Source organism: Sinocyclocheilus grahami, unplaced genomic scaffold (genome assembly GCF_001515645.1).
Source record: "Sinocyclocheilus grahami isolate Dianchi unplaced genomic scaffold, SAMN03320097.WGS_v1.1 scaffold210.1, whole genome shotgun sequence".
Lineage (NCBI taxonomy): Eukaryota > Metazoa > Chordata > Actinopteri > Cypriniformes > Cyprinidae > Sinocyclocheilus > Sinocyclocheilus grahami.
The window spans coordinates 95058-162746 of NW_015505389.1; the positions used below are offsets into that span (position 1 = coordinate 95058).

Here is a 67689-nt window from a genome sequence, read left to right on the forward strand (position 1 = left end):
AAGTGTGAATGGGTCTTGATTAACAACTATATTTGTTTAGCACAGAAAACATTAATACACTAAAGATTAAACTATTTATAATCCACTGACATAATTAAATGTACAACAGCAAAAACGTATTTCTTAAATCGATAACATGACATACTTCTTATACCTTCATTTCTAGTTCCCCAAATAAATCACAAAAGGCTTTGATAAATATACTGTTGGTGTTTATGAAAAGAAATACTGTAGCTGTTGCATATGTTCACTGGGAAACACAATATCTAATTTCGCTCTACGTGATTGATAACAACAACAGAATGACCAAATTAAATATGTATTCCAGTTTGACTTGTGTATTGCCCCAAGAAAGCTGACGCTGAGAGTATTTTCCCCTTTATCCATTGTAAATGTAATTACACCTCCATATAAAGCAGTATACAGCCACTACTACCAGGATCCAACATTTCCATTTCATTTTAGTGAACTTTGAAAATGAGCTCTGAGAAAGGCAAAATATTTTCATGCTTTCCCCTTAGGGAGAAGCAAATAAACCGCATTTTGATTAATAATAACAGCGGTAGCCTGAAATGGTCACCATCAAATTTAACTGCACTTGAGCAGTTCTGCAAAGAAGAGCGGGCAAATATTGCAAAGTCTAGATGTGCAATGTTAGTGTAACGGGGGCGAACGAGACGTGAGACGTGCGGATCCATTTGCAAGGCTTTAATTAGACAGAGACGTGGTCATAAAACAGGCATGGGTCAGACAGTGGCAAGCAGGTACATTACAGGCAAGACAAAAGAGTATCCAAAGGAAGGCTTGAGTCAGTCGACAGTGAACGTTATCCAGAGAGATTGACAAGAGGGGAAATCCAATAACACGAGTAATATTCCAGGCGAGGTGCAAACACAGTCCGAAACAGAAAGGCAAAGGGTTGATCCAAGATAAACAAGCAATAATCAGGTAACACGGGAAAGCAGGCAAGAGAAGACTATGACTAGGACCTAAGGACTAGAAACTAGGGCAGGAAACTGGCTCCGTAACGTGCAACCACTAGGAGAGCGATATACGCAATACAATACTCGGCAGTGAGAGAGAGGAAGTCCATGGTTTATGTAGGGTGTGTGATTGGTTACAGCTGTGGGTGTAATCAGTGCAATGGATGATGGGAAATGTAGTCTAGGGTATAGTGTAACAGTCTGTGTAGTGTGAGAGTCCATGTGGTGAGCAGGTAACCTCTGGTGGTGAGTGAACGGAAGTTCATAGACCGGATTCATGACAGTTAGTAGACAAATCCCAATAGACTAAGGGCTGTAATCAAAGCAAAAGTTGGTTCAACAAAATACTGACACAAGAGAGTGATCCTTTTTCCAACTCAGTGATTCTGTTTTATTTATTTCTTTTTCTGACATGTTGGTGTTTTATCTTTCACTTGGATGTTATAAGTTGAACTCAGTAAATACAGCTGGATAAAACAAAAATTGTGTCCATCTTCATTTCTGGTTGCAACATAATGTGACTATTTTAAAGAGAGGGGGGAGGGATTCTTTTTTATTGTACAGCCAGTAAAACTGCATTCATGCATGCAATCTTCACAAAAGATGTCATGTTCAGACAGTATAGCTTATGATTTAGAGCATAGCTGCATATCTTACAATGTTAAAACAGCTTGACATGGGCAAAAGACCTCATCTACTGAAAAGCAATGTCCTTTGTTTGACAGATCATTCCTTTACTCGACAGTGAAAACTAAATAATGTCACAGCAGGAGATAACCGCTCTGACAGGTGAGCCAGAGGCCAGCGGCGTGCTATTTTCATCTCAAGGGTGCCTCTTGATTCTTTTCTATGCCCACTGTATGTTTAATTCCATTAAAATATATGTTTTTCAATCTATATATGAATGAAGAATTTTGCTGACTGAATTCAACTACATGTTTACAGGAGTAAACGGTATGTCAATTAACTAAGCTTTTGTTGTGTAAATGAATTCTAATAATCTGACATTAACTGTGACCTTGAATCTGTCACATTGGGTCAGGAAAATGAGGATGATGAGGATCTATATGCTGCTTTACTTTTTATTAAATCAACAAGAAGATAATCCACTTGGAAACTATTAAAAAACACAGGAGAAGCAAAACAAAGCAATGAACTGAACAAACTGAGGGCAAAACATACAGGAATAACGAGGGGTAAAACAAGAAAAAGGTGAGCAGAGTAATCTGTGAACATAGCAACTAATGAGAAGCGGGAATAAGGGGAACAAAGGAAACAGTAACTGTACACAGACACAAGGAGGAACAAACTAAAAGTCCATAAAAATGAAAACAGAACTGAACTGAAACAGAATTGATTCATTATAACATAATTACTTCACCATCTGCACATGACACCATTAACGATGGTCCTATATTGTTGAACCAACGGGGTTCAAAGAACTGAGGCACCGCCCTGTTACGTTTTGGGAAACAGTCATGACTAGTTAGTAGATTTCACCAAAGGTGCATTGTACTATGGTAGTTAAGCATGGAGTTTCATCGTTGTACGTGAAATGCACCCCTGGTGGTTGGTAGGGTTTTTTTAGGAATCTGGATTACTTATTTAGCATACCTAAAATTGCAATAGTTTTACTAATCCCTTACTCTAAAAATTAGCAATATTAGCTGTAACTCTTGCTTTAGTGAACATCACTAATAAGCCTTTCAACCCAGTGATTGTGTGAGGTACATTAAAAAGAAGGTTCATCGTATAACTTGTGTCTTAAATGCTAATGCTGAGAAAAGAAATGGAGGACAACTTTTCATTTTATAAATCCGTTATGATAATATAATTTGCATTAACACTGGCTATTTATGCAAGGTTATTATAAGAATTGTAATGCAGGAAGTAAAATGTTAATTTACTCTTAACTTTGAATTTTGATAAACTGTTACAGAATCATCTTTGGCTCACAGGCTGTTCTTTGAAGAGGGTGAGATGCAGATTTAAAGAATTCATCTTGGCAATCTTCTTGGCACCCTGCATAATTAGGTCCGGCTTCTCTCTTATTCTTGAGATAAACTTAAAAAAAGGCTCTGTATTGGATGTGATCAATATTTTATATTCATGACTGAATGTTATTTGCATGTTCAGTCCTGAAAACTCAAACTGTGAATAGGCATTTCAAATTGTTTCAACATCAAGAGAACAATAGTTTATTTCTGGCTCAATGCAAGATGCAAATATAATTATTTATTAATGAACCTGAAGAAAACAGGAGTTCCGTGTGTTCAATTTGTGTTATATCTTTCCAAACATCTGCCCTTGACACTCCTGACTAGCTGGTCACCACAAATGTAGTCAATATGTTCCATGCTTTATATTTCAAGACATTTAAAGTCATATTATAGGTTTGTTCATATAGGTAAGTCTTCAACTACAGTTAAATCTCATTGTGCTTCCACATATTCGCACTTGATGTGTTGCGATTAGTTATGATGCACATGAAAACCAATGCCATTTGGTATCTTCGCACATGAATATTTGGGTCTCACTTTAGTTTGGTACGGTGGTCCAGTAGTGCACAACACAATGAAATCACCACAACACAATGGAAAAAGCCACAACACAACAGAAACAAGCCACAACACAACGAAATTAGCACAACACAATGTAATTGGGACAACACAAAGGAAATAGTCCAATGCACACACACATAATTTATATTTTTTTAACATGTGAGCTCCTCTTTAATAAATGCGCACTTCTTCTTTTTAAGCACCGTTACAGTTGAATGAGCCGAGCGATTTAATGCAGAGTCTAATGATCTAACGAAATCCAAATTTTGATATCCAATATATATTCTATAGGACAATACATTACATATCACCCAACCAGACTTTGCTGCAGCCTGGAATTGAACTGCTGGTTTCGTCTGGCCAGAGGAGAACTGGCCCCCCGACAGAGCCTGGTTTCTCCCAAGGTTTTTATTTCTCCATTCTGTCACCGATGGAGTTTTGGTTCCTTGCCGCTGTCGCCTCTGGCTTGCTTAGTTGGGGACACTTCATTTCCAGCAATATTGTCAACTTGATTGCACAGATACTAGTTAAACTGAACTGAGCTGGATGATGACCACTGAATTCAATGATGTACTGACTTTAACTGAAAACTGAGTGTTTACTGTTGTCATTTTGCATTATTGACACACTATTTTCCTAATTAATGCTGTACAGTTGCTTTGACACAATCTGTTTAGTTAAAAGTGCTATAAAAAATAAAATAAAAATGACGCCCACTGGGTAACAGCTGAAGTTGTGTAAGGCACATAAAATTAATGCATGAATGAATGAATTAATTAATGAAAGAAGCATTTATATAGCGCTTTATTGTGTACTGTTGTACACCCAAAGCGCTTTGCAATCATATGAGGGGGTCTCTCCTCAGTCACCACCAGTGTGCAGAATCCACCTCGATGATGCGACGCCAGCCACAGTACAACGACGTCTGTGCGCTCACCACACACCAGCTAAAGGTGGAGAGGAGAGGAAGATAGAGCCAATTTAGTGCATGGGGAAAAGTTACATTTTGACGAGATCGCCTTTTGCCGGACTCGCTCTTGTATTTTTCCCATCACATATCAGATCAGAAAGGCATTTAATTTCAATGTAGATATTATAGATATTAAATACAAATATTTGAAAAGTGGAAATAATGTGTATAACAAGTGTTTAATAATGAAGTATATTGGGGCCTTTCCATTGTGTTGTGCAAATTTTGTTGTGTTGTGGCTTGTTTCCATTGTGTTGCAGCGATTTAGTTTTGAATGGGTAGAGTTCCAAAAGTCTTTTAATAATAAATCCACACAGAAGAAACACAACTTAGAGTCAACTTAGCACAACACCTAATATAAAAAATAACCGGCAAAGAACAGAGGGAAACTGAGGGCTTACATACAAAGGGAATGTAATCAAATAGAACTGAAACAGGTATGTGGCTATTAGTAATGTATTGGTTATGTATGTAACCCTTGTTCCCTGAAGGAGGGAACGGAGACGTCACGTTGGTGATGACCGACGAATTGGGATCTCGCCAGAGAGACCAATCCACTTCGAGTGTAACTAAACGAGCCAATGGACAATGGCATGCGGATTTCGCATCTGGCTGCCACACCCAGCAGTGCGGGTATAAGAGGCAGCAGGTGCATCCACTATCCAGTGGGCCATCCTCTGCTTGGAGACAGCCTTCCCCTTCCCCTTCTGTCCCCTATGCAGTGCGCGTACAGGACAGAGCAAAGCTATGGGCAGCGCTTGCAGGTTCACCACCTGGTCCCTGAAGAGAGTGGTAGGAACCTTGGGCACGTAGCTGGGCCGGGGTCGCAGTGTTGCACTGGAATCAGCCAGCCCAAACTGAAAGCACGATTCGCCGACCGAAAATGCCATCAGGTCCCCCACCCTCTTGATCGAGGCCAATGCAGTCAAGAGCAGGGTTTTCATAGAAAGCAACTTCAACTCGACTGACTGCAAAGGCTCGAAGGGGGCAGCTTGTAGGGCTCTAAGCACCAGTGCCAAATCCCAAGAGGGCAGCTTAAGAGGGTTTTACCTCCTGGCCCCCCTAAGAACCCTGACAACCAGATCGTGCTTCCCCATCGACCTCCCCTCTAAGGGGTCATGATATGCGGAAATCGCAGCAACGTAAACCTTAAGAGTGGAGGGGGACAGCCTACGCTCCAACCCTTGCTGCAGGAAGGAAATCACAGTTCTGACCAAACATCTCCGGGGGTCCTCCTGGTGGGAGGAACACCACTCGATGAACAGGTTCCATTTCAGCGCATAGGCCCGTCTCGTGGACAGAGCACGTGCCGAAGCGATAGCTAGAGCTACCTCCTGGGTTAGGTCACTTAGAACCTCCGCACCCCGTCCAGGGACCACACATGGAGTTTCCACAGGTCTGGATGAGGGTGCCATAGACCTCCTTGCCGGAGCTTCCGACTGATGTACAGCACTGGCCGTTCCTCCCCCTCTATCTCCTGGGAGAGGACCGCGCCCAGCCCCCTGTCCGACGTATCAGTCTGCAACAAAAAAGGGAGATAGAAGGCAGGGGAGTGCAGGAGCGGCCCGCTACACAGAGCAGCCTTTACCAGGGTGAAAGCCTGCTGGTACTGCTCCGTCCACTGGACCAGGTCCGAGGTCAGTCAGCGGGCTGGTGAGGTCCGAATACTTAGGTACAAACCTCCTATAATATCCTGCCATCCCCAGGAACTGCCTCACCTCCTTTTTGGTCTTAGGTCTCAGACAGGTCGCAACTGCTGCCGTCTTATCAAGTTGGGGATGCACCTGCCCGTGAGCCCCGTACCTCCACACGTCCAACCGCACACTTTTTCGGGTTGGCCGTTAGCCCAGCCTCTCTCAGCGAGCTCAGGACCGCCCGCAGATGCTGCATATGCCGCTGCCAGTCGTTGCTATAGATGATAATGTCATCCAAATAGGCAGAGGCTTATGCAGCATGGAAAGGTGGCCGGCACCCCGAACAACCCGAAAGGAAGCGTTACGAATTGGTGTAATCCAAACGGCGTGGTGAAAGCCGTCTTTTCTTTGGATATTGATGACAAGGGGATCTGCCAATATCCCTTCGTTAAATCCAGTGTCGAGTAAAATCGAGCAGCACCCAGCCGATCAAGCAATTCGTCAACCCGCGGCATTGGATACGCATCGAACTTCGACACAGCATCCACCTTGCGATAATCCACACAGAACCGGACCGAGCCGTCCGTTTTAGGTGCTAAAACTATCAGGCTCGCCCAATCACTGTTGGATTCCTCTATTACTCCCATATCTAGCATGGCCTCTAATTCAGTCTGAACTACTTTTTTTTGTGTTCAGGCAGCCGATACGGCCGGCTGTGCACCACCACACCCGGCTCCGTCTCAATGTGGTGCTGGATGAGGTCCGTGCGACCAGGCAGGGGCAAGAACACATCTGCAAACTCTGCTTGCACCTTGGCCATGTCAGTGAGTTGGGAGGGCGAGAGGTGATCTCCTCCTGGGGTCAGAGCAAGAGATTAGCTTTTGGTGTTCACTTCTGGCCCGAGATCTTCCTCTCCGCTCACCGCCTTCGCCAACATCACTGACTCCGCCTCGCTCCATTTTTAAGGAGATTGAGATGGTAAATCTGATGTGCTCAGCTCCTGTCTGAGCGCACTACCTCATAATTGAGATCTCCAACTCGCATAAAGAAGTGTTTTTATGTGTGTGTGTTTGTGTGTGTGTGTGTGTGTGTGCGTGTGTTAGTTTGCTTGGTCTGTCAGGCCCATTGCCTGGCCATTTACAGCTCTTTGGACAGTGTTTGAAGTCAGATGGGGGAGATGATAGTGGGGGGCTGGTTAGAATCTCCTTGATGGCGAGGAACCATTTGGCAATTTAAACCCCCATACAAACGTAAAGTCTCTGACCAGAACTGTAATTTATACGCAAATGTCAAAAGGCTAAAAGGGTCTCTTAAGCCATAAACACCCCAAAGATCATGCATGATTCTACGCAGATGCTACAACTAGAAGTTGGGAGTAATACGAGTACTTTCTCTCCCAGTGCAAATTCGCATAATCTGGTTCCCCTGTTGTACAACCGGCTTTGTCTACCCTGAGCCTGCAACAAATTCTCCATAGAGAGTTGCCCCAAAGTGTGGAGTTTTGTTCTCAGGTCCAGTACATACTGAATTTCACTTTTACTGTCCAAAGGTCCGTCCTCCCAAGCTTCTCGTAGGACGTCCAACACCCCACGGGGCTGACGTCCGTAGAGAAGCTCAAAGGGGGAAAACCCCTTGGCTTGGCTTGGGGGACCTCGCGCACGGCAAACAAGAGGGTTTCCAGCCATTTGTCCCAATTTTTGGCGTCTTCGTGAACGAACTTCCGAATCATGGTTTTTAATGTGCGATTAAATCGTTCGCCCAGACCGTCTGTGGGTGATAAACGCTGGTGCGAATCGATTTAATGCCCAAGAGTTCGTATTAGTTTTGATATCATGTCTGGATGCTAGATGCTAAGTTGCTTTCACAAGAAGTCCAACAGCTGTGTTACATAAAGCTGTCAGAAACACTGAATTAGATGCAATGACCATTATATAGATAGTCATTTCTATGCCATTGCTATGGAAACAATATTCGTCTAGGTGCACTGGTGTAAATTGGTAGGCTTTACGCTGGACCAGTGATAGATATAGTGTACCCGGCAAAGCCCCTTTAAAGGAAACTCTGTTCACTCGGCAGCCATATTTGAAATGCCTCTGGACAGTTATTTTGGGCATGCAAGATCATCTGTTTGAATGGAGAAATCCTAAAATCTCAAAAACTGCTTGCCACTCATACATTTAAATAACATATTTCAACAAAAGCAACACAATCTGACAATAACTGTCCCATGTTGTTTCTTATGCTTAAATAGTGTTTAAATAGCTTATATTTCAGGCTGGACCATGCAGGCAAACTGCATGTGCAGTCCTAAACGTACATCTCAGACTGTTTGTATGGCAACTGGAGCTCCCATAGACCTTATACGTCAGAGAAGCAAGTGTGCAGCCATCTTTAAAATTCTGTCTTTGAACTTCCGTTTTGTGGTAGATCCATAGCATCACTGTTGAAGAGTAATTAGATGGTGGAGTGGATTTACTTATTGTAGAGTTAAAGAAAGTTATCGTGCATTGTAATGTTTGAAGCGGGTAAAAAACAACCATTTCTGGGTTATTTTGACCCAGCTTGTTGGGTTTTATACCCAAAAAGCTGGTTTTATTTTTTTTGACAGTTCTGGGTTAGTCAACCTATTGAAGGTTTTTCATTTTAAATAATAAAAATGCACTCTAATATATATATGTATATATATATACATTTAGGACAAGAACAGTTCATATATATGTTTTATTCAATGAAAAGTGATTATTTTACAATCATAAAATAATAAAAAACATTCAGTAAACTTTTGAGGATGTGACAGGAACAGCAAGCGCAGCCAATGGGAATCTGTGGGAAGAAAACTGCTATCAGTAAGCTGTTCCAGTTCATAAATGACAATCTTTTATATTCATGATTGAAAAGTTACATCAAAAACAACTTTACCTTGTGCCATCTGGTCTGTCAGACATTTAAGTTTCAAGCCGTCAAACACCACAGCCATGTTACTAGTGCACTGGATCAATAACGCTCCTATTGTAGTCAGTGGAGCGCACAGAAACTTTACCAACAATGTAGCGTAGTGTTTCAGCCCTGGTCATGCATTAATTTGGCAGGAGGTGAAACTTCCATGGTGGTGCCAGTGCATTGTGCGCTTTGAGTGGAGATCCAGTGAGTTTGTAGTAGGTTAGTGTTCTAAGCAGACATTAGCTGTAATGTATATTTAAAAAAGAAAAAAGAAAAATGTGAGGCTTCAGACGTTTTCCTATTTGTAGAGTAATAATTTGATAGGAATTCAATGTAATACAAACCTTAATTTAATTCAGGAAGTTTCCCCTCAGGAAGAACACATAATGACTCCTGACAAATGTATCCATTTTTAACCCATTTGGCACAGTTTACCCAACATTGGGTTACACTGACCCAGCGCTGGGTAAGTATGTGAGGGGGTTCATCTTTTGTATTGACAGTAAAAAATGACCCAGCAGTTGAGTTACAGGAAAAACTACCCAGCACCTGGGTTAAAAATAATAAAATAACCCAACAAAATGACCCAACAGGCTGAACCCAGCATTTGGGTTAAAACAAATAATAATAACCCAGCATTTTTTACATTGTAGCAATATTTCATCATCCCAAAGCCAAACATTATTCAACCACCACATGTCATATTGTATTAAAGCACTGGGCATGTAGTTCTGTCACAGATGAGAGATAATCCTACTGATGGAGCCCTAAACCTCTGCCAGGCTTTATTGCCAGTTTCATGCAGACATACACCTCTTGAGTGGGCCACCATCTGGAGGCCACAGAGAGACAATCCAGAAAGCAATATGGAGAGAAAAAAAAGAGCACATAGATGTAGAGCTGTAGAAAGAGTAATAAGGAGATATTGCATAAAACTTAGATGGCCCAAGATCTCTCACCTAAATTGTGGCAACCGTTGCCAAGATACTCATCAATGCTTCATCGCACCTTTCCTCTGAATGTTAATTTGCTTAAAAAAGGTTATTTTCTTTCCAGGTCTTTCCATTACACCAAAAGACACACATAGTACACAGAAAGAGAGATGGATCTGAGATGAGCAAGATTTCAAAACTGATTTGCCACACATCAGATAGACAGATAGATAGATAGATAGATAGATAGATAGATAGATAGATAGATAGATAGATAGATAGATAGATAGATAGATAGAGTAGACATCGAAATTCAGTCTTGTAATGCTGCAGATTCAATTATTGCCCCAAAAGAAAAATTGCAGTGCTTTACAAGTTACAACTATAGGATAGCAGCTAAATAAACTTATCACTGCATCTAAACCAACAACATTTATATTAGATCCTGTACCTACTAAACTACTTAAAGAGTTGTTACCTGTAGCAGAAGAACCTCTTCTCAACTCATCGTTATCTCTAGGTCATGTCCCAAAACCCTTCTAGCTGGCAGTTATTAAGCCTCTCATTAAGAAACCACAATTAGATCCTAGTGAACTGGCAAATTACACACCTATTTCAAATCTTTCGTTTATGTCTAAAATTTTAGAAAAGGTTGTGTCTGCTCAATTGTGCTCCTTCCTTGAAAAAAAAAAATAATTATATATATATATATATATATATACTGTATATATATACACTCAAAAAAGATGGTTCTTTAAAGGTTCTTTACATGTAGTAATGGTTTTATTTAGAACCATAGCATTCTGAAGAATGTTCTTCATTGTTCTTTGTGTCAGAGTTTAGGGTTTTTTATTCCCGCCCTTTTGTTTTTCAAATCTGTAACTGACAAAGCACCTCATTACTGATTTTCTGGAGTTCAGTGATCCAACTACACAGACTGTCAAACACGCTCACAACAGGTAAATTATTTCATTCTTAAAATTTAAATACAAATTTAACTTTAAAAATGTAACTGGCTTCCAAACAAACATGTTCTTATCTTTTTATTTGTTGTTGTTGTTTTTTGTTTTTGGTCACATGTAAGTGAGTGCAGCTCTGCTAAGTTATGGAAACTTCTCCCCTCTTCTCCACTAAGTAAAAGAGACAATAAATGTATAATTCATATTGTTAGATTCTTTAAATTATTACTTGGGTTTATGTATAAACATACCCAGTCACAAAAAAATATTAAAACTATCCTTATCATAACTACTTTATATCACTTTTTTCTTTTAAGTTTGTGAAGGGCTCACATACTGTCCATTTTTGCTTTTAGCCTTCATAAACATAATTGTTTTTACACAAACACATGGACACACTGTAACTCTAAACTCAATTGTGTATTTCAGATTTATCACATCCCACAAACTCATCATCTGCAGAGAAAAATCGCTACTTAATCACACCAAAATGATGGACTTAAAGGCATCATATTGATTGGATTGTGATTGTTTCACTGAAACTTGGTCTTCATCACATCTATTTTTGTTCTTATTTTGTGTTTTACTTCTTTATGTATTTATTCACATTCAATGTCAATTGTCATTCATTAATGTTCAGATAATAACTGTTATTAAGACCACTGACAATTTTGCATGTCAATAAAAACATAATTTACACAACATGCTGCTGTTGTGGTTATTGTTTTACTGCAAAACCCTAACCAAGGCTACACTCTAAGATGCCTCATTACTGATTTTCTGGAGCTCAGCCATCCAACTACACAGACTGTCAACACACTCTCAACAGGTAAATAATTTCTTTCTTAAAATGTCTATAAATTATAACTTTCAAATGCTAATTGGTTTCCTATGTCTTTTTTGCAGATACTTTGCAGATATTGTGTATGCTTAAACAGCAACATTACACACTATCGTTAAAAAAGTGAAATGGTAATCAACCGCCCCTTTAAGATGGTTTAGATCCTATCTGTCCAACCATTACCACGTTGTTTATTTAAACGGGGAATCGTCTCAATTAACGCCAATAAAGCATGGGATGCCACAAGGATCAGTCTTAGGCCCTCTGCTAATTTCAATATGCATGTTGCCCCTTGGTAATATTATTAGAAAGTATGAAATTATTTTTCATTGTTATGCTGATGATATTCAACTATATATTATTTCAACAAGACCAGATGTAACTTCTAAATTATCTAAGCTGATAGAGTGTGTTGTAACAAAACATTTATATTTCGTCAGTAATTATCATAAGGGAATGTATAGCACACTTCAAGGGCAATTGTTGGAATGGGTTGCAACTACATAGAAATTCATTAATTCAAAAACAGAAAAAAGCATACATCATAATTTTGTTTCATCAATACACGTGTATTGACCCAATTTCCACATTATTCAAACATTGTGCTTTCCAAGCACAAGCTTTGCTCTACATTATTCATACACCAGCATGTTTGAATCCAAAACAATCACATCAGCAACACCATTAACATAAAATTAAACACCTTCACAGTTCACAGAGTCCATAAAAGCATTCACATAATCCGTTTAAAACACATTAACCACTTCACTTTGCAGACATTTCAACTCAGTTCATCATAAGCAGAACACAGTGGTTCACTCAGTTAAAACTCCCGCCGCTTACCACATCGGCATTTTCAAACAGTGCAGTTAACTCAGCGCAAACCGTGTTTTTACGATTTAGTGTTCTCCCTTATATGTCCGACTCCGTACATCTGCAACACCGCCTCAAGACTTTTCCCCCCACAATAACCATAATTTGTAATTCTTATTCCTATACTTAAATATGCACAAAGAGTATAAATTAACATCCATGATATACAAAATTCATGAAATACATTAAAACAATCTTCATCATCATCATGTGTACAACAATAACATGTATGAATCAGACTGAACTCAGTTAATGGGATCCATTACATCCCCTCCCCCAAGGCCGTGACTTATTGGGCCCGAAAAAGGGTTTCAAATTAACCACATTAACCGTATCTGATTTCCCATCACTTAATACCCCACATATTCTATATGTTTTTCTCTATTTTAGCCGGCCCTAACCATCATGGCGCAAGTTTTTTCAATAATTTAATTTCAGCTTTAGACAAGGGATGAGCCTTAACCCAGACTAGCGCACATATTTCAAAGTGTACATCTCTGCTTTGTGCATCGTAATATCTAAATCAACATGTCCACAAACTTCTGTGTTCTAAGCAGGCGAAGCAGGTGTGGGAGTTCTATGGACCAGTCGTTCGAGTGGCCTTTTGATATTATGTCCCAAAGCTAACAATGTAGGAGCTACTCCAGTCATCTCATGAACAGCCATGTTTAATACCAGAGGAAATTCAGGCAACCATCTGTCCCAATCCTGATGATCCTTAACTACATATGAAGTTATCATTGTATTCAAAACTTTGTTTGCCCTTTCAGTTAAATTGGTTTGTGGGTGGTAGGCCATTGCTAATTTATGATCCACCCCTCAAGATTCACATAACTTGTTAAGGACATGACTGGTAAATTGGGGTCCACAGACTGAAACCAAAAAACCTGGGACACCCCACCGGATAGAGATTTAATTCTTTAAGATCTGATAGACTTTTGGTGTCTTAGCATCCGTCAATGTGAATAGTTGTCAACCATCCTATCAGTGTGGTATTACGGGCCTTACTCATAGGGAACGAGCCCATAAAGTCAGCACCAAGCATTTTTCCTGGGGCCTGAACCTCCAATGATTGCAGATAATACATGTGCGAACATGGTCCCACACATCTTTCCTAACTGATGGCCACCATGCCACCTCTAGAATCCTTTAGAATGGTCTTCATTCTACCCAAGTGGCCGGCAAACAGACTGTCAAGGAAGTAAGAAAGAAATTGTGTTACCAATTCTGCAGGTACAACCAGTTGATAATTAAACCGTCCATGCTTGGACTACACTACTAGGTATAAAACCTCTTGTTGTTCTTGATAACCAGTGAGCCCTGGAGTGGGATTTAAATCTGGTTGCCTTAAATCTTCACACATAGCATTAGCTCTCTGAGCCTTCTCAATGTCATGCATGGCTACCGATAAATCTGCCCAGGACGTTTTCGCCATTACAGCACACACATCACCCACTGGCAGCCCTGGTGCCCTGGACAAAGCGTCAGGTACTATGTTACAACAACCTTTCCGGTAATGTACCTGAAATGAGAAAGTTTGCAATCTCAAGATCCATGTTGTCAATCATGAGGTAAACTTTGGACAATTAAAAGCCCAAGATAAAGCACTATGGAATACTTTAAATTCTTTCAAATACTTTAGCTCTGCTCCTGTCAATGCCCTAGAAGCAAAAGCAATGGCCTATTCCTCACATTCCAGATTTTGAACCAAGACAGTTCCTAAACCAACATTTATGGCATCAGTATACACTTGAAATGTGTGGGCAAGGTTTGGAAAAGCTAATAGTGGGAGTTGCTGCAATGCTTGATTCATTTGTTCAAAGGCTAACTGACTCCATTCCCATCACTGTGCTTTCTTTTTTTAATTTATTCAAGAGAGCAGCAATATCTGCCAGATGCAGAATGAACTTATGATACGATCCCACAATGCCGAGAAAACACTGTAAAAATTTTCACATTACAGGGCTAAGGGTAATTCAAAATTGCTCTCATCTTTTCTGGATCAACGCCTACTCCATTTCCTGATTCCACATGTCCCCAAAACACTATTTGGGACATGAACAATGGCACTTCCTGACATTTAATGTAAGAAGGGCTGCATGAAGTCGTGGCCTAATGGTTAGAGAGTCGGACTCGTAACCCAAAGGTTGCGAGTTTGAGTCTCCGGTCCGGCACGGATTGTTGGTGGGGGGAGTGAATGTACAGCGAAAAACAAATCTTGCAAATGCTGCTCCTGTGACTGCGTAAAGATGATCACAAAACATATGGTCCATTTCAGCTCTTCAAGGACACTTTCCATAAACCTTTGAAAGGTGGTTCCAGCGTTTCTTAGCCAAAACAGCATAACCTTAAATTGGAATGGCCCCTGGGGTTTTATCAAAGCTGTTTCCTTCTTACTGTCTTTGTCCATAGCCACCTGCCGATATCTGCTCTGTAAATGCAATAAGCTGAAAATCTATGCACCCTGCATAGACTCCAAGGTTTTGTGCACCAACGGCATAAGGTACGCATCATGATGGGTTTTTGCATTTACCTTACGGTAGCCTCCCCTGATAAGATCACTACCTTGTCATCGTTTGGGGGCTTGCGTGTCTCAATGACCCAGAGAACTATGCTGACTGGAGCCAGACAGGTCAAAGAGTAGAGACCAGACTAAGAGTGATCTCTGGTCGTCCAGGTTGGGGTTGGACACTGGGCTAACAGTAACAAGAGAAACTAAGAGTGATTTCACATCTGTAGTTCAGTTCATTTGATCTGGACCAAAGGCAAAAAATTATACATTGTTGCTTTTTTCAGCCGTTTTGGTTCCTTTTCACACCACACTGTTTGCTCTGGTCTAAACCAGCTGAAACGAACCAAAATGCAGTCACATGACAACATCCGCTTCACTTGTTGGCCAGATGTGTCTTTGAACACATTCCCTAAACTGCTTTTCTATTGGTCAGAGAGAGCGTGTGGGAAAATTCCAACGGAGCTCCAGGAAGTAAACAGAGACAGAAGTAAAATGCAGCAGACAACACACTGCTATTATGGAGAGATGACTGTGCGGGTTGATTCTACCCCTGGTCATCATTTACTACATAGTTTGTATATACCACTTTAGAGAGCGGATGCGGCTGGAAAATAATGTTTTAATGCACTGCAAACGGCGAAGGCACATCGCAAGTCACTTCAGGAGGAGGCGTGCATTACTTTTGCTGAACTGTGACATGCTCATCTTCCGGAAATATTACCAATGAACTATCAGGTAATGTTATGCCTTCTGACTCCTTAAAATTGTTTTCTGTGAGCTTTTGTAAACCTACAAGTTCTCATTATAAACATTCTCATATACTGTGTTGGGTCCTTGATGTGGTGTGGTAACCCTAACTTTCCTTTGCTTCTGCTTGCTTGTCATCAATCAGTTTGATGTTTGGCCAGATTGCAGGCCTTTGTTAGAGCATTTAGTACTTTTATTCAAAGTAAAAAACCTTATTATGAGTGTAAAATTGTAATACAAAAATGACATGGCCTTATTTCATCTAAGAAAATATTAATGATAGCAGTTTACATATAATAATAATAATAATAATAATAATAATAATGTAAATTAAGAGCTATTGTCCTTAAAGTTATCATAATGACTAGACGACCAATTTCCACTTTCTGTTAAACACAGGAGCATTTGGATATACCCACAGAATGATAGTTGGTGGCCCCACATCAATGCAACCTGGACAGATGATGATTGGCTGAAAAACTTCAGAATGCGAAGAGGTAGTTTCAAACTACTATGTGATACTCTCCGACCCTGGCTGACCTGACAGAACACTAAATACAGACGGCCAGTGCCTGTAGAGGCTTGTGTTGCAATTTGTATTTGGAGGTTAGCCACAAACCTGGAGTACAGGTCCATCTCACACCTCTTTGGTGTTGGATTATCAACATGTTGCACTATCACCCAAGAGGTTGTGACTGCCACAAATGTGGTCATGAAGCCTCTGTACATCAAGCATCCCTCCACAGCAGAGTTCAGACAGATAATACAGGGTTTTCGAGACAAATGGAGATTCCCTCAAGTGGCCGGTGCGATAGATGGAACCCATATCAAGATCAGAGCTCTACCTGACAACTCCTCTTGTTATTACAACAGGAAGGGAGACCATTCCATCATTCTACAAGGTGTGGTGGACCACAGAATGAGATTTTGGTACACTAATGTTGGGTGACCAGGCAGAATACACGATGCCCGTGTTTTCTCCCTCTCATCATTTTATAAGCGTGGCCGTGCGGGCACCCTTTTACCTCATTGGACTGAAAAGTTTGAGGGGGTCGAAGTGCCTCGTTTTCTTTTGGGTGATTCGGCTTAACCTCTACTAACTTGGCTCATGATAGCTTACACAGAAGGAGAAGCAGTGACACCACAGCAGCTCAACTTCAACCACAGATTAAGCTAAACCCGCATGACAGTTGAGCATGCCTTTGGGTGCCTCAAAGGACGCTGGCATTGCCTTCTTAAAGAAAAGTATGCCCACATAACTTTTGTAAGCCGCATTGTTTCTGCCTGCTGTGTGCTGCATAATTTCTGTGAGGTGCAGAAGGAAGAATTTCTGGAGGGAGAAAGAGTTGCAGAGGAAGACGGACCTGAACTTGATGAGCAGGGGCACACACAGCAGCAACACATCATTAGAAATGCACTGTGTCGCTACTTTGCTACAATATGAATGACCAAAGCCCGCAAATACTCTGTTCAGTATTCAAGTATGTTGAAAAAATAGTTAATTATCTCCCTTGAATTCATCTTCAGTTATTCGTATGTGCTACTATAGCCCAATGCACTGAATGTGTTTATCTGGTTTAAAATAGATTGAATGTAAACAGTTTCGCTTTAAAATAGTTTTATTTTATTTTGTAACAAATGTAAAGTTGACATATCTGAACAAAGGTTTTTCTCAATTTAGAAAATGAAATGCCTTTTTTTCAACAGTGATGTGTGTCTGGTAGATTGTTTGAAATTACAATACAAATAAAGCTTTAAATAGTTTAGCAAATGAAAAATAGTAAAGTGTGTAGTTCAAAAATGCAACCCTCCCTTTATTAATAGCAAAAATATGTGCTTCTCTTTCTTTGATGAGAAAACCTTTCTTGAAAAGAGAACCTTGAAAATTATGCTAAAGAAGCTAAAGAGGCACTACACCATTATATTGGTGTGCAAGTGGTGGCATTAAGGTGTCAAGGAGGTTCGTGTTCCCACTAGTCTTTCAAATGCCTGCTAACACTTGCTAGGCTACTGGACTAGCCATTTTACACCTGTAAACACACTCTTAAAAAAACACAATTGCCTGTTTAAGTTATTTAAATTAAGTTAAGTTATATATATTCAAACATTATACATATTGAATTAAGTACAATGTGTGTTGTGGCAAAAAAAAGAAAAATTAAACTAAAATAAAATACTATCTTCCTTTTACTTTATATAATTGGCATTCTCTGTGTATCCCAGAAGTTTAAAAACAATGAAAATGAGGTAGCATATTTCTGGGAAATGTAAACACACAAAGTAGTAATTTATGTTAAAATATATTCTTCAGAACACTAAACAGAAAACTTTACTTTCTAACTAGCAATTAAAAAAAAAACATTTGTGCACATTAAAGGCCTACACAAACAAAGCCTTTCCTAGATTGAAGTAGTAGTAGTGTGTACTATTAATGTAATGTATAATGGATGAAGTGCTAGGATGTGCATCTTGGGTGGATGGATATTCTAATTGCCTTTGCTGATGTGGATGATTTGCAGGCAGCAGGGCAGTAGGCTGGGTAGGCGGAAACAAGTGAGACAAGGACCAAGCGCTAGGGATTGATGTTGGTGGGGGTGTCGTCGTCCAGGATGGCATTGTTGTGGAATGAGGGTGAGGCTGACCAGGATTCAATGCACTTGCAAGAGTGCCCATTAGTTGCAGAAACATCTAGTTAGTTGCCTGTTGCTGTGCCTGCATCACCTGGAATCTTCTCTCCTCAGCCTCCTGTTGTGCTTTAAGTATTCTTTCAAAACAGGCAGCCTCTTGAGCCACCTGGCTCTATTCAGCTCTATGCTATTCTAGCAGCATCCTTCTGTTGTCCATCATATATGCCTGGATTTCATCATCAGATTTGTGAGACTTTATCTTTCTTTTCTGAGCTTTGGCTCCAGGAATGGACAGTCTCCCTCCTCTGATGCCTTCTTCATTAACACTGCTCTCTGTGCTTGGATCATCAGACACTCCTGCATCAGCAGCGGTGTTTGTGAACTCAACATCAAAGGATACGTTGCTTGAATATCCCACTGTTTATTGAAATACACAATTTCTCAGTGTTACTCATGTCATTTTAATACAGATAAAAAATATATTTTTAATATAATGCATATTGCTAAGTAAACAATATTGTGTGTGTGAAATGAGGAGAATATAACGAAAATGAGCAACAAGTTTACTCAGCCTAACAACCTAACATGCTGTCATATTGGCAAAGCAACGTATACTACTATATGCCTAAAATTTCACCATAACATCTGAAACAAGTGGTTGGTATTGGCAAATGCAAAAACTAAATGAACTCACCGTCAACATCCGTGTCAGATGTGGTAGCCTGGTCAACCGTGCTAGCATCAGCAGCATCATTGAAAGCAGACGATGGCGATGTTGAACTTTTATGGGACTCACCAACATCCACCGGATCAACGTCTGGTATCGAGTTCATTGTACCAGGTGAACTTGTCTTTCTCCTTACCCGAGCTGCCTGTTTTATTAAGAGCATCCAGCACTTGGAGTTGGCACTTGACTACGGCAGCTGGTTTAGTCCAAAAATTGACTTCTTCTCACCACAAAAGAACCTCTCCAGGGTTCGTTTGAAAGTGTGCCGAGATCAGCTCTTCAAGGTGGTCTCGGTATGCTTGTTTGGTCCACTTTTGGTGTGCACCCGAGTGCGACTGCTGCATTCTCACCTGCCTAAACGAACCGCACCAAGGGGGACAACGAACTCATGCGAACTAGTGTGATTCAACCAAACTAAATAAGGCAGGTGTGAAAGCACTATAAAACACTACTGGTTGTAATGGGCTTTCATAGTCATTGCAAGATACTCAGATGAATGGCAGTGGTAAAAGCCAGAGGGAAGCTACTACCAGGATGGTACCAGGATGCCTGAGTGCCAAAACAGGATTTTGGAATTTGAGGACAATATATGACACAGGCAAGCTGTCTCAAGTAACATCAGAAATGAGACGCTACAATTTACATATCTTGGGAGTCAGTGAGAGCAGATGGACAGGTTCAGGAATAAACAGTGTTATAACTCAGGAAGAGATGACAATCAACAAATCAAAGCAAATTAACACGACTATCATACAGTGTTATGCCCCTTCAAAACGATGAAGATGTAAAAGACCAATTTTATGAGCAGTTACGAGCTGTGCTGGAGGAAACACCAAGACATGACATGAAGGTTGTGATGGGAGATATGAACCAACTATGAAAGAGCCATGGGAAGAGAGGGCTGTGGTACAATGAATGAAAATGGAGAGAGACTGATAAAACTCTGTACCACCTATTATCTCGTTGTTAGAGGAATGCTCTTTCTTCAAAGAGAGATCCACAAGATGACCTGGTACTCTCTTAATGGAAGGGACAAAAATCAGATAGACCACTTCATGATCAATGGTACCTGGAGAAGGTCACTCCTGGATGTCAGAGTTAAAAGGGGAGCCGCTGTTGGCAGTGACCACCAAATGGCTGTAGCAACAGTGAAAGTAAAGCTAAGGAAGATAGGGGACAAAAAGCATGGAAGGCAACAATTAGATGTGGAGAAACTACAGAACCCAAAAATAAAAAAAATTATTTTGTTCTGCAGCTGATGGACAAGTATCAAGCCCTTGCAGATATGGAAGACCACACAGAGCCTGAACAACAAGATGTAAACACCAGATGGGAGTATAGTAAAGCAGCATATCTACATAACAGCGAAATATGATGGGGTACAAAATAAAATAAAATAAAAGAATGGATCACAGCAGACACCTTGCAGGTCATCAGTACCAGGAGAAAATTGAAGAAGCAGCTCTTGGATGCTAAATCAAAGAGACTGAAAGAGAGATACAAGCAGAACTACCAACAAGCGGATAGAGAGGTGAAGAGATTGGCAAGATCGGACAAAAGAGCGTTCATGGATAACCTTGCAAGAAGAAGCAGCTAGAAGGGGAGAACAAGGAAAGGTATATAAAATAACAAAGGTAATCTGTGGCAAATATTCTGGAACTAAAGATGCAGGTAAACGGAGAAAATCTTCCAATGACCAAAGAGTTCACCTACTTGGGCAGCATAGTCAGATATGATGGACGGGTGGACAGTGAAATAAAGAATCGTCTTAGCAAGGTATTTTCCGAATTCCCATTTTTTTCACTGTTAAAGATGCTTTCACCAAATGAGCAAATACCCGTAAAGGTTTCATGTAGGGCTGAAATGATTAGTCAACATTATCGACAAAAAAAAATTTTTGTCAACAAATATGTTTGTTGTCGAGTAGTCGTTTGACCTCATGTGACCTAATGTGCCACAACCAGTGCAGGTAAACGGAGAAAATCTTCCAATGACCAAAGAGTTCACCTACTTGGGCAGCATAGTCAGATATGATGGATGGGTGGACAGTGAAATAAAGAAACGTCTTAGCAAGGTATTTTCCGAATTCCCATTTTTTTCACTGTTAAAGATGCTTTCACCAAATGAGCAAATACCCGTAAAGGTTTCATGTAGGGCTGAAATGATTAGTCAACATTATCGACAAAAAAAAAATTGTCAACAAATATGTTTGTTGTCGAGTAGTCGTTTGACCTCATGTGACCTAATGTGAGAGCCTGCAGTAATGCGGTTTGACCAGTGTGGCGCTGTAGTGCAAGACTGTAATTCACCCCTCCTGGATGTCATTTGGAGCCTGAGTCTGCACAGTAGTGATTCATTTGAAGCCCGAGTCTGCACGGTAGTGATTCATTTGAAGCCTGAGTCTGTGCGGTAGTGATTCATTTGGAGCCAGAGTTTGTGTGGTAGTGATTCATTTGGAGCCCGAGTCTGTGCGATAGTGACTCATTTGGAGCCCGAGTCTGTGGGGTAATGGTTCGTTTGGAGCCCGAGTCTGCAGGGTATAGTGATACATTTGGAGCCTGAGTCTGCACAGTAGTGATTCATTTGAAGCCCGAGTCTGCACGGTAGTGATTCATTTGAAGCCTGAGTCTGTGCAGTAGTGATTCATTTGGAGCCAGAGTTTGTGTGGTAGTGATTCATTTGGAGCCCGAGTCTGTGCGATAGTGACTCATTTGGAGCCCGAGTCTGTGGGGTAATGGTTCGTTTGGAGCCTGAGTCTGCAGGGTATAGTGATACATTTGGAGCCTGAGTCTATGCAATAATGGTTCATTTGAAGACGTGGTACCAAAACCCCACCCAAACTCCCGCAGACCCAATCGCAAGCTCACAATCATGACACCACATTTTTACAGCATGAAATAACTAACTAAACGCAAACTTGTTAGAGAAACGAACACTTACACATAGATCAGCATTATAAAAAAACTACCTAAAATGTTTTAAAAACTATCCCATGTTTGGGAAAAATGTATTTGAAGAGTAATTAGATTTTTTAGTGAGGCACACATGGTTTATATAACGTATATAGAACGCTACAATATGGTCTCTCAGACTGGAGAAATAAATCACTGAACATTATATGGAAATGTTAGACTAATCTCCCAGATTGGCCGAACTAATCATTGTCATGGCTGAAATGACAATGATGCTGTCACTGCTCATTCAAGCCAATAACGATAAAGGATATGACATTTATCATCTGACTGCAATGATTAAGATAGAAACAATGTTGTTAACAGATCAATTAAATTCAAGATTCAAACCTTGAATGCAGTCTTGAATAAAAGGCAAAAATCAAGGATGATAACATTACTTGACAGTGAATAATGGGGTGCAGATAGATTTTGTACTTGTGTCCTGTTTGTACTGTTTTTCATTAATTCTCAAGCCAGTCAAGGAGGTACAATCTTCATTTATTTGCTAGTCAATTCTCTTCTTTTATAGGGTCTTACAATTCAGATATTTTTTTCAATAAGAAGGCCTTTCAGACACATTGGCAATGGAAGTGTTAGTGAGTCATTTTATTAAAATGTTTTTGATTGAAAAAAGGTGAAAGAAGAAGAAGAAGAAGAAGAAAAAAAATGCTTAAACTTACAGAGAAGGAAGGATCTGAGCCATATGAGACCAGAACAGCATAATAGCATAACCAGACTTGAGGATGGACTCTTTTGACTTTGGCAGACTGGCAACCATACAGTAAAAACCCACCCCAATAACGACCTAGTAATGTCATAGCAACCATCCAGAACATCCTAGCAACCACACAACAACATTGTAGGAACCAGTGATGTTTAGTAGAGAAAAGTAGAGAAAAATAACTACCTGGAGCTTAACACGCTCAAAACAGTGGAAATATAGTATTGCAGGGGATGGGTGCGGCATTCAAAGAGATTTTTTCCCCGGTGCATGGCAATGGAAAACATCAGATGTGATGTTGATGAAAATCTTTGGCCTGACCAACAAGAGCGACAGGATGTCCACCAAGAACAATTTTGTTATTTTGTAGTTATTTGGTATTGTTGTGTATTTGTGGTAACATAAGAAATATGAAATGTACAGTAATTAGACAAGCAAGATTTCACTTTACATGTAATACATTCGTACAAAAAGAAATGTTCTGAATAAATACAAATGTTCATATGCTTTTTTTTCTATGTACTATTGACTCTTCTCAACAAATATCAGATTTTTTTTTATAAAACCTTAATTTCCATGGTTGACTGTCATGGTGAAAAAACAACTAAACATTTTGACCAGTGTGGCTCACGCGATGACAAAAATACTTTATATGTTGGTGGCCTTGGCCAAATTACTGGCACGATAACTAGGTTTTGAAGCATGAATTAAATGTTTTGGGTGAGTAACTACATTTTGCAGACATGCAATAAAGTTCTGAAGTTCCAGCAAACAGTTGTGACATTTGCACTCACAGTTTAGAGAATGTTAAGATTGTTTCGAAAAACTGGAATGAGCTGACGGGTTAAATCGGGTGTGTTAGATGAGGGAGACTAGTGCTGCTCCGCTCCAGGACAGTTTTGAAAACCATTTCAGAGACATGTGACTTATATAAAATATATTACATGCATGCACAGTTTTAAGGCAGCTTTAATAGCCTTTTTTTGGTAACTTCATGACTTAACTGACCACGACATTGCATGCACGTAGTTTATTTCGCGCTTTGATATGAGCGTGCATCTGAAACGTCTCCCGTTCTCAGTCGTTCTGCGACTGAATAAATGCACGTCTTGTCGAGAGAAAACGTGACAGAAGCAGCAATTGTGAGTGGGGTGGCCAACCCTAGCCACCTGCGTTAATTGCGTTAAATATCTGTCTTCTCAGTCATGAATCCCATGGGGAGTTTCGTTATATAAGTAGTGGAGTGTATGTTGTGAACCCGAGCAGCAGCTTGACGTAGTGAAGCTCTCCCTCAGCTCCCTCACATAAGAAAGCGCAGTCTGGGGCGTCGCGCAGATCCGTTCAGAGAGCACAGCTCGCCTCACACCTGTTACACGGCAGCTGAACAGAGGGAACCTGGGATTCTTACAGTCACTCACCCGTGAGTTAATAACCGCGTGGCGATTCCTGCACAAACCGAGCTCATATTATACTTTTACATTTCCCCCCGCTTTGAGATCGAGAAGTTCAAATCGTGAGGCGCAACTCTGCAGCCCGTCCGCGACACTGAAGCGATGGAGCCGTCCGTCATCCCCGGTGCCGACATGTCCGACCTCTACTCCAGCAACCCGTTTAATGTCTCTTTCCCTGACGAGGTGATGGGCTTCGTTCCGGACGGGAGGAACTACACCGAGCCTAACCCGGTAAAGAGCCCCGCGGGCATCATCATCGCCATGTCCATCACTGCTCTGTACTCCGTTATCTGCGTGGTGGGACTCTTGGGAAACATCCTAGTGATGTATGGAGTGGTCAGGTAAGCGAGACAAAACATAAACACGTTTGAAATCTATCTATCTATCTATCTATCTATCTATCTATCTATCTATCTATCTATCTATCTATCTATCTATCTATCACCCTAGATTATGAGTCTATTGTTAGGTTCTTTTTTTTGTAACCATTTTCCAATTATCACCTTGAAAAATAAATAAATAAATGTCAAATAAAACATTTTACGACATTGACCCAATAGTGATGCATGCCGCCTCATTATATGGGGTAAGTTGTCACAATAGGAACCTGCCATTAAATAGGCTATTATAAGCTTTGAATCAACATGTAAACATAAAAAAAAAATTACAGAACAACAAAGGTATTCATGAAAACAACAAAAATTAAGGCTGCATATAAGATTGCACCATTGTTATGGTCTAGAGAAATAATACACTCTATGATTGCAAGGTAAAGCCATGTCAGCCTGCCTCGACCTGACATCTTGAATAATGAATAAATAAATAAAATGAGAAAAGTTCAACCTTTCTGTTAAATCAGGGGTGTCAAACGTAATTCCTGGAGGGCCGGAGCCCTGCAGAGTTTAGATCCAACCCTGCTCCAACACACATAACATGTAGTTTTCAAATAAGCCTGAAGGACATGATTAGTTGGATCCGGTGTGTTTAATTAGGGTTGCATCTAAACTCTCCAGGAATTGAGTTTGACACCCCTGTGTTAAATCGTTTAATATATAGTCGACTCGTCTGCCCGTTTGGGTTTATTTTGTTCACTTGTTTACCCAACGGCTATTATAAAAACATGAGGAATAATGAAACAAAAACTTGAAGTAGGTGTCTGATACCAACATACTGTATAAAAACCACAGCCAGCGAAAACAAGCATTTATGCAATTTGTCTTTTGACTGTAAACATTATAGTTACTGCTGTGACAACTTGCCCCTGGTCTCTCCTATTTCACTTTCTGTGTTTGTTTGGTTGTATTAACTTAATGTGTGAATCAGCCATTTTTAAAAGCACATAGTGTAAACCCACAGCATGCAGGTCATGCATTACTTTACTTCTGTAATTAGTTTCATGCCTTAGACTCTGGGGATCAGCAGCCATAGATGATTGCCATTGGTCTTTTCTTTTCGGATTGTAATGAGCAGGGTGGACGAACACAGATGTTTTCATGTATTGATCGATAGTCCCGTCCCTGACTGTAATAGATGTGCTCCTCCTCCCATGTTAATGGGTGGCTGTGCTAGAGGTCTTCTTATTTATCAGGTGTCAAGTCTTGAGAGAGGAGATTCTCACTGCTGTGGTCCTGATGAAACCATCAATAAGGAGAGCTAGGACAGGAAATGACCTAATTTCAGGACCATCTGATGGAAATAGCATTTTGGGCATAATCATGGCCATCTCAAGAGACAGCTCAACTCATAATTTTGTGCACCCTGATCCATTTCATTCCAGAGTGTGGCATTCAGATGTGATAAAATATCTCTCTGTGAGGTAATAAATACTCTGAGTGGAGGCAAAGAGGAGGTGCTTAAATGACATTTCTAACCTCACCATTTTAAACTAAAGATCTATCAGACACCACTGTGGGCCTTGACTCACTGTTTTAATAGCCTTTTATTCTATTACAAAAGGCAGCTTTTTGGGCAAAGTGGAATATCATTTTAATTTATAAGCTTGTAGCTGACAGCCACAGCGAGAGTCCTCAAGTCGCCGGGATGTCTGGAAAATGGCATTGTGTAAAAAGGAACGGCAGCAGCTGTGGGTTGTCACAATGACAGTAATTGTTCTATTCTCCTGGTACTGAGGTGCTTCTACATAGACAGCTTTAATCAACATACTAATTGAGCGCTAATTCTTCTCTGCCTCAGAGTAGAGTCGAGCTTAGCTTTAACACGAGGTGCTTTCACTTTGAATAATTAGAAAATTATAAGTTGCACACTGATAAAGATGTATTAAGAGTGCAGGGAAAACATAAACAACCATTATCAAGACTTGTAGTTTATCAAGATTAACTCTGTGATGTTCATATTAAGATTAAAGATATTAAAGGGGTCATATGATGCTTTTTTAAAGATCATTATTTGGTGTAACAGAATATGTTGACATGCTTTAATGTTCAAAAAACACATTATTTTTCAAATACTGTACATTATTGTAGGTCCTCTATGCCCCGCCTCTCTCAAACGCTTCGTTTTCTACAAAGTCCCTCCTTCCGACAAGCGCAGTCTGCTCTGATTGGCCAGCTGACCCAGTGCATTGTGATTGGCCGAACACCGCAAGCACTCGTCGGAAATGTAACGCCCCTTACCATAATCGCGAAATTATTCCAATATACATACACACATACATATATATAATAATTTCCGAAGGGTTTCTGAAAATTCAGCTTTGCATCACAGGGAATAAATTACATTTTAACATATATTAAAACAGAAAAAGGCTCTTTTAAATGGTAATAATGTTTATATTATTTTTTAATGTGATATATATTTTTTTATTGTTAATATTATTTTTACAGTATTTTTTATCAAATAAATGCAGCCTTGGTGTGAATAAGAGACTTAGTTCAGAAGCATTAATGAATCTGAATTATTTCAAATAGTGTAATAATTATTGAACTATTTCAAGCAGTGTGTATCTATTTGAATTCCATTATAATATTTATTTATTTACTTACTTTTGTTTTCCATGGTCTAAAAACACTGTTCAAAATGGAGTAGCTTACAAGATGGAAATTCCAAAGAGAAAGCAAAACTTGAAATCACATCATATGACCCCTTTAAGACCTTGAAAAACATATTTTGTGGTCAAATTTTATTTTCCTAGCAAAGATTGTTAAAAAATAAAATTAAAATAAATTAAATATTAAATAAGCAGAATTGTAATTTAAATTTGAATTTAACAAAATGGAATTAAAACAGAATGTATGTATCTAAATATTAAATGTATATATAAATTACAATAAAAAAATTAATCTTTATTTTTTTGTAAAATATATTTTAAAATGTAATTTATTCCCTGTGATGCAAAGCTGAATTTCCAGAAACCCTTCGGAAATTATTATATATATGTATGTGTGTATGTATATTGGAATAATTTCTGAAGGATTTCTGAAAATTCAGCTTTGCATCACAGGGAATAAATTACATTTTAGCATATATTAAAACAGAAAAAGGCTCTTTTAAATAGTAATAATGTTTATATTATTTTTTAATGTGATATATATTTTTTTATTGTTAATATTATTTTTACAGTATTTTTTATCAAATAAATGCAGCCTTGGTGTGAATAAGAGACTTAGTTCAGAAGCATTAATGAATCTGAATGATTTCAAATAGTGTAATAATTATTGAACTATTTCAAGCAGTGTGTATCTATTTGAATTCCATTATAATATTTATTTATTTACTTACTTTTGTTTTCCATGGTCTAAAAACACTGTTCAAAATGGAGTAGCTTACAAGATGGAAACCTGAAACTGAATCATAAGTGAATCTGTTCTTGCTCATTCTGTTCTATTAGACCAATGGAATTTCTCTTTAGTGGAACTACATTATTATTTTGCAGTTCTGTAAATTCCTCTTTCCGTCATCTCAATTCAAATTCCAATTCAACATCCTTTGTGGTGAAACAAATTCAGTTTATGAGAGCCTTATATTATACTCAACCCTGCTTTAACATGTTCTCAACATTTGAAGTGATGTTTTATTAACAAGTTTCGGGAGGAGCGCGCACAGATAATTAACACGGCCAGTTCATCATCAGTAATTACACCATCTATCCAATCAGCTCAAGAGAGAACCTCTATAAATAATCAAAGCAGCCTTACCTCCATTATCTCCCGTCCTTAGCATCCCTCCACCACCCCGACTCCTCACCTTCAGCCCGTTCCTACCCCAGCACGGGAAGGAACACTCGGGGGGAGCATTCTGGGTCCGGGCTTAATCCCGAGCTCGGACCCCTCTCCCCGGCCAGGGGGAGGACCCCGGGCTCGAGAGTAATTACCGAGCTCGGAGCCCTCTCCCCGGACAGCACGCCAAATATGCATAAACTTTACTCGGTTCATTATAAGTAAGTGTGAACTCGTGAAAGATCTTCTCTCACACAAGCAGTGCCTCGCTGGAGATAATAAGAAATATACAGTCATTTAGCAGTAGTGGTCACCAGCAACTTGGAGCAGACAAAAATGTGCTGAAATTGCAGCAGTAAAAATTCAATCTTCTAAGCATTATTTTATGAGCAAGCCTGAACACAGGAAATTATAGACTGAGAGAGAAGCGAGAGTGGAAAAAAATGAAAAATGTGCTCATTTTGGAATGAAGGCAAAAGAAAAATACATTGGAGTACAACCAGGTTATACCCTTATGCAGGCGGACATCAGAAGACGGTGGGCATCAGCGCTATATGGCTGATATCCATGGCAAATCACAAAACTGAGTTGAAGCTCAAGGCACTTGTCAGTAGTCTGTCTGAGGGTCTTTTCATCACCCGTCACTAAGAGCTCTGCAGTTGAGGTCTGATTATTAAGGCTGGACTAGAAAGCATGTAGTGCTGATACAATCTTTAAAACGACATTATTCTGTCCAGCAAACGAGTCTGTCTTGTACATATACAACACCACAGGTTAAAGGTAGAAGGTGGAAAGGGTGGAGAGGAAGACTTTGAGATGGAAAGGGTCCCAACTGCAATTGGTTCATTTATGTATGTCTGTTATTGCCTTGTCTTGTTGTTCTGCCATATAGTGGTGGCCATTAAGTACAGACGAACCACAGGCAAATGTACTACATCTTCATCCACATCGTATTTATGCTCTGGGCCAAACACCATTTTCTAAGAAGAGGAGAAACATTTATAATATGTATTTATTATTTTGGCTGTGGTGATTTTTTTTTAAAAATGAATAATTCATCCAACATGAAAATTGCCATTATTTAATCTCCCTCTTATTGTTCCAAACCCAACCCAGACTCGTTGGATTCATGTGCCTGTGGTAACATATCTACAAAATGATATTACGGCACTTCCTGCACATTTCAGGGGACTTTCAAAGAGAAAAGTCCAGTGAGTGGCATAAAAAGCATGTTCAATTTGATCCAAAACAGATGGATGTGAATGTGGCACATCCAGTGTTTTATTACATTGCTTGTTGTACTGTATGTTTTATGGCAGTTTGTAAATGAAATGTCTGCTAAAAGGTTAATACCCTATCGTGTTTGAAAATAACTTACCACCCACACTAAACCTAGACCAGGGTTCCTCAAATTTTGAGGAATGCGCTGCAGAGTTTAGCTCCAACCCTGATCAAACTCACCTACCTGTGATTTTCCAATGATCCTGAAGACATTGATTAGCATGCTCAGGTGTGTTTGATTAGGGTTAGAGCTAAACTCTGCAGGAAAGTGGATCTCGTGGGCCAGATTTGAGGATCCCTGACCTAGGCAGTCTTAAAACAAACATGAGATAAAAACACATTTGCAGAAGCAACCATGCCATTGCCATTTAACTGTGACTATGCTTCATGGGACTTGTAGCCAAACACTTGTACCAGGTGAGCGACTGAGCAAGTTTACAATGTCAAAAAAAACAAAACTTACATATGGAGCTGATTCTGCAGCCTGGTCTCATGTTTATACGTAGGTATTAATACGTAACATTTACAAGCACAAAACGTACACTTTTGTACGTTTTTAATCATGCTAAAACGTACAATTTAGACATATTTCAACGTTTAAAACGTACAAATCGCTACGTATTTTTAGCTAAAAAATGTAAAAATATTTACGTATCTTTTATATCATTTAGATATTCATATCAATGCATTTTTATCATTTTATCAATAAGCGATTTAGATTTTTAGACCCCTTAACCTACCCCCAAACCTTAACCTACCCATTTTATAGCGATATATAAAGGATATAAAACGCAAATGACCGAAATACGCAGGAAAATAAAACTTTTAGTAACAATATAGCATTAAAATATATTTATAGTTGCTAATTCCACTCCTACCTATAAGCCTAAACATTTCTGTACAGTATAAGAAAAACATGACAGACAGATAAATGCAATTAACGTTACAATCATTTATTTATTGCAAAAATGTCAAAAGCAGCACTAAAAGTAATCCAAATGACGATGCGTTGCACCCGCAGTCCTCTCTGGCGGAATACAGTAGGTTTGTGTGATCCAGAGCAGAATTTATGTTGTTAATCGCTGAAAATATTATCCAGATAATTTTCCCGATCCACTCCATGAACTCGTGAAAGCGTGCGCGCATCATTCAAACACATCTCACCAGAAACACGGCATGTCGCAATCTGTGACGAATACAGGCGAGAGCCAATGAGCGTTCGATTATCCTGCCGTAAAACCTGTCGTTTGAAGCGGCAACATTTGAATTTGTAAAGAGCATGTCAGTCAGCGCGGGCTTTGCTGCTCACGGTCACTGGACTCGCTGCTCGGGATGGAGAAGCAAGCAGATCGCCAAATAAAAGGCTTGGATTTGGGTCTGTTCCTCGCAGTCCTATGGATGCAAGCAGATCGCCAAATAAAGGCTTGGATTGGGTCTGTTCCTCACAGTCCTATGGATTCGGAAGATTTGGATTACAGCGTTTTTGGTGTATTTTTTAGTTCTATTGTCAGTCACAGCATGTCAGAGAAAACGCCTTTTGTGGCCCATTACATGACAATTAAAGGTTAAACGATTGCAGAATTTTTTTTTATTTTAAGGTTTAAAGTGAAGTCGTGTTTAACATTATGTAGGCATATTCTTGGAAACGAGCTGGCAGCAGAAATCACAACAAAACGAAATGTTATAATTTCATAAGTAAACAATTTAATAATGCAATTGAAAACAAGTTAATTCATATGACAACTAAAAACGAATAAAATTAATGCCGCGATTTCAATATTCATAAGGATTCATTTTTAGGTGTCGTCAATACGTCAGTTTTGTACGTTAAAATGCTGAAAATACGTAAGTATTTGTACGTTTTAGTGCCTGTAAAAACGTAAGTAAATGTACGTTTTATAGAACCACATTTTACGTAAAATACATACGAATTATCATGAGATCACGTTGGATTCTGTGATGTGAAATGTATTTGTTTACAATTCTTGCACTTTAGAAAAATAGTTTCAAGGTTAAATCATAGACCTCAAGTAACTATGCATAATTGTTTATTAATTGATCATCTGCACCATGATCATTATTTGTGTGAAAAATAATGAATGTTGTTGTTATTGTATGACCGCCACTAGTTCATTTCAACTGGAAACTCTAGTGAATTGCATGTATAGGTATGTTTTTGGAGTTTTGCATAGGTAGAGGCACAATTTTCCAATGTTGTCCAAACCTGCTTGTATTTTTTTCAGTGGAAAACAAAGGATAATTTTTGAAGAGTGTACAGTCGCCTTTACTATAATATCACCCTCCACCAGAGCGCACACATTCACTTCAGATATGGCCCTTTAGATGTGGCGTGCCTGGTTTCATGTCATTGAAGCCTAGTTCTTGTTTCTTGTGTGTTGTAACCAAACACAGCACATGTGGAATCATAAATGAGATTTGAGAGATAAGATTTTCACTGAACAGATTTATAGTGACTTTCAGTCAGTTAAGACTGAACAATGCTGAATAAATGATATGGTCTATTTTAATGGTACTTTTTTTTTTTGACCGTTCCTGTTAATTGCAAATTTGGAAAATTCTGGACTGAGGTTTTATTTAAGAGTTATTTAAGATGTTTTTAAGAGTCAAACTGTTATACATAAAGACAAAGTGTACAGCTATTTTATATTTGTCGACTGAAGCAAAGACAGAAATTGTAGATGCACAATATTTGTGTTTATATACAGCTGAGATATACATACTGTCTTCATTATACATATTTGTGCGTGCATGCTTCAGTCTGACTCACCGCAGCACCTCACAGTGTGTTTCCCCCTTAGCGCAGTTTGTGTCTGTGTGTGTGAGCTGCAGATCAGCCAAATGGGCAGACGGTCCAAACTTAACATCCTGCTCATGACGTCAAAATCATCCCCACTAACAGCATATTTGCCAGAGATATTGTTCTCTGTTGCTCACTGTATTAGGAAGATTTAACCTACATAAATTGATATATAATGTATGTATGATTAAACCAATTGTTTAGTGGACTATAATGCATCAGAATCATGCTTCCGAGTTTGTGAACAGATTTCGAGAGATCAGCATATGGCAATGTGTCATTAACCATGAACTGTTTTTATGTGAGTCATGATGAGCATAATGAAAGGTGTGTATGAGTTACGCACCCGACTTCGTGAAAAACAAAAGCACTGATCACGTCTCTGACAAATATCAGCAGATGCTGCCAGTGTGATGTCTCCTATAGGGATACACTATTGTACTAAAACATTATCAATTTAAGACTACGCAGTACAGACAAACTACTCCCAATTACATATGTCAGGTTTCTATAATATAATTACAATTTTATGAATACAATGAGAAAAAAAACTATTGGGAATTTAATTTAGCAATTTGATGATTCTGTTAATTGTTTAACCGGTTGAATAATTTCCTGGAATTTTAAACAGCATGACTTATCAAGCCTTGAAATGCTTTAATACATATGATGGTGAGAATAATAATATACTGTACTGTACTGATGATTATTGCTGATTTATCAGCATTTCAGTTATCTCAGCATACTATCTGTGGATATTATCATGCATGCTTAACCTCGGTATGTTTTATTATATTTATATAGTAAATATATTTGTGGAATTATAATTTACTGTTATGAAGATTTTTTAAGCATCTAACCCCTAAGCAGAACAACTTCTCAAGTAACAGGCAGATAAATGATAACAGCAGTCACAATAATGTATTCACAAAAAACCCCCCAAAAAACAGGAGTCCAGTTGACTAATGCATTTCCATTGACTTTTGTATTCCAAGTAAATATGCCCTCTAAAGCTCCCCTTTGTAGTCATTGTATAGCATGTCTTAAAATCATTTGTACATTTTTCAACAAGTCCATGATCATATGAACTGAAATTTAATCACATTTGTAAGGATTTTATTTTATATGAAATAATTATGTTAATAATCAGGTAAGGTTTAATAAGGTTTTTAGTAAACATTAAACATCACAATACATAATGTTTTTAGCTGTTTGAATATATATTAACTAATGATCCATTAACCATTATATAATGTATGTTAATGCTTTATTAATGAAAGTTATTATATAGTGTCACTAGCAGTTTTTCTGTGAATCCACCCAGACTGTGTCCTCAGACCACAGGTCATCCAAATCTCTTCATCCCACGGGTGTTTAGAGGAACTGCTCAACTTTATCTCTGTCGAATGTTTGAGACATCTAGAGATGAATGCTTTCTTGACAGTGGCTTAACACGCTTGACTGCTGGATTGGCACAGAGTAAGGATGATTTCAGCTGTTGTTAGTGATTCAAAGTGATGATTGACAAGAGAAAACACAATAGAGCACATGCTGTTCATCTTTATTGACTTTGAAAAGATAAAGGTGTATGTTTTAGAAAATACTGTGGCATACCTTTGCAATAACAAAAAAAAACATTATTTATGCAAGATAATACTCAACCCAAACATCTGTTCTGGGAGTATGTAAGTTTGGTGAGCGGCTATGAAATTACACAAAAAGACAAATTTCTTTACGGCAACAAAAAATGCACGTGTACAACGATCCGCTGTAGTTACGACAGTGGCATATTTATGACAGTGAATTCTGCTCACTGAACAGCTCCAAAGTCACAAAAATACACAAAACTACCGAAGATTACTGCCATAATACAAAATGTACACACACACTTCTTTCAGCTAACATTGCATTTACCACATGCTTTCCACAGGCAGAAATAACGCAACATCGTGCCAGGAAAATATCGCTATAGAGTTATATACAGTCAGACTAGAGTTTTGAATAAGATGCTATGTACAGAAATCCTAATTTATATAAAAGAGGTGAAGAAAAGTGTGTTTGTGCAGATACACCTATCCAGGGCTGTCAGTTACATTGGATTGTGGGTGGTTATTGAATAAAGGTGCAATCAGATTAGCCAAATTCTGGTCAGATTTGGAGAGCAAATTAAGGTTCACTGTCCATTGTCAGAAATATAACGATGTACAAAACATCGTTCACACAGAAGTCCCTTTCAAACCAAGCAGGTTTCATCGTGGCAAATCAAATTAGTAGTTGCAAAGTTACTTGTAGTTAGTAGAAAGTCTAAAGTGGACTATCAAAATAAAGTGTTGGCAAAACTTAAGGGAGTCTTTCATCCTCATGCAACATTCCATGGGTTCTCATTGAAATAACTAGATTTTGACCATGAAAATTCGCAGAACAACGTTAAATGTGAGTGCACATCACAACAGTTTTTTTTGTGCTAAAGCATCACACAAAGTTCTGCAGTTTTTCTGTGAATCCACCCAGCCTGTGTCCTCAGACCACAGGTCATCCAAATCTCTTCATCCCACGGGTGTTTAGAGGAACTGCTCAACTTTATCTCTGTCGAATGTTTGAGACATCTAGAGATGAATGCTTTCTTGACAGTGGCTTAACACGCTTGACTGCTGGATTGGCACAGAGTAAGGATGATTTCAGCTGTTGTTAGTGATTCAAAGTGATGATTGACAAGAGAAAACACAATAGAGCACATGCTGTTCATCTTTATTGACTTTGAAAAGATAAAGGTGTATGTTTTAGAAAATACTGTGGCATACCAATAATTTTAAATATATATATATATATATATATTATACATGCATGCAATATTAAATCTGATGTGATGTTTCAGCCCAAACTCACAGCAATTTGTAAATATTTTACTAGTTGGTTATTTTTCCAAAAAATCGATCAATTTTACAAGGTGGCAAATTCGTTGGAATTGGTACGAAGGACCACTCCTTACCCCACCCCTAAACCTAACCGAGGTCGTACAAATTCATATGAATTAGCCACCTTGTAAACAATACAAATTGGTCATGAGACTGTTGTATGTTTCAAGTAGTCTTAATGAAGGTGGAAAGAATAGACTGTCATAAATTGAATAATAACGAATATACAAAATCAAATGGTCTTGTTAACCCCTTCTGTTTCACTTAGACTAAAACATTGTTTTAGAACAATGGCCCAACCAGCAGGCTTAAATTAACCTTTTTTGGCCTTGTTACAGATGTGACTTGTTTGCAGATATACCACACTATCTCCTCAGTTTAATCCATTAACATCTTCTACATGTTTAAGCCATACTTCCACCTAATTATGATTCCTCAAATGCCATGTATGATTAAAAGACTTATGATCTCCAGCAGTTTTGGGGTTGAGCTTCATGTCAACCAGATGCACGACTGGGAGTAATACATGGAGCTGTAATAAGTGTAGTCTGTGAAAATGCTCCTCTCCTTTGGGAAATTATGTTGTTCCAGCATTTCACAAAAACACCTCCACCCACAACCTGTGGGCTGTTCCACAATTCAGCGTATGATCGGCAAGATATGAGCTCTGCACTTCCATAACTATTATATAATACCAGCTGTGCTTATGTTAATAATTGTAGCTATGTTACACCTCATTGACCTGCACCAGGATAGATGAAGTTTTAGCACAAGATGAAACATTTCTCTGCTGTGTTTTGAGTCACATGTATATTGTATACTATAAATTGCGTTTCAAAAACAACTAATAGTCAAACTACTTTTCGATCAGTACCTTCAGTAAGTATAAAAACAGGAAAACAATGCCAAAACATGGATACTTTAGGCGATATAGAAATCCTAGCCAGGACGTGTCCGGGAAAAATGGCACGTATGGTCACCCTAGTTTATTCATTTCATCACCTGATATATATACACAATACACAGATGGTGATAGTGTGCTGTGAAAGCTTTGACAGTGATCCAAAAAGAATGAACAATTTAGATTTACAGCTATGCTCTTAGCAAAGCATTCTAATTAATCTAATTTATTAAGACCAATTTATTTTGCTACCTTGAATAAATATTTGGAACAAAAACAGTTCCCTTCTGATGGAACTTGAACTGCGTCCTCTAGCGATCGCTATGGGGAATGCCACGAATCATTTGGATTAAAACTAAATCGTAAAAATTAGGTAAAACTGATACAAATTTGGGACCAAATATTATTCAGACCGAGTCTGAGAAAAAACATTGAAGTTCAGGTTTGCATGAAGTTGGATGACAGCATGCCCAGGAGACCACAGGCTGTCATTAAGGCTAAGGGTTGCCCGACTAAGTATTGATAGTTGTGTAAATACTGTCATACTAACAGCTGTCTAATTTTTGGTTAACCAACTAACATTATACATACTCTTGGTTTCTGTACCCAATATTTAAAAAAAATTACAAATGCAATAAAAATATTGGTATCAGTACTCGGTATCGACAAGTACCAAAAATAAAAGTATCGGGTGAGTACTGGAAAAAGTGGTATCAGTGCATCCCTAATAATAATTCTCAACTTGATCAGATGACAATTAGACATCATAAACAACAATCTTTACCACTCACCTTATGCAAAGGTTGGTGTTGTTTAGCATTTACTAAGCGCTGTATGTTGGGCTGAAGTGAAGAAAGTTGCAAGTGGAGATTAGTCTCGATGTTAAGCTTATTTTGGTATTTTGTCTTGAGTGCCACCAATGCAGAAAATCCAGCTTCACATAAGTATGTTGTCGGAAATGAAATATGTTAGATAAATTGGCAGGTTGTTGTTAAACCAATCAGTGAGCTTGAATAGTGAACACATAGTAACAGTTTATTATTTATTTCTCGTTATTTAATTATATATCAAATTATGATATTTAATTATGACTAGACATTTTTACATATATTAACAATATTATTATTTATATTAATAATAATTGGCGGCCCTCCTGCAATACTGCTGTGGCCCACAGGTTGAAAACCACTGGCCTAGCCCGTAACAGGTAAGTTACATGCGTAACCTGAGATGTTTACGCTCACTGCATAAAATTGTTTCTTCCATGATGTTGGCTTCGGGTAAACTCATTTTTCACTTTGCAAGCACATAATGCATGCAAGATGACAGAAAATGGTTAATAATGAAGAGATGGGGAGGGTGTGTATTAACATGTCTCCATAACCATGTTTTGAATGATTGTTAATAAAATGCATTTTAGGACACATTTACATAAATTTGCCCTTTTAGCAGATGCATTTAATTATTTAAAATGTAAAGATTGGAGGAATACAAAATAATGATAAGAACTATAATAATAATAACAACAACAACAACAACAATAATAATAATAATAATAAAAACACCACAAGGAGATATAATTGCTTTGAAGTGCTTTGATGGATGAATGGATGGAAAATGTTCAATAGACACCATGCAGTACAATAAACTATGCAATACACTACTCACATGTGTACTATATGAGCAGGAGTGCAATCACACAACTTTGAGTGTGATACTGCTTTTATGCAACTGTATGACAGAACAAGTACATAAATAAATAAGGATAATCCAAAGAGAGTCTAAAAAAAACTATTGTTTGTGAAACCACCTTTTTTTCACCACAGATTAAAAAAAACATTGATATTTAAACAGTAGAAAGCCTCTGTTACTAATTCTGAAATGCCACTTTATAATTACCAACGATGGCTTGGGCTGCACTTCAGTATTTTAAGTGTAAAATAATATTGTCTGGGTCTGATAGAGTTTTCATTCTTTGCCATGTTCACGGAGGAAAGCAATATCTTTGTCATAGTATCCTTTCAATGACTAAGGTGATTTCACATGATTGGTCTCTGCACTGGCCAATTCTCAATGAAGTAAAGCATCAGTTTGGGTCCTGTTGACTGGTTCCCGATGTTTCATTACTGAATGAATCAGTGTTGTTGAGTGACTTTGTTGAATGATCTGCTGACTTACCCATAAATACAGTCACTTGGTACCACCCACTGGTTCACTCAATGACTCGAGACTGGACTGGACTTGCACAAACCTGACAATGAAGTCCTCATTTCAATGCATTTAACCCATCCAAGTGCACACACACAACATTGAGTAGTGAACACTCACTGTTGTGGGCAGCCAATTTTGCTGCAGCATCTGGGGAGCAATTGGGGGTTAGATGCCTCAGTCATGTGTATTAAAAGTGGAAGAGAGTGCTGTTCATTCACTCCCCCCATCTACATTTCATGCAGTGTGCAATGTGAGAACAATTAAGAACATCCCGTGGTAACTAGGATTTACACAAACTTCATTATGGATCCAGAACACCTGAGAAGAGATGATGCTAACCCCTCAGAGGACCTCAGATGATGCCAACCCTGAAACAACATACAGAACTACCAAATTTTACCAAAGTTTGATTGCAACATATAATAATTGCTGTTAATAGTGTTCATAGTCTGTATGATTATGTTTTTAATTGATTTTTCCATACATTTCTGCCATATGTACATTTACTGACATAGTCACCACTGATAAGCTACTACTAAATATATTGTAGAAACATATATTGTACAGCTGCTTTGCAACGATTTGTATTGTGAAAAGCGCTATACAAATAAACTTGAATTTAATTGAAAAACTTGAATTGAATTCTATAAAATACATAGACAAAAAGTATAAGATCCCATTAATCAACCCATACATGTGTCATAACAAACTGCTCTGTTGTTTCTGTGTCTGCAGATACACAAAGCTGAAAACTGCCACCAACATCTACATCTTCAATTTGGCACTGGCTGATGCTCTGGCCACTAGTACACTTCCATTCCAGAGTGCCAAGTATCTAATGAACACCTGGCCCTTTGGAGAGCTTCTTTGTAAAATTGTCATAGCCATTGACTACTATAACATGTTTACCAGTATCTTCACCCTCACTATGATGAGTGTGGACCGTTACATTGCGGTGTGCCACCCTGTGAGAGCACTGGAGTTTCGTACCCCCATCAAGGCCAAAATCATCAATGTGTGCATCTGGATTCTCTCCTCTGCTGTTGGAGTGCCAATTATGATCATGGCAGTTACCAAAGTGACAAACCAAGGTGAATATGTATTTAAAAGCAATATTTTTAGAAAGCAAGTTGTATTTGTTGGAAGATGTGTCTTGATATAACCAAGCAATTCAAATTTAACCATCTTCAAAATCTAATTTAAATGTATTCCATAACAGGTGCAACTGTCTGCATGCTGAAGTTCCCTGATCCAGACTGGTATTGGGACACAGTGACAAAAATTTGTGTGTTTATCTTTGCATTTGTGGTACCAGTGCTAGTCATCACAATCTGCTATGGTCTGATGATCCTACGTTTGAGAAGTGTCCGTATTTTCTCAGGCTCAAAGGAGAAGGACAGAAACATGCGTAGAATCACTCGAATGGTCTTGGTAATAGTGGCTGCCTTCATTATCTGCTGGACACCCATCCACATCTTCATCATTGTCAAAACACTTGTAGACATCAACCAAAAGAACCCCTTTGTTATTGCCAGCTGGCACCTGTGTATCGCACTTGGCTATACCAACAGCAGCCTCAATCCTGTCCTGTACGCTTTCTTGGATGAGAATTTCAAGAGATGCTTCCGAGACTTCTGCCCACCCTTCCGAACCAGAGTTAACCAGAATAGTCTTAACCGAGCCAGGAATGCTACAAGGGAACCAGTGTCAGTTTGTGCACCTTCAGAGGCAGGAAAGAAGCCAGTATGACTAGGCCTGGAGAGGATCCCACGGGGGTCCCAGTCCAGAAGAGTTCAGCAGGACCTGCAATCTGAGGTCACTCAAATCTCCACTACTGAATTCTAGTAGCAGAATGGAAGAGCCACTTCCTACGTCTTGGAAAGCATGCAGCTCCACAGTACTCAATACTGTCTCAAGTTTTGCATATTCAGAAGGTAACCAGAGAGACTGAGATAAGCAGCTCCTCTCCTGCACCATTTATTACTTTATATTGTGGATTGGCCCTAGTATTCCTTCGGAAGAAATGGTAACACAATGATGAGCCTCTTCTGAGCCCAATATCCAAAACAGGGTAAATTATCAGGGTCTGGTGGACTTTCAGAGTCTGAAATCTTACTGGTTCTGAGGACAGAACCTAATTCTGAATGAAGGACCATTCGCTGAAAGTCTGTAAACAATGGATGAATAAATTCCCTGTGAGTGACAATAGCTGCTGGTACATCAAAAAATGAAATCCAAGACAGGCTACAAAAGCAAATAGTGAAGATGGGTTCCATGTGGAGGAAATTGGCTCAAAAATGAAAAATATTTTCAGCAGTTGATTATATATTTTATTTCCTCTATCTCTCATAGTTGCGTACAAGCCTTGGGGAAATAGAAAAAAACTCAAACAAACATGGGAAAGTGATGTAAAAACTCTCCTCAAATGTCATAAACCCTAGTGATAGAAACTGTGGGAATGATGGGAAAATATGTCTTGTCCCAGAATTGACTGCTGTCAGATTGGAGAAAACTGGAGAAAGGTGGTATGTTATGACATACAGACTAGAGAATATATGGTTTGAACCTGATCCTAGCAATGTGGAAAAATAAATCATGGAAATAATATTGATGGATTATTATCCATTATTACTGAAGACCAGCTCACGATACCAAACTCTGCATCATCTGTGGCCTCCTCCCCAACTTACTCCATCACTGTAGTCCAGGAACAGACTTATTTTCTAATGTTGCCAATCCGTGATGAGGTGCACATGACAAACTTCTGAAAACCACCATTTAAGGACATTCCCAATATGGTTTACTTAAAGCAGAAAGTACACTCAACTGAAGAAACACTCTAAATCACCATTTAGAGTGTTGGAATAAATGATCCATGAAATGTCACATCAAAATTGCATTACATTGGCTTGGTTCTACCTTTATGTGAAATATTGATCATCTCCAGAAGCAAGGTCAAAATTCACAAGAAGTTTTATTTAAAATATTAAATAAGATTAAGAAAAATATTATGGTAACACTTTATTTTGATGGTCCCTTTTTAACATATTGTTGACAATAAATAAAGTTCCACCTACGCCTGTACTAACTCTCATCAGAGTATTAGTAGACTGTTTGCTTAATATATGCTAACTCTTTATTGTCATGGTCTCCCAACAGACATTCTACTAACTATAAGTAACTTTGCAAGTACATTTCAACTTATTCTAACCCTAACCCTACCAGTCTACTAATACTAATACTCTAATGAGAGTTAGTAGACATGTAGGTGCAACATTACTTTTAGTCAACAGAATGTGTTAAAGGGACCATCAAAATAAAGTGAAACGAGTATGATATATACTGACTTTGAGTATTAGTTGAATGTGACATTGCAGCCCTTGGAACCTACAATAATTTCTTAATGTCTTGATTTTGATCTGTAATGAATGCAATTAACAATTTGATCAGTGTTATATCTTAGATTCCTACCAAAACAGCAAGTGCTTTTTATGTCACTGTGCTTGTATAGTCAAGTCAGAAGTCTAGAAGTAGCAAAAGAAGAATGTCCGTAGATAGAAACAATTTATTATTTGGGATCTTTCTGTGTGGTTGGCAGTACAATTGTGTTAAATTCCATTGAAAATCTCCAGAGATAGTTTTGCCATTTAAGAGGTGAATTGAACATTCCTCCTAAATGCTTGGTGAATTTTAATTGCAGTACTTCTTTTGAGTTAATGAACTGGATTGATTTTGATCTTAACCAAAAATAGTACAGGCCCACTATATGACTCACGACTCAAGAGTAAGTGTTTTTTATGCCTTGCCTCTAGATATTTTCTTGTTGTACTAGCTCACTGAGTCACTTGATTTATATATTGTTATGATACTGATAATTGTAATGAGCTGTAATTTTGTTCATAAGTGATTTTAGTGAAATTGTGTTTGTGTTGCATTTTTAAGAAAGATATAAAAAGGTGTTTATAAGAAACTGTTAGACAGTAAACATCTGCAGAAATACAATCTGATTTGTACATGGTCAAATTATATACACGGTCTTAAAATAGTTGTTTAGACATCAGTTTGTGGGTCCATGGTTAACAGAACAGACATCCACATTTTGTTCTACAACATACATGTTTCACAGTCATATATCTTAAAACAGAGGTTCTCAATTCCAGAGCTCCATGACCTGAGCTGGGTGCCAATCTAGTGTTCACTGCTCCATATTCCCTGAGCATGTTCACTTCACTTGACACAATGCATTCATTTGAAACATCCTACAACATCATCACACACAGATGAAAATTCAGTAGTGCATACAAGTTTGAGGTATAATGACATATATCTTTGTAAATAACAAAGAGACAAACAAAATGCATCAGGACCGGAATTGAGAACCACTGTTATAAAACAATGTGCGTTAAAGGGACAGTTTAGCTAAAAATGAAAAATTCTGCCATCATTTACTCATCATTTACTTTTGTAGAACACAAAAGAAGATATTTTGAAGAATGTTAGTAACCAAACAGTTGGTAGCCATATGTTATTTCAATATGACTTTCTTTTCAAAAGAAGAAATAAACTCATACAGATTTGGAACAACATGAGGGTGAGCAAATTATGACAATTTTCATTTGTGGGTGTACTATCCCTTTAAAATAACAGGTTTATATGTATCAATATTCAATGCTTAATCTCTTCTTTTGGACTACAAATTAATCAGCTCTATACACACCATAAAACCATAAGGACTGCATATGCTGTATTGAAAGCGTTCTGAATTGATGCTGTATTTGAAATAATGATACCTGACACCATTTGTCTTTAAGCGATGCAAGTTAGCAGAATATTTAGTCTTATTTCTGGATTTGTTCAATTTTTGATGAGAAGCTTTTATGTTTTTGTGGAATGAACAGTGATTTTTTTTTCATTATTATTTATTAGTGATCAAAAGATTCCTGTTATCTTTACTGGTTGTTAAAACATGGCAGAACAGAAGGTATATTTATGTTGTTGCAAATATCTAGACCGGTCATGCTGCAGTGTTCAGTGTATAATTGCAACCTCCACATGCCATAACTGTAGAATTTCTCACTAGCTTGCACAATATCTGCTTATATTGTATAAATCCTTCAAAATATTAATATTCAAATAAATAAAAGCATATGCATATCTTTTGACTAATAACTGATAATTAGCAACAAGGCTTTCTGTGTGCATGTTGACTGCAGAAATACTGTATATGAACTCCCGGTTGATTAAACATTGCTTACTTGCTCCTGTCTTAGTGAGTAAGTTGCTATGAATACATGATGATTTGTGTGATGACACCATGATGAAACACAAGACTGTATCCTGACAGTTGTTGAAGTACTTCATTTGTAATTGAGAGGGCCACTTTCTTGTATCACTTTAAAATTGCTGCAAGCTTATTAATTAGGCCTTTCCACCATTTGGTAGAGGACAACCTAATGGAAATCCGGGTCTTTTACACAGAGGAGTTAGCTGAATGAATTCAAGAAACACTAGAACATTCTCTTTAAGCAACAAGTCTCTTGACAAAACAACCACAGCTACAATGGCATCGGCATCATCCAAATACATGGAGCATGTTTTGGAAAGACTAAGAAATGTGCACTTCACAGTGACACGTAAAAGATAATTCATTCTGAGAGTAGGCATATATTTCCTTATTCTATTGAATGACAATGCCAGTCTAACAGCAGAAATCCCAGTGAAGATACAGTAAATGATCTTAACATAATGAACAGTATCATTAGCAACACGTAGCTATATAATCCAGTGACACTTAACACATCACATTGATGCAATAATGTAAATGAGACATCCTTATGATGAAATATAGATAATACAATTCTCCTATTCTTAAGTCCATGAACAAAAGAAAATGAAAAAAAAAGCTTAAGACCGATAGGGAGAATGAAGCAGGGAAGGCTGGACAAAGATAAAGAGAAAAAGAGAATATATCATTAACACCGAGTTGTCATGTATATTTATGCATATTCTCATGTGTCTGAAACATATTCACTAAGCCATTGGTTAAATCTTTTCAGTGAGCCATTGTTACCCTATTGTAAATTTCAATGTAACTGATCTCCTCAGAAATGAGTAAACCACTATAGTGTCAAGTTCAATAAGCACTCTTTTATTAAATAGTCTATTGATGCTCCATTTAACTTTTTCTCTACCTGCAAATGTCCTGTTCAATATCCTTCAGAGTTGGGGAAGCTACTGAAAATCTATAGTGCTACAAGCTACTTAGAATTTAAAGTGATGTAGTCAGTCAGTCATTATCACAAAATAAACCTAAACAGGGCGATTCAAGACCTTGCCCTTGCATTGAGTTGAGGTCCCAATCACCTCATCAGGTTTATTTTGTGATAATGACTGGATGAATATATATTATACTACCTAGAAAGCTACTTAGCAAACTGAAATATGCATTGAATAAAACACTGATTTGAGTTGAATATATTTAAACATTTTAATCTAAGTGCAATTGGAATGTAAATTTTTTTGTTTTAGTTTTTTTCTGGATTAGTCAGATTACAATATTTTGTTACAATGTAACATACCAGTATGCCTCTATCTTAAGTTCTCTCTAATCAGGTAATTTTGTTTGTTAACAATACATTGTTCTTCCTATAAGATGTTATTGATGGTTTATTATCAAAATGTTTATGTTCACAAAAAAAAGTATGCAAGTATGCCATTTTTACATCATTCACAAGATGACACTAATTAACCATTCACACTTGCACTGATATGAAAAAAATAGAGACAGGAAGTAGCACTGGGATGTTGACATGGAAAATGATCAAAGATACAGTTAAGCACCAACAACTTTTTATTCCTTTTCACACAAATTGTGATTACAGGTCAGATTTGCAATGAAAAAAACGAATTTTCGCACGGATCCTTGCACAATACTGTTATGAGCAGCTTCATCTGTATGACATTTCTAACATAGTTGTTACAGAGGAGGCTCCCGTACTGCCTCTTCCGCACCACCAGAGGGAACCTTCTCCCGAATATTGACTATTTCCCTTTCGGACTCCAATTCCCATCATGCCTCATACCTGGGACTGATCACACACACATACACACACCTGCATCCAATTACAGACACACATATAAACCACACACTCACACTAGCTCTCTGCGAAGTCTTGATTTATCCCAGCTGTCACTACTAAGCGTCTACCTAAGCTTTGCCTTCTAGTTTTCGACCATGGACTGTTACTGTTTTCCTGGTCACTCTCTGGCTGCCCTTACTTGGATTGTTTACCTAGACTGTGATTGTTTGCCGCTTGCCCAGACTCCTGCCTGTCGCACGTTTTTTGTTTTTGCCCTGCCTCTGATATTGTCTTCGCTGGTGATTTACCCTATACCGTTTGATTACTCTTTAATAAAGCTGCATATGGATCCAAATCCCTCTGACTCTTCGCAACAGAAGACTTCGCCAAACAGCGATCCAGCAGCACTCATGCAGTTATCTACAGAGTCATCTGCGCAGGCCACACAGCTCGCCATGCACCAACACCAGCGAAACCGGCTCACCACACTCACGAGGAGCTAGTCAAAGTGCTGCAAGGCCTTTGCATGACGCCACCCGAAGCCGCCACTGCCCAAACATGATCAATAGCACCACGCCAAACCTGGCATCTCCAATCATCCCACGACTAGCCTTTCCGGAGAAATTCAACGGAGACCCCGCCAAATGTAAAGGGTTCCTGCTCCAATGCTCGCTTTTTGTTAATCAACAGCCCTCGCTATATCCCACAGACTCTAGCCGCATCGCCTTTGTTTGCTCATTGCTTACCAGGAAGGCACTGGAGTGGGCTACCGCTGTCTGGGGAATGGACGGCTCCTAGTTCCCCACCTTCGCAGCATTCCTCCAACACTTTTGTGAGGTCTTTGTTAACAGTTGGTCACCAGCATTTTTCCCCTCGGCAGGATGTTCACTCTCGCAGGGGAGGAAACCGGTAGCTGAATATGCATTGTCCTTTCGTACCCTCGCGGCCCAGACAGTTTGGTTCGAGGACACGCTAAAACTCCTGTTTCGGAGAGGACTGAATTCGGAGCTCCAGTCTGAGTTGGCCTGTCGGGACGAAGGAAAGAGTCTGGGTGAATTCATTGAACTCCCCATCCAAGTTGATAATCTGATCCGCTCTCGACGTCCTGTTCGATACACGCCTTCCTTTACGCCAGAGAACAACACTGCCACAGAACCCATGCAGCTGGGCTTCACTCACCTCACCCCGGAAGAACGTGAACGCCGCATTCAGAATTAATTGTGCCTCTATGTGGTCAGGCAGGACACAGGAAATTCTCTTGCCCGGTCCGTCCACCACCCAATTCCCAATCGGTGAGTACACATTCCATGTATCACTTCTGAAACCTGCTGGTTGTCCGGGAGGAGAGTCAGAGGAGGTAGCCAGGTCTCAGACCCCCCCCCCCAACTATTCTGGTTGATGGCGAGGAGGTGTATCAAGTGCACAAGCTGCTTGACTCCAGGCGCCGGGACGGCATCCTCCAGTATCTGGTCGACTGGGAGGGGTACGGGCCGGAGGAGCGATCCTGGGTCAGCGCTGGAGATATCCTTAACCCCACACTCACGGAAGAGTTTCACAGGACGCATCCGGAGAAACTGGCCCCTTGACCTCGTGGTAGACCCTAGCGTTGTTTGCCTCCTTGCGTCAGGAGCCGCTCGCAGGGGGAGGGCTCTGTTACAGAAGAGGCTCCTGTACCGCCTCCTTCGCACCACCAAAGGGAACCTTCTCCCGAATATTGACTATTTTCGGACTCCAGTTCCCATCATGCCTCATACCTGGGACTGATCACACACACACCTGCATGCAATTACACACACACATATAAACCTCACACTAGCTCTCTGCGAAGTCTTGATTTCCCCCGGCTGTCACTACTGAGCGTTTACCTAAGTTTGTCTTCTAGTTTTCAACCTTGGACTGTTACTGTTTTCCTAATCACTCTCTGGCTGCCCTTACTTGGATTGTTTACCTGGACTGTGATTGTTTGCCACTTGCTCCAACCTCCTACCTGTCCCATGTTTTTGTCTCTGCCCTGCCTCTGATATTGTCTTCGCTGGTGATTTACCCTGAACTGTTTAATTTACTCTTTAATAAAGCTGCATATGGATCCAAATCCCTCTGATGCTTCGCAACAATAGTAAATTTGCTCGATAGCTCACCTGGTACAGCATTGCACTTGTGATGTGAAGCATATGATTGCTGTGAAACATAAAATGATCAAAGACTTGTAGAAGCAAGCCAGAATAGCATAGTTGCCAAATGTGTTTTTTTCTCAAATGTGCTTTTGTCAACACTATTATGTGTTGGTGTTCATTTATTTAAGGCGATAGAGAGAGCATTTTATTTTTTTATTTAATTTATGATTAAACCTCCCTCACTGGACATTTAATTTCTGAATTGCTGTGATACGTATAACAACCAACGTAATAAAACATTACTGCATTCAGGTTCATCTGTGTTTGGACATTTCTCTTGGAAGTGTCATGAACCATGCAAGCTGTAATACAATATAATTTTGCCAAAACATTGCCACAGGCAAATTTTTTCCATGCAGTCTAGGTAACAAATATTAAAGCATTTAATAACGTAACAACCAATCCAAACTGAGTGTTCCAAAGACACATGCATTAAAAATAGTTCATAGTTAAACAATGGACAGTGCATACAAAGAAAGAAGGAAATAAAGCAATGTAGCTACATTTATTAGTTCCTCCCATTACCTGTAATGCAATTGCATCCACACAAGAAAAACAAAAAGGTCAGTGCAGGCTCTAAGGAATAGTAATCAGAGAAGAACCTATGCAGGTGGTATGAGCTAGTGCTGTGCTGGTGTTATAAGCCTAAGTCTGATGTCTGTCACACAGCCCTGGTGTCTTTCACATTTCTACCTATCAGAAGTACCAAGGAAACTGAAGGAGCATCTGTTCACAGGTAGGTACAATTTGCCTTGCCAATTATAACGGAAGGCAGATATATTTTCCATTAAATCAAATCTGAAGGCCACATGTCTTTCTCAGCATCAGTGCATCATTTTCACCAGCAGCTCCAGCCTCTTTTAGTAAAAGATGAAGGTCCTGCAGATTATTACTGAACCCCCTTGCATTTTAGTTATCATGGCACGTGACAAAGCCAACATGGCAGATGAAGTACATCCAAATTTCATTCACATTGCATACATGCATACTACAAAGAATATGCTTTTTTAACAGTCACAAAGTAAGTTCTTCACCAAATGTAGTACCTACTAGACAGTATGCGATTTTGGAAGCAGCATCTCTAGCAATGGCCCTATCGCACTATGATTGACTCAAGTTGTTTGCGCAATAAATCACATCCGTTATGTTTGTGAGCACGCCGCATCTGCAAATCGGCCTGAATTAATCAAACTGTTGTAATGCACAGACTAATTATAATGTAAGTAAACAACTCATCCACTTAGAAACCATTGCTTTCTGTCATGTCCAATAAAACTTTAAATACCGTTGATTGAAAGTTTTAAGTGAGCACTCAGCTTTTGAAATTAAAGGTAAATCCCCCTGTCTGTGATTATCATGACATCTGCAGTGTTTACGGAGCTTTGATGACAGATGATCCAAAAAGAAAGTGACGCTTGAAAAATAGCTGAACTGCAATTCACAAATAAAATATACACGGAATATGAAAATTTGTATTGTTACTGCATTCGTATAGTTAATGTTTTAAAATCAATGTAATAATGCTTAATATATATATATATATATAGTGTAACAAATGTTTATTACTTTATTTTACCTGAAAAAAAGTTTCAAGTGAAACTACAACATAAATTTACATTTTTTTGGACTAAAAAAGAAACAGTGAGAACTTTGCCTACTCATTTCAGAAAATCCACTATGAAGGCATCCACCGAGACAAACAGAACTGAACAGCAAAATTACTTTGTTCATTCCCTCAACCCTTAAGCCCTCTTAGTGATGCCACATGCCCCATTAAGTGCTTTTGCTCCCAAGGTCCACACAGTCCCTGCCGTCCTATTATGTGACACCATTAGGACTGCTATATTCAGATCTTCAGTACACAAACATTGAATGGCTAATTTGCCATTGTGTGTTGAAAATCGTTTTTGCTCTAAGAGCATTTGCAGTAAAGCATATACAATTGCATGTAGGAACTGGTGTAAATTGCACCTATGTTGTAGGATGCACTAGAGCTAAAATGCAGAATAATTATTTTGATTGCATATTGATACACACAAACAGTGTATATTTTGGTGTTACAATGTAAGTACATGTATATTTTAGAAGGCCCTAAAGGCTGTGACAAAGTATTTTTACCCCAAATACGATCATTTCACATATTGAACCGTTATTAAAAAACAATTTATTTAACTGCACTACAGAATATTTTTGGTTAAAAATTCCATTGTTTAGCAAGTACTGTACCTGTATGTTAAAAAATAATCATAATAAATAATGTTTAAATTTGTCTATTTGGCCTAATTTACTACGATAAGCCTATAATATTAATTAAAATCTTGTGCTGTTGTGTCATATTTCATGGAAAATTGTATTAGGTTAAGTTGGAACTCTAAGTTGGAATTTATGGGAATTAAATGGAATTAATTGAAAATTTTCATTCATTTATACAAAGCATATCATATACATTTCCCATTGAAAATGTCAGTTGGGGCATGTGGCATTGCTAGTAGAATAAGATTAGAAAAAAGCTTGTAAAAAACACTGCAATGCCAAGCACAGATATATAAATAGTTAGCAAAACAATTGGAATATTCTGGTATAAATATTTTACAATTGATGCTGGACAAATGAATAGAAAAGCACTCCTCAATCAGCATGCTACTGTAAATCAAACTATAACCTATATCCGTATGATAAGGCAAGGCAAATTTATTTATATAGCACATTTCATATACAATGTTAATTCAAAGTGCTCTACATAAAAGAAAGTAAAATAATCATAAGCAAATCACAACAATAAAACAGGGAACTTAAAATTTAGAAATTGATTTATAATGAATTTAAAACAGTTACAAATAGAAAATTATTATATATAAACTACAGTGCAATCAGTTTGGACGTAGCTGTCACAGTGTGCCTACTGTGAGGAGCGAGGAACGAGGAGAACACAGGAGAATCAAGATCAACAGTCTTTAATGGCATCTAGGGAAAAGACACGTAGGACACGGGATCATCGTTCAAGACAGCACCCTAGACATGGAAACACACAGGGCTTAAATCATGGAAACTAATGAGGGAACACCTGGGATCAATAGAACTAAACGGGGAACACTTGGAACAAATGATCATAATAAGGACAGGAACAGTAAGGACCAAATAAGCGCATAGGAGGAACAAGGGGGAAAAACCAGGACATGGAGCACGTGCGAAACAAAACACAAGACAGGAAAAGAGTCTGACATTACTTCCCCCTCCCGGAATTCACGTCCACGTGCCTCATAACAACCAATGGGGAGGGGGGGTGGGCGCTCTGGAGGCCTCTCAGGACAGGCTTCCAGGGACAGACTGATGGCCTCCAGTGCGGTACCCGTTCCAGGACCCATGGTGGATCAGGCAGCTTGAGGAGCCATGGCGGAACAGGCAGCTCGGGGAGCTATGGCGGATCAGGCAGTTCGGGGCACCATGGCGGAGCAGGCAGTTCAGGAGGCCATGGTGGAACAGGGAGCTCGGAGAACCATGGCAGAGCAGACAGTTCAGGAGGCCATGCTGGAACAGGGAGCTCAGGGAGCCAAGGCGGAGCAGGGAAGTCAGGGGACCTCGGCACTCGGCCCGGCCTCCACGGACAGACCCCTACTACCCTCCCCCCCCAAAAAAATCCTTGGGGAGAATATCGTCTTTAGAGGCCTTCCATAGGCCTAACTCGGGAACTGTGGCCCTCCCTGGGCTTTACTTGGGGACTGGAGCCCTCCTTGGGCTGGACGTGGCGACTGGAGCCCTCCTTGGGCAGGACATGGAGACTGGAGCCGACACTGGAGCGAGCTCTGGGGTTGGAGCCGACACTGGAGCGAGCTCTGGGGCTAGGATAAGGGCTGAGAACAGGGTTTTCCTCCTCATCCTCCTCCTTTGGTTAAGGGTGAATGGCGCGGCCGGCGGGCTGGAGAGTGCCACAGCCGGCGGACTTGACTGAGGAACGGCCGGTGGGCTTGACATCAGCGCAGCCGGCGGGCTGGTTCTGGCTCAGGGCCAGACGCTCTCCAGACACCGGAGGATCCCTTCCCTCCAGCTTAGTCCCATCGTGTCTGGGAGGTCCACGGGGCGATGGTAATTGGCCCCGTGCCAGAACAAAGAGTTGATGGTGGCGTCATCTAATGCCGTTGCCGCAGCGAGCCCGCAGAACTCCCAGGCATACTCAACGAAGGGGAGATCCTTACGGGCCAATGCAATGAAACGAGCGGCTATTTCCATGGCCGCGGGGAGAAACAAACGAGAAAAACAAAAGACTTTTCAAGGACGAAAAACAAACACGGGGAGAAGGAGCGCCACTTACTGTTATCGGTGCTGTCATCTGTCACGGTGTGCCTACTGTGAGGAGCGAGGAACGAGGAGAATGCAGGGGAATCAAGATCAACAGTCTTTAATGACATCTAGGGAAAACACACGTAGGACACGGGATCGACGTTTAAGACAGCACCCTAGACAAGGAAATGCACAGGGCTTAAATCATGGAAACTAACGAGGGAACACCTGGGATCAATAGAACGAAATGTGGAACACCTGAACAAATGTCATAATAAGGACAGGAACGGGAAGGACCAAATAAGGGCATAGGAGGAACACGGAGGAAAAACCAGGACATGGAGAATGTGGGCAACAAAGACAGGAACAGAGTCTGACAATAGTACAGTGCTCATTCAATAAATGCACAGCTAAACAGATGATTTTTGAGTCTGCGTTTAAATGTAGCTAATGTTTTAGCACATATGATCACTTCTGGAAGCCGATTCCAACTGCGGGTGGCATAATAGCTAAAAGCGGACTCCCCTTGTTTTGTGTGAACCCTTGGTATTTCTAACTGACTCAATTCTAATGATCTGAGTGGTCTGTTAGGTTTATATTCAGTGAGCAAATCTGCAATGTATTTAGGTCCTTGGCCATTGGGTGATTTATAAACGAGTAAAAGTACTTTAAAATCAATCCTAAATGCAACTGGAAGCCAGTGTAAAGACCTGAGGACTGGTGTGATATGCTCAGATTTTCTGGTTCTAGTCAGAATCCTGGCAGCAGCGTTCTGGATGAGCTGCAGCTGTCTAATGGTCTTCTTGGGAAGGCCGGTGAGGAGACCATTACAATAGTCCACCCTGCTGGTGATAAAGGCATGAACAAGTTTCTCCAAGTCTTGACTGGAAACAAAACATCTCATTCTTGCAATGTTTTTGAGATAATAGTATGCTGATTTATTTTTTGTTTTGAAAAAAACTGACTAGCAGAAGGCAGAAAAAATGGCACTTGAGCTACAGTAGCTATCACAATGATAGCTAGCCTCTAAAATCGTGAATGGAATTGTTTTAGCTAGCTTACATATACATTTACTTCTGGTTTACATCTGATTTACTTGCTGGCTAGCTGCTATATAAACGCATTTTGATTTAGTATTTGGTATTTAAACCTTAATACCATAGATCAAATATATTTACCATGGAAATATCATCAAAACTGCTCAAATGCAGCAGTGTGACTTCAATATTCCTGCTGTGTTGTGCAGATTCTAGAAATTATGTGAGCATGAGATAGTGTAGAAATTCAACTGAATTTGCAATTAATTTGGTTGTTTTAACCAAGACTATGCTGCAAGATATATTTTTTATTATTTATTTGTTTGTTTGTTTTTCCAACTACATTTAAGTTCCCCGTTATAGGTTAATGTGCAGTTTTGCAAATTTCCAGTTAATTCCAATTTAATGATCAAATATTCCCACTAATTCCCATATATTTTCTTTAATTCCCATGGTTTACAACATGGTTTACACAGTACTACTCTTTTGGCATTCTGTTTCTTTTTTTTTTTTTTTTGCGCGTATATGGAAGTAGGAATAGTCAGACACAGACAAAGTCTAAAGCAGCATAATAACAATATAGAGAGAGCTTTGTTGATACCCAAGGTAGTATTTAATTACCACAATAATAATTTTCATTAGAAGTTGAAAAAACTACTTTTATACAGAAACTGCCGATCAGCTGCAATTTCTGACACTTTTCTCCTTCAGTTCAGCTGTAGTAGAATCAAACACACAGGATAGGGGGATATCATAGGAAAGAATACATTTATGCTCCCTTCAAAAATTGATCAGGGGTGCGTTTCCCAAAAGCATCGTTAGCCAACTATGGTCGCAAGTTCCGTCGTTACCAACATAGTTCAACGATTCGGTGTTTCCCGAAACCATAGTTCAAAGAACATTCGCAAACAGCGTTGCACACTTACTTGGTTGGCTAGGCTAGATATAGGCAGCAGTAATTTATAATCTAATATAATGCACACAAATTTGTTCGTTACAGAACAGAGCGCTTGCTTGGGCGGTTAGAGCGACTGAGTGGAGCACACGTCCATAGAGCATAAAACGCTTCGCTCACATGCCCTGGTGTGACGTCATTAACAATGGCCCTATGTTGTTGAACTAATGTGGTTCAAACAACGGATATGTGACTGTGTTCGGGAAACAGTCGCAACTAGCTAGTTTGTTTCAACAACAATGCATCGTACAATGGTGGTTAAACAGCGAGTTACGTCGCTGTACGGGAAACGCACCCCAGATCAGTGGCACCTCCAAATTTGGGGCTGGAAAAAAATTCAAGGTCCATGTGTGAGCTGAGCATACAGGGTAGAAAAAGCTGGCTGTGTGTGCACAGTTTGCATTTACTATGGTTATGATGAAATTTACTCCATGGAAAAAAAAACATGTACGTGTAAATGCCAAAGTATACTTTGAACATTAGAAGAAACATGGCATACTTATTTTAATGCTGATTTAGTGCTTGGGCTAGATTTTTTTTATTAGGCTACTGTGAATAAGGGTTATATTGCTTGTTTAATGCGAACTAAATAATGTACATGGTAAGATTCGTTTTATCATTATAATCAAGCCTTTCTTTAATGGAGGTGCTGATCGCATTTGCTTTCGCTCTCTACACAGTCAGAACAGTCTGTACAGTGCATGTCTGTGAGTACAGGTGCTCATACGGATTTGAATACACATGTGCTTCAGCTGTGAGACATTATCTTCATCACATTCAGGGACATCTTTTATCAGGCACTGAAAATTGATTGTAAGTATGTTACATTGCTGCTGCCAACATTATTACATATACAATATCTGACAAATATCTCAACAAATGTTAACAAACTGAACCTTATTGTGAAAGTTTATTGTGAAATAAAAATTGGCTGTTAAAGTGAGTTTTTGGAAGTACAGTAGCGGATGATAACATTTATTTTCTGGTTAGCACTGACTGGTTATTATAAGGCAGTGGAGTAGACAGGAGAGGGGGCACTTATAGCTTCTACCTTGACCAGGTCTCTCTTGTAAAAGATATTTTTGATTTTAAAAGGACTTCCTGGTCAAATAAAGGTAAATACTGTAAATAAAATAAATACATTTGAGTTTAATATTTTAGCCAATATATTAGTCTATGATGGAAACACATTTGATGCATAGCTGGAATGACTGATGTTGTTTTATATTGTTATAAATAAATGGCAAATATGGTTAGTGAATTTATTACTAACATCCCATGCCTCAGTCATGAAAGTGCACCCCCCCCCCCATTCCAGTAATTCAATTGTTGATATTCTACGCTGACATAATGAGGTATCCACGAACAATGTGTTAGAGTCTGAAGATAATACATAAGTCTTGGGAATGTAGTAGCAAACAATAAATTATTTTCCAAGACTTATGTATTTACTGTATATCATGTATACCCAGGGGAGGGAGGGGTGAGGAGGAGGAAGGAGAGGAGAGGAGAGGAGAGGAGAGGAGGAAGAGGAGGACGAGGGAGGAGGAGGGAGAGGAGGAGGAGGAGGAGGGAGAGGAAGAGGACGTGGTGAAGGAGGAGGAGGAGGAGGGAGGAGGTTGAAGTATTGTGGACCATCACAGTATAGCAGTTTATGCTGCCATTTGTGCCCTCTTGAAATGTGCTTCAGGGCAGTGATTTACTCTAATGTGTTTCATGTGTTTTGCAGAGAAACTTTGAGATTGAAGGCTGGCCTGTTCCCCATGAAATTATCTTTGTGGATGAGGCTGGTTTCAACCTGACCAAAATAAGGAGAAGGGGGAGGAACATAATTGGCCATCGGGCTATTGTAAATGTCCCTGGTCAAGCTCGGAGGGAATGTCACTATGTGTGCAGCCATCAGCCAACGAGGGGTACTCCACCGTCATGCCATTCTAGGACCCTATAACACTATGCTCCTCCTTGCTTTCCTTGACGGTCTAAGAGAGCATATGTTCCAGCTGGACCTCAGGGAACCAGCACAGCCAGAGCAGCCTCGTTACATTGTTGTTTGGGATAATGTCAGCATCCATCGTTCTGCTCTGGTTCGTGACTGGTTTACCAATAACTCAAGGTTTTCTAACATCTTTCTGCCTGCATACTCTCCCTTTCTAAACCCGATAGAGGAGTTTTTTTCGGCATGGCAGTGGAAAGTGTATGACCGAGAACTTAACTTTACTTTACGAGAACTTTATATCCGTGCTCACCGAAGCCTGCCTAGACATATCAGTAGATGCATGCCAGGGGTGGATCAGGCATGCAAGAAGATTTTACCCTCGCTGCCTGGCTAGGGCCAATATAGCCTGTGATGTGGACGAGATTCTCTGGCCTGACCCAGAACAAAGACGGGATGCTGAGGCGGTATATATATATATTTTTTACAGTTGTGCTGTGTAGTACATGAATGAATAAAAATGTGTTTTGTATTCATGTGAAAAGGTTTTTGAGGGGGAGATACTATGTGTAATACTATGTTGTAGTGTGTGTGTTTTTGAAAGCTTGTGTGTGATCTCGGAGGGAAAAGTTTGGTTTTTCAGCAAGAGTGAATGGTTTTGAGTGTAGAGCTTCATTTTGACCTGAAAATAGGATGTTTGGGGAATTGGGTGAGACGTAATGGATTTGTGTTTACTGTTTTGTGAATACCCTCGAGGCATAGTTTCAAGAAATGTGTTTAAGCAATCGAGAAAAACTGTAATAATAAATTCACTAACCATATTTGCCATTTATTTACAGCAATATAGAACAACATCAGTCATTCCAGCTATGCAGCAAATGTCTCCATCATATACTAATATATTGGCTAAAATATTAAACTCAAATATATTTATTTTATTTACAGTATTTACCTTTATTTGACCAGGAAGCACATCTAAAATAAAAAAATCTCTTTTACAAAAGAGACCTGGTCAAGGTAGAAGCTGTAGCAAACAGCGCAAGCAAAATAATATAAATGTGACTAAACATTGTATTGGTCAAAATTATTGATTTTTCTTTTATGCCAAAAATCATTAGGATATTAAGTAAAGATCATGTTCCATGAAGATATTTTGTGAATTTCCTACCGTAAATATATCAAAACTTAATTTTTGATTAGTAATATGCATTGCTAAGAACTTCATTTGGACAACTTTAAAGATGATTTTCTCAGTATTTTGATTTTTTTGCACCCTCAGATTCCAGATTTTCAAATAGTTGTGTCTCACCCAAATATTGTCCTATCCGAGGGGTAGGCAAGTTTGTTCCTATATTATTATTTTGTTATTTATGTAAGTCCTGCAGAGTTCAGCTCCAACCCTAATCAAACACACCTGAACAAGCTAATCAATGTCTTCAGGATTACTAAGGCTATAGGCAGGTGAGTTTTGTTTTCAGGGTTGGAGCTGAACTGTGCAGGACTGCGGCTCTCTAGGACCGAACTTGCCTACACCTGTCCTATCCTAACAAACCAAACATCAAAGGAAAGCTTATTTATTCAGCTTTGAGATGATGTATACATTTTATATACAATCCTTATGACTGGTTTTGAGGTCCAGGGTCACAAATAGTAATAGTATGCTAGTCTGATATTTTGAAACCATGTTCCAATTTCTTATAAAATGAACTGGCAATTTATTTAGGAATGTTCAATGAATTACTTCTTTTTATTATTATTTTATTATTTAAATGTTTAATTAATTTGTAATAGTTTTATAGGATTTTTCTGTGCGCTCAATACTTTCCACCATGCTAATCTTTTGAAATATGCTTTTAATTAACAAACCACAGTTCTTTACACATCCTCTATGAGTCTACATAACTTTTTTTTTTTTTGGTGGGAAAACAACAGACATTATTCAGTATTAATAATATACTGGATGAATCCTGAGATTTTTTGCATTCTTCCTGTTATGCGAAACGTAAAATAAAATAGCAGAAATCATAATTTCAACATTCCAAAAGAAAGACTGGCATATAAAAAAGAACTTCAAAGAAATATGTATGTTACTGTTACGGGGCAGACAAGACGTGCGGATCCATGTGCAAGCTTTATTCACAGGCGTGGTCAGAAACAGGCATGGGTCAGACAATGGCAAACTGGTATGGAGAAGACAAGACAAGGGCAATCCGGTAAACTAGCAAGGGTCAGTTGATGGCAAACGGAATCCAACAGGGCGAGACAGAAGAGCAATGCAATAAACAGTCCAAGGTCAAAAACAAGAAGGCAAGGCAAGGCAAGGCAAGGCAACACAGAGACTCGGAACAGGGTACAGGCTAAACAATACTCGGCAGAGAATGGTTGTTTGAGTGAGTGTTATATAGTGAATGTGTGATTGATGACAGCTGTGTGCAATCAGTGCTGTGTGCAATCAGTGCAATGGCTGATGGGATATGTAGTCCGGGATGACATGCAACAGTTTGTGTTGTGCGAGAGTCAATGTCATGAAAGGGTGACCTCTGGTGGTGATTGCACAGAAGTCCATGGACAGGATTTGTGACAGTTACAGTATTCTACTTATAGAATTACTAACTTCAGCTCTGTTTTTCCTATCTTGCTAAGAATTCTTTTAGTTTCTTGCCATTATTCTAATTTTAAAAATATACCAAAATGTTTTCTTAAATTGATTATAAAGATACTAATTAAAAAATACAATTTAAAAGGTGCTGCATAACAATGCCAACCAATTGTGCAATCAAACATTAACTTTCCAAATATACTGCCACTGATTTTTTTCTTTAATTAATAACCATGTCCATTAATGATGTTCTTCCCCCAAAGCTGAAGAGAGCACATCCAAAGCAACAAGAAACATGAAAGCAGCTCCTGACAACCAGGTGTTTTAACTGTGCCATGTTCACACTCCTGGATCCACAACAGGTCTCTTATCAGAAGGCGGCAGGATGCATCATTCATGAGGGTTACGCAGCGGCAGAAGACACGAGGGAGAAAGAGAGAATGAAAGGCAAGACATGTTGAACTGCTGTCTAACAGGGATAAGGAGACCAAAACAAAACGTGCCACACTCCAAAACTGGCACATACACATGCATATCAGACCAAATATGAAAGAGCAAGAGTAAGGAAATGCATCCTCAAAGACATCCAATGGGTAGTTTGGCTCAAAGCGAAAAGACAGGTCCATATTCATGAAAAATGAGTGTATGCTTGATGGATAGCCATGTTTATGTGCTCAAGCTGTCAAATTTCCACAAGAACCCCTTCCCATTTACACTAGATTGTAGTATAAGACATTTTTTTACTGGATGAATTGGCATGACTTTGGTATAACCAATATAAGAGGTGAGAATTACTATGTCTTCGCAGTTATTAAAAATTCTGTCATTAGGGCAGGAGCTTCCTCTGGTGGACAGGAGGAGAAGCTGAGGACTAGTAATGTGTTACTAATGTGACTAATTGACCTTTTTCACATTTCCGGGATTCTCAGCAGAAGTCGTCGTCAGTTGGGTAAAATTTCTATAGCAGTGAATGGGAGACTACCGCAAATATATTTTTTTGCATTTCCATTTGCTCGAATACCAAAAGAAAATCTCCATGGTAGTGTTTTCATGACTTTCAAAAAAAGGGGAAAAAATAGAGAGAGACTGATAACGGCAGTCAGAAGAGAGAACAATGTCAAATTTACCATCACTCCCATAGATGCTGTATAATAAACACCCTCAAATTAGCGTTAACTAGTTGTTTGAAATTTGATGCAAAGGTAATATAATACAAAGTATAGTGTTATAAATGTACATACATTAAAAAATATATATATATATGAAAAAACTTTTTTTACGACTGTTTAAACATCACAATCTTGTGAAAAGGGTCCATAGGAAATGGTAGTGGTTCTTAATAATGGTGTTGCTGAGACCAGTAAATAACTTCTGCTACAGGTGTATTGTACAAACCAATGGCAGAATAAAACCCAAAGCAACTGGCTCATTAATATAATCCTTGGCTTGACAGGGAATAGACTGGATGAACTTTACTCTTTGGATGTGAATGGCTAGACGGGATCCTAATGAAACCGTGACGTTTGAGGATGAAGCCAAGTAACCTTTACATCACTGAAATCTCTGCAGGCCTCTGCACTTCTTGGAAATGTACCTAGAGACTATCAATATGTATTTGCCTGCTATGTAGATGTTACCAGGATTTTGTGAGAGCACAATTTAATGTGAAATCAAGCAGTGATATTTGTGGCACTTACATTTTTGTCTTGTTTACGGGGTTTTTTCCCCCTCAGTTTTTCACAAAGAAAAATAAAAAATTAAACATTACCTGAGAGAGGAACAAACTATAGTAGCTAATCAAAATCCAAACAAATTAATCGGTATGTGTTTAACTTTCCTGCAAACACAATCTGACTATAAAACATTCACAGGTAATTGTACTCTTACTGTTACGAACACCAAGAACATGAGTACATCATGATTATTGGTGTTTTCACTGCAAAACAACACACACACAGGTTGGTACATGTGGTTTACAGGGACTCTTCATAGGCGTAATAGTTTTTATACTGTACAAACTATTTTCAATCCCTTACACCAACCCTTACATTAAAAAAAAAAAAACACCATTTAGTATGCTTTTTAAGAAATCTGGTTTGCGAGGACACAGGAAGTGTCCTCATTAACCATGTTCACATTGTAATATCTATGTTAGTATACACATTTATGTCCTAAACCAAATATACCTGCACATACACACACACAAAATGCTGTAAATGCTATTGCAATTTTTTTTTTAGAAAAACACAGCAGCGTTGTAAGTAAATGAGATCATTATTCTACTACTACTACTACTACTACTACTACTACTACTAATAAAAGCACCATGCAAAAAACCAGTTTGCATTTTCAGAGGTACAGCATCACCCAACTTTTCATTATCTTACACATTCATGTTGGATCTAACACCATTTATTCGCTCCTTCCACTATTTTCTTCATCTTCAATTGGACACCTAACAAGATGCATGTAAATCATCTACTGCACATTTCTGAACACCCACTCAGTGGTAATTGGTGCTGCGGTCATCGTGAGGAATGAGGACACCAGCAACAGGTCAAGGCATCTCAGAGAGGTCATGTTATTGGCGCTGCAGGGGCAACATTTCATCTCTTCTTCACGTGAACGCTGAACGCACGTGAACGCAAAGAGCGTAACAAGAGTGATACAAAGAGTCCTTTGTTCTCCAAGAATTGACAACTCTCAAGGCACACAGAAAACCTTCAAAGCTGAAATTCTTTTTATGGAAATGACTCAATATTACCCAAGACATTAATCACACTCTTCAGATCATTCGGAGTGGTGAACATTCATGAATAGACATCAATTAGCACCCAAAGGTCTATGACCACAGGAACCAGTTGAGTCCTCTGCACAATGTGACTTTGCTGCAGCCTGGAATTGAACTGCTGGTTTTGTCTGGCCAGAGGAGAACTGGCCCCCACTGACTGAGCCTGGTTTCTCCCAAGGTTTTTTCTCCATTCTGTCACCGATGGAGTTTTGGTTCCTTGCCGCTGTCGCCTCTGGCTTGCTTAGTTGGGGACACTTCATTTCCGGCGATATCGTTGACTTGATTGCAAATGATTGCACAGATACTATTTAAACTGAACTGAGCTGGATGATGACATCACTGAATTCAATGATGAACTGCCTTTAACTGAAAATTGAGTGTTTACTATTGTCATTTTGCATTATTGACACACTATTTAATGCTGTATCTAATTAATATCTAATTAATGCTGTACAGTTGCTTTGACAATCTGTATTGTTAAAAGCGCTATATAAATAAAGGTGACTTGACTTGACTGATATAATAAAAGAAATATGATCCAATCAGTCTACACAATCTCACTCATTAATGTTTGCAAAACTTTCACATTGTTCAAATCAGATTGTTACACAATAATTATGTGACGACAATATTATGACAGCACTATTGAAAAATTGTGTGATGGCATAAATCCAACGTAATGATACAGATGTACAGCTCATTAATATATCTGTGTGTGTGCAATGTTGCAGAAAGTTACTTTTAAAAGTAATGTTTTACAATATTGCATTACTAATAAAAAGTAACTAATTGCTTTACTTAGTTACTTTTTTATGGAAAGTAATGTATTACGTTACTTTTGCGTTGCGTTTTGTCACCTGAGATGGGCTTGCTTATTTATTTTTTAACGAAAAACCCACAAGTTATATTTTTGGCAACTTTAAAGGCCCTTTCACACCAAAAGTGAAATTAATAAGCCTCAGGAGCAAGGAAGTGTCTCTACACTTACTCACGATTTCTCTCAACACGGGACAGGAAAGGTGTCAGTGAATAAACTGGAAAACAAAAGTAACTTGCGTTACTCATTTGAAAAAGTACCTCATATTTATATCTACACTTAACCCTCAAACAACAGCACTCACTATTCTATTTTATCTACTTGTTTTTCTTTTTATTTATTAAAACTAACTCTAACTCTAGCCCTCTCTATTCTACATATTTTTTTTTATTTATTATAAAAAACCTTAACCCTCTAACACTAGCATCCTCTATTCTTTTTCTATTCCATCTGCTAGTTTTCTTTTTATTTATTATACCAAAAAAATAAAAATAAACCTTGCTGTTAGACTAAACGGGGCACGGCACTTACATGCTGTTGCTCTTTTGTTGGTTTGATTGCTTCTTTTATCCTCATTTGTAAGTCACTTTGGATAAAAGCATCAGCTTTTTTTTTTTTTTTTACAACAGTTCTTTCTGGTCCTCAAATCTTATTGGCTGAGAGCCTTTTCCAGGCATGCACTATTCTAGTGATAACAGAACTCCACCCGTTTCACCGTTTGTATCACTCTGCTTGCAGTATTTCTCACAGTGGGTGTCATGGCAGACGCCCATATCCACTATAATTTTATAAATAATATTGTTTTTGTGTCACGGAATGTAGTTTTAAAGGCACAATATGTAATTTTCGCCAGTGGAGGGCACGTATTCAAAATAAACAAATAGACAAATGCGTAGTTTGATGATGCCCTGAGTGTGGAATCATGGGAGTTGTGGTCTTCATCCCCACAGCCGATGCAATCCGATGGGTCTCGAGCAGAAATCATGTTCATGGATGAGCTAATGATTTATTAACGTTGTAGAATGAAGCAGGGTGAGGCTGAAAACCGTCGAAGTGAAACGAGGCCGCTGAACGAGCGCGACACACGGCTCAAAAGCAGCAGAGCTTTTATTATGCCACAGTTGACCGCTTCCGCTGCTTCCGGTCGTGCGTATGTGGGGTAAAGCAGCGGCGCTTTTATTATGCCACAGTCGAGCGCTTCTGCTCCTTCCGGTCGTGCGTATGTGGGGTAAAGCAGCGCTGTTTTATCATCATAGATACATTTGAAATAATTGTTATTATGCTACTCTGTGCGGTCGTCACCGGTCTATTAAAAAACACAACATATTAAAGCATCTTTGGTGTTTCCATGTTTTCTACAAAACAAAACCGGAAATCGAGGGGTTATGACGTCATTGGCAGGCGACACAATGACACTATGGACACGCTCCGTGTCACTAGTTAAAATTGCTTATTTCTCTGGATTTAAACATTCTTCAAAACATTTGGGATAATGTAAGTACACAAGTCAGCAAAATATATAAGACTGTTATAGTGGTTTTTGGATATTTTAACAAAAAAATCTTACATATTGTGCCTTTAACTATTTTTTTAGGTGAGACTATAGTTTGTTTAGACTACAAATATTTGGTTTGTTAAAGCTGCAGTCCGTAACTTTTGTTGGTTAAAAATGATCTCAAATCAATATTTGAACAAGTACATAACCAGCCAGTGTTCGAAACTATTGCCTCACTTTAGCCCGATTCACAGTGGTCATCTTATAATAATGTTTTCTAATCTGAGTGGTATGGGTAGGTTTTCGCGGTAAATTCGAGCATGCTGCTGCGTCATTACGTCACGTCTGTAAACATAAAGAAGTTGTCCCGGCTACTAGGCTATCGCATGTGAGGATCCTGCAGGTGGCGGATCGTTTATAGTCTTTTCTCACAGCAGCTGGAATAATTAAATGTATCATTTTGATGGCGGATTGTAATCCAGAAAGGATTATGTGTTTATGAAACACATGTGAATGAAATTAAATTATATTCCAGTTTTAAATGGGCTTCTGATTACGGATAGCCTGTGATTACACAAGATTTGTATTTTAAAGACAACCAGTGCGAAGGGAGCATAATTTGCTTTTTGGGTTAATATAATTTCTTAATATAAAATTTGAGTAGTATGACAATTAGAGATTAGACTGTACAGAAATTGAAATCTACTCACTTATACACACTATACTCATAGTCACGCAATGCTGATGTTGTTAACATGAACAATTTGAGAATAAAGTATAACAATAATTTGCACGGTTTGATGTGATATGAGCTCATTTAGATTTAATCACCATTGGTAGTGCGATGGTAATGCTTTTTTCCTCAGTTGGTCAGAACAAATGTGGCAGACTTGTTACTTGTTCAGATGACAATATCCGGTGAAAATTCCAAGACGTAGGCTAGAATCTGTGAGTGCAAAGTACAATATCCACACCGGTGCGGTGACTGACTGCCACACATACTCTTCAGAACATTAGATTCATCCACGCTGGAGCCATGCCGCCACACAACCCACGCAAGGAAGATAATTCCGCGCACAGCTGCAGGTTTTCAAACAGAGATGGCAACAAAGAGGCAAAACTTACAGACTACAGCTTTAATAAAGATCATGTCTATTTTAAAATTTTAAATGGGAAACAGAAAATGAAGATGTAAAACAGGGCCAGTGTTGCCACCTTGTGGAACAACTGATAAGTGCAAAACCAAGTCTATATTGAAATCCCAATATATATATAAAAAAATAATCAATATAAGACCTTTAAAACTTAAGATAATTAAGAAAAAGTTTAAGAACTAAAATCTAAAATAAGATCTTTTGAATTATGGCCATACAAACCTTAGGTAAAAACCACAAGAAGTTTTTTTCCCCATTTTTGAACAGTCAACACTGGCATATAATGCAACAACGATTGCTAAAGTCAACAGATTTTACTAATAGACCAATCTCTGTGTAAAAATAACAATGCTGCCATCTTTCTAAAGTAAATTTTACCCTACTTTTACTCAAGTACAAGATTCATATTTGTCCACCACTGCATGTGCTGTTGTTAGCAAAGGACGTGGCAAAAATATGTAATGCACAGCAATTAGCAAACTCGAACAAAGTGTTGGCTACAGCATTTTTATGTGTGCTGCAGATAATTGGGATTCATACATGAAGTTCTTTCCTCGACTCACTGTGTCTTCTCACTCGCCCTTATTATAACACAACTCTCTGAGCCTGCTCCACATATGCAAAAGACTATAGACTTCTGTCCATCCTGAATCAATGCAGAGCCGCTAATGAACTAGTGTTGATAGCCGTCTCTTCAAGGGCTAGCCAATCCCATCATTGCAAAATGACAGACTAAGGAATACTTGCTTGGGAACTAAAAGGGAAATTGTAGCACTTTTCAAAATAATTGAGTAGACAGAACTAATGCTTTGATCAGACACTGCTTTAATTCACAATGTTAATTTTCCCTTTGAATCATCTGAATAATCCCTGCACCTGCTTTATTCCATTTGTGTGGAGGAATAAGCACAATTTATTGTATGGAGTCCATGTTAAACTGTTACAGAATATTCATATTGTGTTTAAATTATGAATTAATTTTAAAAAATGCTCCTTTTTTTGCAATCAAACTCACATTTGTCTGAGAAATTAAAAATCAGTTGACAGGAGAAAATATAAATAACTATGGATATCTAAACAATTTAGCTTTAGCTAAACAGCTTACAAATCAAAACTGTATATTAATCAGTGTGTGAAGAGACACTGAGCAAAATCTCTACAAAAAATTAATTTAAAAAATCAGTCTAGTTGCATTTTGTATAAAAAATATTATTTTATAATACTTATTCATTATTATTTAATTTTAACATATTATAAAGAGAGATTGGACTCATTTTTATTTTTTATTTTATCTGAACTCTCTCTTTAAATGTGGCCATTCATTGTGGTGCTTTTCCGTTATAAAATTAGACCCCATGGTGGACAAGCTGGACAAGTCAGTAATTAACCTCAAAGGGGATTTCAATGTCATAACGTCCTGCTGGGAGAAACTAATTCTCTTTTATGGTGTAATGATTCCATGCTGAATCCACCATAGCTACAGCGGATGAGAAATAGCAGCGGCGGATCAAATTTATTTTGATTAATTCAGGGATTCTGAGCCGCTCTGATAATAACTACTGCCAATGAGAAACATATGTGTTCATTAAGCTCAAGCAGGCAGTACCTTAGATAACAGATAGACTATGTTCACATGCTCCAGTAAGAATCACATTAGCTGCGCAGACCTTGATTGTTGCTAACCGTCTCGGCAAAGCAATTAAAGATGTTGCCATTGGCAACGGCTGCATCTGAGAGAGCTGTGGGTGGCTGAGGATGTTGGTGGCGTGAGCGACAGACCCCTGAGATGATGTTCAACACAGGACAGGCGAGCAGGTCTGCGAGGGGGCGATGGAGCCTGGAGGGGGTTTCTAATTAATCTACTTGTTTCAGTGCCACTGCACAGCAAGTATTCGCTGCTTAAACAGATGAAAGCCAAAATCCAGTAGCACTGAAATGTTACCAGTTTACTAGAGCAATCAGCTAATGCTTCAGAAGATATTAAAAACTAGACCCACAGGAAAGAAAAATATATTTAATTTCTCAGTTGCTTCTCCTAGACAGCAGTAGAAGATTAAACGTGGACTTTTGCTTATGTCTTCTGCTTATCGAAGATTTCACCTGAGAAAACAACTCCATAATCTCACCCATTTCTTTAAAATTTCAGAAGCAATTTCAAGAAAGTCTAAGCTGTGCTCAGATTTGTCAAGATAAGATAAAGTCTGAAAAAGTCTGAAAAGCTGGAGATTGCAATATGAGCACAAATATTTCTCATCAAAATCTTCTAGGGACAAATGAGAAATGTACATGCATCACATAGACTCTTACAGTATCAGGTGTCTACTTTGTTTGCTTTAAAATATTTAAGAGGGCCTGGCAAATGGTACAGGGGAGGCGTGTGGCTTTGTTTTCAAACTAGAGCCTTTTGTGGAGAACATACACTGACTAACTGTTACTGATTGGTTATCTTGTGTTCTGTCTCTTTGTGGAGTATATTGTTTTCCATTTTTGCTTGGAATACTTTCCTGAGAGGACTTTGAACAGTTGGACTTACCAAAAAGATCCTGCCATCGGACTTGTTACACCGATGAGACTAATCTTTTACTCATTCAACGAGCTGGACTGTACAAACCTGCACTCACCCACTCATACATACATTTTATAT

At 38.8% G+C, this 67689-nt stretch overlaps 1 protein-coding gene across 2 annotated transcripts; it reads left to right on the top strand.

The window, feature by feature from the left end:
• Positions 1 to 16577: 16577 nt before the first annotated feature.
• oprd1a (opioid receptor, delta 1a) lies at positions 16578 to 40613 on the top strand. Of its 2 annotated transcripts, XM_016286497.1 has the most exons (4): positions 16578 to 16582; positions 24616 to 24773; positions 39469 to 39824; positions 39953 to 40613. In XM_016286497.1, exons 2-4 carry the CDS (start codon positions 24619 to 24621, stop codon positions 40480 to 40482), a joined length of 1041 nt encoding a protein of 346 aa, XP_016141983.1. In that variant the 5' UTR covers positions 16578 to 16582; positions 24616 to 24618; the 3' UTR covers positions 40483 to 40613. The 2 variants fall into 2 exon arrangements, with proteins under 2 accessions (XP_016141983.1, XP_016141982.1); XM_016286496.1 differs by lacking the exon at positions 16578 to 16582 and having other exon boundaries at positions 24357 to 24773.
• The last annotated feature ends 27076 nt before the right edge of the window (positions 40614 to 67689 follow it).

Excerpts from the sequence above, each read along its gene's own strand:
- oprd1a (XM_016286496.1), top strand. The coding sequence starts at position 24,535 with ATGGAGCCGTCCGTCATCCCCGGTGCCGACATGTCCGACCTCTACTCC. Across the intron at positions 24,774-39,468 it reads GTGATGTATGGAGTGGTCAG|ATACACAAAGCTGAAAACTG; the intron begins GTAAGCGAGACA and ends CTGTGTCTGCAG. Across the intron at positions 39,825-39,952 it reads TACCAAAGTGACAAACCAAG|GTGCAACTGTCTGCATGCTG; the intron begins GTGAATATGTAT and ends ATTCCATAACAG.